The 70,466-nt window shown below is 48.0% G+C and overlaps 2 protein-coding genes across 8 annotated transcripts; one reads left to right on the forward strand and one right to left on the reverse strand.

Moving 5' to 3' along the window:
- Positions 1-1,652: 1,652 nt before the first annotated feature.
- RBPJL (recombination signal binding protein for immunoglobulin kappa J region like) lies at positions 1,653-37,208 on the reverse strand. Of its 2 annotated transcripts, XM_050917382.1 has the most exons (12): positions 37,128-37,208; positions 27,625-27,739; positions 16,736-16,861; positions 14,258-14,328; positions 12,384-12,499; positions 8,967-9,141; positions 7,619-7,756; positions 6,031-6,140; positions 4,712-4,852; positions 3,860-4,015; positions 2,922-3,025; positions 1,653-2,161 (listed from the first exon to the last, which is right to left on the reverse strand). In XM_050917382.1, exons 1-12 carry the CDS (start codon positions 37,147-37,149, stop codon positions 1,888-1,890), a joined length of 1,548 nt encoding a protein of 515 aa, XP_050773339.1. In that variant the 5' UTR covers positions 37,150-37,208; the 3' UTR covers positions 1,653-1,887. The 2 variants fall into 2 exon arrangements, with proteins under 2 accessions (XP_050773339.1, XP_050773340.1); XM_050917383.1 differs by lacking the exon at positions 16,736-16,861.
- On the forward strand, positions 27,156-57,928 carry MATN4 (matrilin 4). 6 transcript variants are annotated; one of them, XM_050917342.1, is made up of 12 exons: positions 37,253-37,309; positions 41,685-41,802; positions 44,893-45,462; positions 48,232-48,354; positions 49,197-49,319; positions 49,999-50,121; positions 51,023-51,145; positions 52,516-52,929; positions 53,455-53,607; positions 54,920-55,022; positions 55,779-55,856; positions 55,955-57,928. In XM_050917342.1, the coding sequence occupies exons 2-11, from the start codon at positions 41,727-41,729 to the stop codon at positions 55,837-55,839; spliced, it is 1,869 nt and encodes a 622-aa protein (XP_050773299.1). In that variant the 5' UTR covers positions 37,253-37,309; positions 41,685-41,726; the 3' UTR covers positions 55,840-55,856; positions 55,955-57,928. The 6 variants fall into 6 exon arrangements, with proteins under 6 accessions (XP_050773298.1, XP_050773297.1, XP_050773301.1 ...); XM_050917341.1 differs by lacking the exon at positions 37,253-37,309 and adding an exon at positions 27,156-27,215 and having other exon boundaries at positions 55,779-57,928; XM_050917340.1 differs by lacking the exon at positions 37,253-37,309 and adding an exon at positions 27,620-27,707 and having other exon boundaries at positions 55,779-57,928.
- The last annotated feature ends 12,538 nt before the right edge of the window (positions 57,929-70,466 follow it).

A 70,466-nucleotide genomic window follows, 5' to 3' on the forward strand; every position in this document is an offset into this window, starting at 1 on the left:
TTTAACAGTGGAGGCCCAGAGAGGTTGCAACTTGTCCATGCAGTGAGCTGTGAATAGAACCCAGCTAGCCTTGCCTCTCAGCACTTGCTCTGATCTCCAGGCAACACTAATGCTGAAGTCCCTAAGGGACAGTTTTTAAAAGGAATTTAGGCACCTAAAGATGCAGGTAGGCACCTAGTAGTATTTTCAAGAGCACTGAAGAACCTAACTCCAATTGATTTCAATGGGATTCCCGCTAGGTTCCACCCTGCCTCTTTAGGCACCTAAATGGATTAAAAAAGCTAGCCCTAAATGATTCTTGCTGCTGCTGACCCAACCTCTCCCCTGCTTGTCGTCTCATCAGAGCCATTGCTAGGCACAGGAGAACGAGATGTACTGGTGACAGTGATGGAGATGGGACAAAGAATGTCCTTCCTCCCTCTTCCCCAGCACGCTAGTTTGAGTCAGTTCCAGCAGAGGGGTGCAGAACAGCTGGATCTGGGGTTCTATCACCCCATGACACACTGCCTGGATGCCACGATCACAGATTTGCCCAGAGGTGGGGCAAAAACTATGCCAGGCCAAGCAAGTCTTTCAGTGATTATGACTATAACGTATATCAACAGGGCAAAGGTCTCCAGTGTGTTTGCTGCATGGTGCCGGGATGAGCTCTGCTGTATGAGGCGAGGATGGGCTACAGAACCAAAGCATGGAGCAGGGGCTCCTGTGGAGTTAGCAAGGGTTGTGCACGTCTGGACAAGAGCAGGATTTGGTCCAGCATCTCGGGGGAAAAAAAAAAGAGCGGCCCTTAGACGGGCCTGGAACTTGGACCTTGAGAAACATGAAAATCCATCTCCCAAACCACTGGACATAAAGTAACCTGTGTAGCATAATCCAAAACACGCCAGCCACAAGACTGCACGTGCTCGCAAAACACAGGCGTAGACGGGAGGATCCTCCAGGAGCAGCGCCGCAATTAGACGAGTGAAAGAAAGAGCCATCTGTTGCAAAGCCTGCCCAGGATTCTGTAGCTCACTAGACAGCAGCATGCTTCTTCCGGGCCTCCTGGTAAACCTTCAAGAGTTCAGTGTAGGTTAAAAGCCAGTGTGGCTTTGGCAATTAAGTCACTTCTAAATCAGCCTCAACTGCCAAAACAGAGTGTTTCAAAATATACCATAAGCCTTTTGATGCCGTGGTGATCTGAAGACTCTAAATAGAGCTTCAAAGCCCACTTGTGTGTAGCACTCAGAGCTCCAGTTCCATGAAACATGGATTCTTCTTAAGGCAACTTTAACTCAGCAACTTACTACTGAGGCATAGATTGAAGTGTGTGTGAGATGACAGGGCTAGTAAGGGCACCTCAGACTGTGCTACTTTTAAAGAAATAACCCCAGTAGGGGCCGCAAATAAAAGCACATTTGGGCTCAGCTTCTCAGCTGCCATAAATCAATATCACTCCACTGACATCAATGGCCTCAGTGCAGGAATTACTGGGTGAAAAGCTCTTGGAGGTCAGACTAGGTGATCACAACGGACCTTCCTGGCCTTAAGATCTATGAAGCCATGAAACCAATGGCACCACTTTACACCAGCTAAAGAGCCAAACTGTGACATCTGCAAAATGTCTAGTAAAAAGATCATTTGAATCAGTTAAACACTCCTTGAGGCATGGATATATTGTTCATTTTGTTAGTAAATTTCACAGGGTGATGCTTCCTTTTGAAACAATTCTTAACAAATCTAAAAAGAATAGACAGGGTATTTTATGCACAGTAGAGCACTTGGGAGATCCTACAGACCACAGGGATGTCTGTACCCATCTCTCAGTGTTAATGTCAGTTTCAGAGATGGTGGCAGACCTTGTTCCAAGTCCTGTTTCTATGAAGACCCTCCACCATTCCAGGCTTGCTAGCTCTGCATGAAGAGGTGAAAATTGGTCCTAGTGAATTCCTGATGGATGCTGTTGAGTAAGGTATCGGAGTCCTGTGTCAGCTCTGGAAGGATCTGCAGGGCAGGGAGGAAGCTCTGCTCTGGGGTGTACGTAAATGTGAACGAGCTGGAATAGATCAGCCCATCGTTCCTTATGAGCGAGAGTGGGACAGTGATGGGGTATCTCAGCCATCGCCAGTTGCTGCCAAATGCCGAGACGTCAGGGACAACACACACTAAGGACTTCGGGGTCCTGGGAACAGTGCACCAAAAAAAAAAAAAAAAAAAAGAAAGAAAAGAAAGAAAGAAAGAAAGAAAAGAAACCATATATACTACTGTAGCCTTTCCAGGGAGGAGACTCTGCCCTGTCCTACTCACAACCCTAATACAGCCTTTCTCCCACAGTGCCTTTGAATAAAGTAAATTCTATTTTGCTACCTGGTGGCAGTCATTTAGTCTTGGGATTAATGGCAGCTCCTGATTTGTCCAGTCTCCTCCCTTCTCTCTTTTGTCTCTTTCTCCCTTTCCCCTCTGTTTTGGTGGGGTTCCTGTTCCAAGGTTTGGTCCTTTGGGCCCAGACTCTCACCCTGTTTGCCTCATGCCCATGCTGCAGATGGAGCTGCCATGTCCCTCCTGAAGTGACCTCACGGAACACCCATTCTCCCAGCCTGAGACCCCTTGCCATAAATGCTGGTGTACTAGTCAATGTCCCTCGAGCTCAATCCCGAGCTGGTGCGGGCATGGATTAGATATCCTAGGAAGCCTTTTGGATCTCTAATTACAAAGCTTGTGTATGTGTGAGTTATTTCCAGACTCGTCCTGCTTTGTCTTGTGGGATACACTGCACAAAACTCCCACCTAAAGCAAAGCTCCCAGTCCTTGGAACCACAATAATGACCAAAAAGGCCTGCCAGATGTGGCATTTAGGGTCGGTGTCATTTATGCCACCCACCACCACCTCCATCTCCACCTGTGTCTAAACACCAGCTCATCAGACTGGTTCGCTGCTTTACCTGTACATAGTCTCAGCTTCCACATCTCCAAACCAGACTTTCAGATCTGCATGGAAATACTCGCCCTGCACCTCCAGCATTGCCACATCCCCTCCGCCAGTCAGCTGTCACAACCAGAGCACATGGGAGGGGGTTATACACCTTGCACCATGACGTGCTGCTGCCCCAATATGGTCCTGCGGGCGGCAACGTTCCCAGCTGGAGGGCTTGCTGTCCTCCCTGCAGAAGAGCGGGCAGTCCACAGTGTCTTACCCCAGGGGAGGAGAGCAGGGCCCTGAGCTGGGGCACAAGGAGAGGGAATTGAGGAGACATTAGGACCAGTTATTGAGCAGAGGGGAAAAGATCAAAACTTACTGATTCCTCAAATCATCTGTGAAAAATCTGCCCTGTCATGTACACAGAGGGCAGCGTGTGGCAAGAGGCCGGGGGTTGGGGATGGGGGAAGATGATTCAGAGGCACATGCAGAGCTAGGAGAAGAGATTTGCAGCCTCTTGTGCGTCAGTAAGGTAGGTCAAGGGTGGCCAACCTGAGCCTGAGAAGGAGCCAGAATGTACCAATGTACATTGCCAAAGAGCCATAGTAATATGTCTGCAGCCTCACTGATCAGTGCCTCCCCCTGCCTCCCTGCCCCTCCTGATCAGCAGTTTCGTGGCGTGCAGAAAGCTCTGGGGGGGGAAGGGGAGGAGTGAGGGCATGGCAGGCTAGGGAAGGGGTGGGAAGGGGTGGAGTGGGGGCAGAGCCAGGGGTTGAGCAGGGAGCACCCCCTGGCCCATTGGAAAGTCAGCACCTGTAGCTCCAGCCCCAGAGTCGGTGCCTATACAAGGAGCAGCATATTAACTTCTGAAGAGCCGCAGGTGGCTCCAGATCACATTGGCCACCCCTGAGCTAGGTTAACAAAAGCCGTGCACAGGACAACAAGATGGAAAGCCCTCCGTACCTCCAGCATGGTTATAAGTGGGACTGGGCTCACGGGATCCTGAATACAGGCCAGGCTGTCACTGAACGTGTACTCCACAGTCTCCGTTCCAATTATCGTCCAGCAGGAGCCATCGTTCAGCAGATCACGGTTTGCTTCCTTTGGGCATGGAGACGCCTGCATGGAATTTTAGTGTCACGGAGGCCACGTACCATAGTGGTGTGAGCTGGGGACTGATAGCCAGGACTCCTGGGTTCTATTCCTGACTCTGCCATGGTCTGCTTGGCTTTTGGCAAGTCACTCCAGCTCTCTGTGCCGCTGTCTCACCGTCAAAGGGGGATAATAATATCTCTCGACCTTTGTAAAAGGATCTGAGAACCCTAAATGGAAGGTGCTGGACCAGCACGTTGCTGTTTATTATTATTATTATTGGCCAGCTGCTGCAGTTCCATGTTCAGGGATAGGGATACGTCTATGCTGACCCAAAGGAGCAATCGGGATCAGTGACTTCATCCTCAAATGCTTCTGGCTTAACAAAATCACATGGCAGCTTGGTTATGTGATGCTGTGGGAGGCAGCCAGAGGGGCAGGGCCAAGTGGGAAGGGAGAGAGGTCTGTGTCGCTGTGGGGTGACAGGAAAAATTAGAGCAAGGCCCAGCATGGGTAGGTGAGGTTGGAGTGGGGATGTGTGTCTCCATGCATGGGTTCTCTCCCTATTCCAACATCACATAAAGGACTGAATTTCATTTGGGGATTGCGGGGGGCTTTAAGGTAAAGACCATTCAAATGATGGACTCAGCAGCAAGTAACAGGAGGGAGGAGCTGGAGGGAGTTTGCTCTCGCTAGTATCTGGACGGCTTCATGCTGCACTACCTGGAACTGGATCACTTTCTCGGTCGAGAGACACAGGTACATCCCGTCACTGCCTTGGAACTGGAAAGCGCACTTGTGGAGTTGGGAGATGGGCTCATCCACATCCAGCATGGCATACTGCTTGGTGACTTTCCGAATGATCTGTGGGGAAGGACACACAGGCGGGCTGACCGGCTGGAGGGAACTGTCAGCTCCAGAAAGTTCAGCATTTTTATCCTTCCAAGATTTTCTCAGCCCGAAACTTCCTCTGGGACTGGTTGTGGGAATTCCCTGCTCCCTCCCCTACTGTCTGACATGGAACAAAATCAGCCCACATCATTCTAGCCTGTCTCCTGCCACTGCCCTCCCATTTGCTACACCCACACGGCTTGCACAGCTGGATCATTTCCCAGCAGACAGTGCTCCATCCTCCTGACCTGAGTCACGAGGTCACATTGCATGCTGGGACCTGTTGTCTCTACAGGCCACACTTTGTTAATAAAGGTCAGGATGGTTGCAACCTGCTCCATGTTATGCCACTGCTGCCAGCTGCTGGCTGAGCAAAGTTGGGGCATGGAGCTGGGCTGCCAAGTTACTAACTGCAGAAAACCGAACACCCTTGCCCTGCCCCTTCTCTGAGGCCCCACTCCCTGTTCACTTCATCCCCTCCCCCTCTGTGGGGTGCTCTCCCTCACCCTCGCTCACTTGCTCATTTTCACCAGGTTGGGGCAGGAGGGTGGGGTGCGGGAGGAGGTGTGGGCTCCAGCTGGGGGTGCAGGCTCTGGGGTGGGGCCAGGAATAAGGGGTTTGGGGTGCAGGAGGGGGATCAGGACTGGGGAAGGGGTTTGGGGTATGGGTGGGGCTATGGGTTATGGACTCCGAGAGGAAGTTTGCATGCGGGAGGGGGTTCTGAGCTGGAACAGAGGGTTAGGGCACAGGCTCCAGGCGGTGCTGACCTCAGGTGGCTCCCGGGAAGCAGCGATATGTCCCTCCAGCTCCTAGGTGGGGGGGAGGGGGCGGCCAGAAGGCTCTGTGTGCTTCAGGCACTGCCTCCAGGCACCACCCCTGCAACTCCCATTGGCTCCAATAGGAGCTGCGGAGCCAGCCTAGGAGTCGGAGGGACATACTGGCTGCTTCCCGGGAGCTGCGTGGAGCCAGGCATGGAGCCTGCCTGCCCTGTGGCCAACTGGACTTTTAGTGGCCAGGTCAGCTGTGCTGACCAGAGCTGCCAGGGTCCCTGTCTGACTGAGTGAAAACCAGAGGGCTGGCAACCCTAAATGGAGCTGAAGCCAGAAGCATTCCCCATCCTATCCGGTGTCTGAGTTTCCCGGGAGCCTTACCAGGGGCGGCAGGGTAACGCCGGTGGCTGTGCAGATGAGCTGGACTACGGAGCCGTAGTGAATGTACCCTTCCCGCAGTGGGAACTCACCCCGGGTGCAGTGCTCATCCGCTTCCCATGGAGAGGAAAAGAGATGGAGAGTTACCAACCTGGAGTATGAAGGCGGGAACAGCTCCCTCTGGCTCTTGCTGAAGGACCAGGGTAGAGGAGAACTCTCTCTCATCACGGAGCCTGGCAGCACGGTAGATAAGGGGCTCCCTGGACACTCTTCGGGCAACTGGTCCCTTTCTCGCTCCAATTTGTGCATCTTCAAGATGCAGGGTAAATGCAGCCTGCAGAGGGCAGTGCTCCCCGCAGGCAGTTCTCCACTGCGATTGGAGCAGGCAGGCCAGCACCCTGGGATCTGTAAGCTCTGCAGGTGACACCTCCAGATTCACAACGGGGAGGGAGGCAGCTGAGATCTCTTACATTTCATACAAAGTGCGCCTGACTGCATGCCAACATGGCCCTTGAACAGGCACAGCCTGAGCTGCCCTTGCTCAAGACCAGCAGGCTTTTAGGGCCTGATCCAAAACCTACTGCAGTCAATGGAAGTCTTTCCACTGATTTCAAAGGGCACTGGATCAGGCCCTTAATGAGGAAAGGGTGTTGGGAATCAGAGATGAATTTAGACTGCTCCCAGCCCTTTCCCCTGCTGTCTCCTTCCTGGAGAGCGATATACCAGCGCAGGAGAAGGGAATTGGATTGTTACTGAGTCTGGGCAACACCCTGGGACTCCAGGAGGCAAATGTGGTGGCAAAGGGAAGTTAAGGTAGATAGGAGACCAAAGAGCTCCAGAGACCAAAGGGGGTGAGGTGGAGTGGGGGGAGGGTGGGAGGGACATTCACAGGGAGGATAATTTCACACTGCCTGGGGGTGCTGGTAGCAGGTATCAAAGAAAGTAGTGTGGTCAAAATAGTACCATCTCCTATCTATTCTTGGGACCTATATGGCCCCATCCTTGTAGTATCAGAATGCCCGTTGGTCTTTAATGTAATTATTCTCACAACACCCCTGGGAGGCAGGGCAGGGCAAGTGCTGATCGGGGCTGAGGCCCAGACCCTCAACGTACGTAGGCTTCTAACTTCCATTGACATCTGAGCATCTGGGCCTAAGTGACTTACTGAAGGTCACGTAGGAAGCCAGCACTGGAGTAGAGAACTGAATCCAGGTATCTGAAATCCCGGATTAGCTGCCTAATCAATGGACCATCCTTCCTCCCTCCTCAGAGCTCTGTCTGCAGGCAGGGAGGAGCAATGTGCTGCAAAGAGACACAGGCCTCCTGCTGGAAGCTGGCCTCAGGGGTTCCTGACATCTTTTAGAAAGATACTTCTGTTGACCTGTGATTATGACTCGTTAAAATCAGTAAGCACCATTGTTCAGATTGGATGTGACCACCCTGTTTGTCTTTCACTATTGCTATGCTTGGGTGGCCAAACCTACCCCTGCCGTTAATGGACACAGCTCCACTGACTTCCCCAGTGATGTACCAGCGGTGAATTTGGCCCTGTGTGGACTGCTGGAGTTTGCTGAACATGTAAGGTCCTCACCCAGGTGCAGTGTGAATGCTGCCCATTGCCTTGCGCTAGCGATGAAGGTGCCACCCTCTACGGACAGATAACGGGTGCTGACCGTCTGGGAGCGGAGGCGGTTAAAGAGGGAAACCTTGGACCCAGATGAGATGCACACTGCAAAAGACAGACATGCCGGCATTAGCACTGATGGAAACTCGCTGTTATCAGTATCAGCTTGCCTGAATACCAGAGCATGGCTGAGTGATTTGATAGCCGCAGAGGCCAGTTATTGCTTTGCATAGAGTTAGGATAAAGAATGCAGTGAGCCATCATGTTACAAAATCTTGTTCTTCTGAGTCTTTATAATGATATATAGGGAGATATACCTATCTCATAGAACTGGAAGGAATGTTGAAAGGCCATTGAGTCCAGTCCCCTTCCTTTACCAGCAGGACCAAGTACCGTTGCTGACAGTGGTTGTTTGATTTTTGTCCCAGATCCCTAAATGGCCCCCTCAAAGATTGAGCTCACAATGCTGGGTTTAGCAGGCCAATGCTCAAACCACTGAGCTATCCCTTCCCCCCACTTGGATCTCATGGGTGGTGTGTATACACCCCCAGGTGCGTGGGTGGGCTCTAGGCAGACAAAACACTTCGAAGAACTTGTGACTGTGAAGTGAGTAACCATTCTTGGCTGCCAACACTTCATAATATTTTCAAAATCTGTGACTGAAAAGACCTCTTAATTCATATCTTGTGCCGTCTGGGGTTGCTTTCCCCTGCTCTGCAGGTCATTAGATAATGCTCCATGTGTTCTCATTTCCATATCAGCGTGTGGTTTGAAAGCACTGCTCTGCCCTTCTCAGACTCCCCAGGGCTAAGCTGGTGTACACAGCAGTATGAACACTAGCCCTTTCTGGCTGGCTTTCCCTTTAGCAGAGTACCAGCTGAGATGGCCTTTTATGAAGGGTGGGTGATGCCTTTGTCTATATGTGGAGATCTTTGAACAGAAATCCGGACAAAGGTTCTGCATTAGATCTTAACACAGCTTGGTAGGATACATTTTCAAGAAAGTGGACATAAATAGGCCCTGATCCATTCTTTCTTCTATTGACTTCACCGGGCTTTGGATCAGGCTGCCTATAGCGCATAAACCTGTCATGTCTAAGGACTTGGCAGATATTCAATCTGCCATCTATGATAGTTTCTTGTTTGCTTGATATTAGTGCCCCATTCTGATAAAGCATCTGACAACCTGTTCAGGTACCAGCTACTCAGACAGCTGCAATGGTGACGCAACGGAGAACAGAGTATCACAGAGACTGCTGGTAAAAACCCTGCAGCGCTCAGCTCCCATTGACGAGGCCGGCTCCCCTGCTACTTACCGTCTGTGTTCTTCAGGGACTGCTTCTTCTGGGAGGGTTTGGAAATCACTTTGATCAGCTGGCTGTAGAAAGTGCCGATCTCCTGCCCGTTGCTGAAGAAGAGCTTCAGAACCAGCCGAAAATGCTTCCTCTTCTCCGCGTCGGAGATGTAGAGCGCTTTGGCACAGCTGAACTCCTGCAGGTAACAAGGGGCTGTTGTCATAGACTGGAGATTGTGTCTGGAGTTTTTGGATGCATCTTCACCGAAGATACTTCAGTGAGGGGGGGACACAGATATCTGCCTACCTAGATATCTAGAGAGAGAGATACCTGCTCACTTCTTCACGTCCTTCGCAGCTGGGGGGCTTTATCTGCTGTGAGAGTGAGAGGCTGGCCAGCAGCATTGGTTAATGATTGCTGAGTGCAGGCAAGGTCCCCTGATAAACTCACCTCTGCTCATACGCTGTTGTGCCTAGGCAGGAGACCTGACTGAGCAGAGAGTGATAAGCATTGCAGGGTATGGTTAAAGGGACACATGGCCATGGAGACTGGGGAACTCCTAACTGTCACAATGATGGGCACTACTGTTGCCAGTGTTTATTATTTGTATTGTGGGAGGACCTAGGAGCCCCAATCAGGGACCAGGACCCCTTTGCACCAACTCTATACAAAGACAGACCAAAAAGACAACCCTTGCCCCTAGATGCTTACAATCGGTGTAAAGATGCTCATGGTGCTTTCCAGATGCCAAACAAAAGATACAGGCCAAAGGAGCTTGCCTTTTAGTTTAGATTGCATGAAAGAGTAAATAACAAGAAGCCAGGAGCCCTTAGAGGCTGGGACGATGGCCCCACCAGCCCTTCTACGATATCAAGTTTTGCCTAATTAGTTGGTCAGGTATTTTAGGCAAAAGAACTTTTAAACTAGTGTATGTGTGAAAAAGGGAAAAAAATCACTGCCGAATTTTGCATGAAAATTTTCACTCTTTTGTTACAAACTAATTTTGTTTCCTGGAATTTTTTGCTTTTCCTTGAAATGTTGATGATGTGTCATTTTGGGTCCACAAAATGTCATAGGAAAACCTGGAAATCAATGTCCTCATGAAACTTCCCACTGAAACGGGAGTGCTGGAAAGTGGAAGTAGCTATTTTTGAAACTCTTCCTGCATGGGAAGAGAGAGACTGAGAGCTGACAGACACTTTTCCATGTGTGTCTGTTTCTATCTACCCACCTATCGGAGATGGTTAGCATAGGCCCTGATCCTGAAAACGCTTACTCACATGCTGAACTTTATACACGATTGGTCCTGCTTGACTCAATGTAAATAAGCACGGCCAGGTTAGTAGGGTGGGACCTTAGACTGTAAGCTCTTTGGGGCAAGAACTATATCTTCATATATGTTTGCAACGCACCCAGTCTAAGGAGGCCCTGATCCTGGCTGGAGCCTCTGAGTGCTATCATAAGGAGTACTGCAGAAAAGGATCTGGGAGTCATAGTGAACCACAAGCTAAATATGAGTCAACAGTGTAACACTGTTGCAAAAAAGCGAACATCATTCTGGGATGTATTAGCAGGAGTGTTGTAAGCAAGACAGGAGAAGTAATTCTTCCACGCTACTCTGCGCTGATTAGGCCTCAGCTGGAGTATTGTGTCCAGTTCTGGGTGCCACATGTCAGGAAAGATGTGGGCAAATTGGAAAATATCCAGAGAAGCACAACACAAATGATTAAAGGTCTAGAAAACATGACCTATGAGGGAAGATTGAAAAAACTGGGTTTGTTTAGTCTGGAGAAGGAAGACTGAAGGGGACATAACAGTTTTCAAGTATATAAAAGGTTGTTACAAGGAGGAGGGAGAAAAATTGTTCTTTTTAACCTCTGAGGATAGGACAAGAAGCAATGGGCTTAAATTGCAGCAAGGGAGGTTTAGGTTGGACATTGGGAAAAACTTTCTGTCAGGGTGGTTAAGCACTCGAATAAATTGCCTAGGGAGGTTGTGGAATCTCCATCATTGGGGATTTTTAAGAGCAGGTTAGACAAACACTTGTCAGGGATGGTCTAGATAATACTTAGTCCTGCCTTGGGTGCAGGGGACTGGACTAGATGACCTCGCAAGGTCCCTTCCAGTCCTATGATTCCATGATAAACAGTATAACAGAGAGGGAGAGAGCAACAACAAGGCTCCCTTTCACTTGTGACACTAGGCAACAGTGTAAGACAATCAATTAACCCAGCAACTCAACCTGTGCTGGCTTCCTGCCCAACCTGAGTATGATGACGTGCAGCAGTGAATCACTGCACCATCAGTGCACAGCAGAGTGCTACCAACCGGCTCCTGTTAGTCCTGTGGCTGAACATATAGCTCTCCAAACCACGATGCCTGGGTCTCCCCTAGAAGGGGTATCTTCAACAATCTTCACTCTAAATAGTTTCAATGTCCACCTTATAACAACAAAGACTTCAGTGAAAAGATGCCCTTCATGCTGGTGTGGGGATGGGAGATCTGCAGGGGGGCTGCAGGAGTCAGATGGCATTCTTCTCTGTCCTTCCTTATGTGCTTTGGGTTTTCAGAAGGGAAACTGACCACCTTGCATTGTGCTGTGTGGATTAATGATGATTCTTAAGAACCACCCCGTGAAGGGCCCAGAAGACAAGACCCCCCTTCACCAGAGCCACCATCACTTTGCTCAGTACACCCAAGAAAATGCACTGCAGGACAAAGCAGCTCCCACTAGGACATGATGGGGTCCATTCAGAGGAGCTATTGGTTCATTTAAAGGGGGAAATGATTAGAGATGTTATTTCAGGTGGAGTGAGGAGCTGAGGAATGGCAAAGGCTTTATTTACACTGGGGCTAGAGAATTCCAAATGGAAATTAATGTTCACATGTGATTTACCCAACATAACACAAGAAATCTCCTTAGGTTTACAGTTTCCCAGTCACCTTGGCGCTTCGGCTGCACTGATATGCTGCAAGGGAAGCATTGCAAACACAAAGGTCCTTTTTGTTATATTTCTGGCCAACCCCAGACCCCACATTCTTCAGAGCCCCAAGATAATACTTGATAGATTTCTTTCTCCATAGGAAGATGCCAAGTTATAGCTCCAGCCCACAACGTTTGTGACAGATTGGTGTTTTCGCTAGCAGTTTATCTGTAAATGAAAGACTGCACTCTCATTTTGTGATGAGTGGCATTGCCATTTGTCAGGAGAATACGATGGGCTGAGGAAAATGCGTAATCCCTGGCTATCCTCCAGCCACAAGAGCCAGGAAGTTGAAAAGATGGTGACAAAGAAAGATCGGTTTCCTGGCAAACCATGAGTGAAAAGCACTCAGAATGCTGCAGGGAGATGCCTGGTCATATGTGACTAGGGGGCAGGAGAGCCTAGAGAGGTATTGTGTGAATGTGTGTCAGGGGAGTCATTTTGCTCAGCTTACCTTGGAGTCCGGTTGCTCCTCAAAGTTGAGTTTCTGGGTCTCCATGTGGCTGCTGCCTATGCTGTCCAGCCCCATGTACCCGCACACCCTGAAACCAGCCTCTCCCAAATCCCTCGCTGGAAAAGAGAAGGAGAAACATTTCCCAGACACAGAAACCTGGACACCAGCTGAAACCAATGGAGCTGGGACCATGGAGCTGCACTGAGAGGGTCGGGGCTGCTGCTGCCCAGACTGCTGGTGGCAATGGAAAGAGAGGAAGGGCTGAGCTGTTGTCACCCCTCGTGCCCTCACTAGAGAGAGGAAGAGGGGACTGGGAATCTACTGCCCCGCCTGAGAGGGCACAGGCAGGTGAACCTCCCAGAAGCATCTTTGGGACACTTGGACACTTCTGGTCTCCAGCCGCACTGATGTGAGATGCTGCTTTCCTGCATCTCACCCTCCTTATCCTGCACCCCTAGACACCTTCGACAACAGGCTCGGCAGCTTCTCCCGACTGCCCTGCTTCACCAGCCCCTCTCCCCCAATCCCTATCTTCATCCCCCTTCTGTTCCTCCTGGCTCTGATTTCCTGCTTCCCTTCTCCCACATCCCTGTCTCTCCACCCCTCCAACCTTTTACCTTCCTGTATCCTCCCCCACCTGGGCTGCATGATCCCCTCCCCAGAGCTGTGAAGCCGCCATTATATGAGCGTACCCATTGCTTAACAGGTTTGTCTACACTGCAAATAAAAACCTGCAGCAGCAAATCTCAGAGCTCAGTTCAATTGACTTGGGCTCAGGCAGTGGGGCTAAAAGTAGCAGTGTAGACATTCCCATTCAGGTGAGTGGGAATGTCTACACTGCTATTTTTAGCCCCTCATGCGAAGCCCAATTCAGTTGACCTGGGCTCTGAGACTCGCTGCTGCGGGTTTTTCATTGCAGTGTAGACATACCCTAAATGGTCTCACGGTCAAGAATTTTCCTCCAAAAGCTAGTCTCACTCTCCCTTTTCTATCTTCAGTCCTCGCTCCTGGCTGGAGCTGGTCAGGAAATGGTTGCTTCCCCTCTTCCCCCCAAATTTTTTCATGTGACTGAACATTTTTCATTTTCATCAAAAGTTTTCTTTGGAATTTTTCAGGTTTTTTGCTGAAAACTGAAAAATGTCAAGTTTTTGGTTGCAGACAACAAAATAAATAATTTTTTAAAAATGCAGTTTTTGAACTTTTTGTTATTGTGGCTGAAAACCTGAACATTTTGACGAAAATGGAATTTTTTTCATGAAAATTTCCATTTCATAGAAAAGCTGTTTTTCACTGATTTTCATGAAAAATTTTAGACCAGCTCATGGTCCTAACTCTCTTTTCCTCCCTGCATAATCCCCTTCCCTCAGGTCCTGATCCCCAGGTCTTGTCCCCTTTCTCCTCAGTAGATCACATGTGGTGCCTTCAGACTCTCCCCCTCTGAGCTTTGGCATTTTTAATGGCCTCTTTTTAGATTCTATCCAATGTATCAGTCCTGCAGATGGAACATGCACTGCTTCTTCCCATCAGGTCAAGCCTAGTTCCATCGCTTCCTTCGCTGCTTTTCATCACCCCCTCTCTGCCCGTTCCTGTGAACTTGCTAATAGAGCTGAACAAATATATAATTTGATTACTTTAACTTTGCGATCTGTTTGAGTACATGAACTATGTATTCATTTGTCATGGGTATTCGCTCCGTAAAGGTCAAGAACTCGAACACTAATAGGCCAAATATACACTCAAACCGAAAGTCACTTTCATAACCGAATGAATATTTGCAGACAGCTTTTCCCATTGTGCTCAGTTCTGCTTATCAGGAGTGGCTGAGCGGCAGGACTTCTGCTCTCCAGGCATATGTGGCTTTCTTCTGCTCTTACCTTTTATCTGTTCCTGCTTCAGTTTCCAACCTGGTCCAGTCAGATAAACACAAGGTGGGGGGCAGAAAAACCTAACAAAACAAAACAGCATCTTTGTTAAGTGAACACTAGGGTAAGGGACATCACCAAGAAGGGTTGTTTCTTTGTAGGACTGTGAATCCAGAGTCGTCTTCATTGCTTAACCAAGTGAGAGATGCTTAGACATGACCTGCTTTGGGGTCACTAATGCCAGCATACACTTGGCTTGCTGCCCCAGACACGCACTTGGAGCGCTGGTGCCTGGAGACGCCACTGGTTTTCACAGGAGATGCACCCACAAAAATGTGGATGCCTGCACCACACCTGTATTTGCATGTGCTGAGTGCGCAGTCATGCCATATGCATGGCCAATGGCAGGTCTTTGCAGGCACAGAATCATAAAAATGTAGGGCTGAAAGGTGCCTAAAGAGGTCCTCTGTCCATTTCCTGGCACCAAGGCAGGATGACATATACCTAGACCATCCTGGACAAGTGTTGAGGCCACGATGGGAGGGAGCTCAGTGCACTCGTTGTTCCCGTCTCTCTTTGGCCTAAACAGTCTGCTATGTTGTGAACATCTCCCCATCTGTTCTTGTGCAAGCCTCCACTGGGTTCCTCCAGCAGGGGATGGATGTGGTTGCACAATTAAACCTGTTTCTGGCTTTAAGACTCTGGTGATGTGCAGACCTATCAGGCTGTAACGGCTTTACACGTCTCTGGGTGTGACGACCAAGAGCATGTCCCTAACTTGAAGCTCCTGAGGAGGATGCAATGGCAGCAGCTGTTCAACCATGTAGAGTGCCATTAGCAAGGGGTCAGCATGAGTAGGTCATGCTGAGGCAGCTCTTTTAGCTTCTCCCCCTTGCGTGACAAACCAACCACATCCAGTGCTCTGTGCAGCACCGGAGAAATGAGACTGCCTCTTGCCGCAATGTCCATCCCCCTGCCCCAGATGCCCACGTGCGCAGCCACATCTATCAGGTGCTCTGTTAGTGGAACATGCCAGCCCTATCCAAGGGCAGATGGCTGAGAGGGCACACAGGGAAAGCTTACTTCAGATCTTCCCTCCTTGAGTCAAGGGAGAATTTGTCACAGAGACTTTTTCAGCTTGGAATGTGGAAGTTTCAGCAGGTTGAGAACACAGTTTGTATTCACAGCCAGCTCCTGAGACCAGTGCAAACAAATCTATAGCCAAAGTTTTGGAAACACATTTTCCTGTGTTTTATTTGGGTTTCCACTGTCTTTGCATTCATGTGAATGGTGCAGATTCATCCCATATTGATACTGTGTAAAATGTTAGCAGTAAAAACACCAGTCTGGGCTGGTTCCATATTTCTGGGTCCTAATCTCTTTGGATACATGTTTATTTAAACAAGTCAGCAACAGTGTAGGACCCTGAATCCCCATATCCAGGAAAAATAGCACTAGCTTATTTAAACTTTAACCTAGAAGCGCTGTGCCAGCTCGTAATCACTTTTTAGATTTCACTTCTGTTTTTCTTGCCAAACCCACAAAACCTGCTTCCCAGCATCCTTTGCACCACGCCTCAACCAGGGTACGCCAGGGCTATGTCTTTGGTTAGCCCCAGTGACGCAGCAGCTCCACTCGCTGGCTCAGCGCCCCGAGAAGGTAACAATTTCAGGGCTGTTTGAAATGGGCCTGAACCAAAATCCTAGATCCAAATACCGGTAAACTCTAGCGAAGGCTGGATCTGGATCTGCATTTTGCAGCTGGCCACAATCTCTACAGTGGATCAAACTCAGAGCTCACAGCTGTCCTCTGGGGAAGGTTGGATCTCAACTCTACAGCCAGAGCCCAACTCTGTGAAAAGTATCTTCCATTGATCCAGTGAAGGCATAGGAAATAAAAAAACCCAAACCCCACCCTCAGTACAATAGGGCCTCTCTCAACCTCCTACGGAGAAAGAGATGACTAGAGGGAAGAGAAAAGCATGAGAGAGAAGAGCAGAGGAAAGGAGAGAATGGCAAAGGGGGAAGAAGGAAGGAATGAATCTAAGGACAATGACTGTTAAACAGAGTGAGGACGGGCTGCAGCAAAGACTGATTGCTGAGGGCACTCCAGCTATCTGCGCGGGGGAGGTGAAATGGCCAGTGGTGTCTCACAGGGGTCAGTGTTCAGCCCTTCCCACCATTTCATTAATCCAGGATAGAGTGTTCGGGGCAGGGACTGTCTTTTTGTTATTTGTTTGGGCAGTGCCTAGCACAGGGGACCCTGATCGGGACACTTAGGTACTACTATCATAATCATCATGAATGACTGTATTATTCTGGGGCTGTGTGAAGGCTGAAAGATGAATACAATGGGGTTATGTTAGCTCATCTGTTTCATCAGACTAGATAACGAAACCCTGGGGAGTTTGAAAGGGAGTTGTAAGTGTCTGGTTTTTGGAAGGTGATATCTAAAGGCAGGGCTGTATAAGAAGCCAGGCAAATCTCCTACCTTTTTTCACTGCCGTATGATTTCTGCGCGACTTTTGGATGCAGTATAAGCACAGTCTGGTCAGCTGGGAGCTGCAGATATCTACGCACTCCATCCCGGAGATGGTCAAGTTGATCTGGATTGGATCTAAAAGAGAGTCCTAAGTAGTACCCTAGCAAAGGGGACACAACGCTTGGCTTCCTACCATCCCCCTACTGCTTGATACCACCCCGGAGCCACCCTGAGGGGTATTTAACATGGAGATAGCCAGCACAGGCACCTTACCTGTAGGTGATATCCTTCTGTCCCTCATTCCTCTGCACTCTAATGTGCCTGCTATGCACTAGACCTTGACAATAGAACTAATTATAGCCAGGTGCTGCAAACCCCACTCTGCTCAGTGCACTGGTATGGTATTGCATATAACAACACCGGGAACAGTCATAGTTTTGAGATACCCCCCTTCCCTGCATCAGTATCTGCAGTCGAGGCATTTGGTGTCTCTCTCAGTAAGAGCTACTGTTTTAATAATACTTCCCAGCAGGGGCCCAGTTTAATGATGCAAAGTAGGACAAGAGGAATCCAGTTAGAATGCACTGGGAATGGGAAAGTTTCAAAGCTGCTGTAAGACAAGTGCTATCATTAAAATTGTTTGGTTAGTTTACCCACTACTTTCTCCAGCCTTTGGTAAAAGACAGATAGGGAAAGCTTAGCTTGGAAACATTCCCATTGCTTCCTAATGGGAAAGCGCGTCCTTTCACTCCTCCTCCCAGTCCCATGTTATGAAGATAGTGACATTTTGATTGTTTATGATGTTCTTCTCTTTGTATACATGGCCCTTAAAAACACCTGGGCCAGCTTCTCAGGCACCTGGCATCTTATGCAGCCACATGCTACCAAACTGGAGTGGTGGCATTTTACACCCAGTCTCCATTCTCCGTGCACTCGTGTGAATGAATGCACATGGTGCCTGAAAATGGGAAATCAGGTAATGTTATCTTTACTGATCCCCTCCTCCTTGTAACTGACGATAATAATTACAGTCTCATTTATACTGTATTGGAGTTTTCCACCATCTAATGGGATAGCTTTACATACGTTCTGTTTAACATGGATTCATTTTTATATCTCCCCTCAGTACATTATGAATGTTTATGGAAGGTAATAATGAGCATGGCTGGGGAGCTATTATTCTTGGCATCGGGAGCTGTTATTTGGTTCCTGCTGGTGATTGTCCCGTGGAAATGTCCCCAGATTCTCAGCTGGTGGAAATTGGCATAGCTCCATTGACTTAGTGGAATTATCCAAGCTGAGGATCTGGCCCTTAGACTTTGTTAACGTGGTAGGTTATTTTTCCACTGATTGTAGGCAGATAAGCTCAGTCTAAATCACACAGGGCCTTTGCTGTGTTGTGCTGGAACCCGAACACAGGATGCTTGTTTTAAAGGGAAGTCGGGTATAGAGAAGCTAGAATGGTGGAGATGTACTGTACTGCTGTCTCACCTTTACAGAAAGTGAAATTCACCCTGTGCAGAGCACTAGCACAGCGCCTGCAAAACGTTCCATAAAACCATTGAAGTGTGGTGTATGTGGGTGCATGGGCCTTGTGCTTCAATAGGGCAATGTGCTACTTCCTTAATGGAAGGAAACCTGAGAGGGAGGAGGTAGGAGCTGTTTGGACAGGCCTCTTCTCATTCCCACACTTAGGGAAGACACTTCCTTGGTGTAGGACAGTTCAGTGAAGCCAATGAAAATGTACCCATCAGCTTAGGGCCACACTAGCCAAATATGGCAAGGACTTCACTTAAACCAAGCTCACTTGTTTCTTGGTTCCACGTCCAGTGACACACACACACGGAGGGTGTTCATACACACAGGGCCAGGCACAACCTGGACATCTTTGGCTTGCTCATGATTGATAAACCCATATGAAAACTGGATGGAAATTGGTTTCCAGCCTCTGGCATGGGGCTCCCCTTCACCACTGGGGTCATGCATGATGTTAGTTCCCTCAGAGAAATGGTGGCCTTATGCTGGAGACTCAGAACCACCATCTGTGATTAAAAACATTGGTTTCAGATATGTATCCCCAGTGGCTTCCTAGCGCAAAGAGCTTCTCACTGCTCAAACTTTCAAGCCGCACAGCTGTGAAAAATGGGGAAGTTTGCCTTTAAAAACCCAAAAGAACCTTAGATGTAAAAAGGATGAGCAGAAGCAAGAAGTCCCAAATCGCAGCTGCATACACAGTGCTGTACCACTGGTAAGCCAATGCCAGGACATGGGCAGCCCTTAGTGATTTGCTCAAAGGACAAGCTGGCTATTGGAGACAGGGCTGCATCTGCTACAGCACAGGGAAAATCCTGCAACATAGGCCTGGTCTACACTGCGGCGGGTGCGTGGGGGGAATCAATCTAAGATACACAACTTCAGCTATGAGAATAGCGTAGCTGAAGTCGATCTATCTTAGATCGACTTAGAATCATTTACTTTGCGTCCTCATGGCGCTGGATCGACGGCCGCGGCACCCCCGTCGACTTCTGCCTCTCGCACTGCTGGAGTTCAGCTGTCGACAGGAGAGTGATCGGGGATCGATTTATCGTGTCTAAACAACACACGATAAATAGATCCTGGATAGATCGATTGCTATCCGCAGATCCGGCAGGTAGTATAGACATACCCATAGACTCAACTGAGTTTTAATTGAAAAAATAATCATCCCAGCTTTCAAATACACATCACACTAGCCAGAAACTACAAGTAGCAAAGAACATAAAACACCAAATGTTTGGGGTCAACTACAAATCTGATCCCGTCCCAGGATTCCCAGCCAGCTTATACTGATCTCCTGATGGACTCAAAATAATGTGGCACCTGGACTTAGAAAAGCTGAAAGAGAAACAGAAGCAAATAATCTTTACCTCAGTTACAACCTGAGAAACCTTTTAAGATGTTTCACTGGCTAATGCTTCACTTTCCAGTACAGTGAAAACCTGCTGGAAAAGAGCAGATCCTTTACAGCTTCTAGTAACAATCCTATGCGACAGCTCCTCAAGCTTGGGGCCCCTCGTACAAAGATTCATTGTCTGGTACTACGTTGCTGATGGCTCTGTCTTCAGAGTATCCTGGAGACCAGAACAGGCAACGGCGTTGACATAGCAGACGTATCCAGCACAAGAACATAACAATCTGGAATCTTCTTTATCTGCAGCTGTCCTCCCAAAATCTCTGGCTGCATTTTCACTGCACAATCTTTTGCACCACTGTTTTCCCTGGTTTTTAGATGGATGCTCTTGATTCCCTGCTCTCCTTGTTTCCAGTGTCTTCCGTACAGCCACTAAGCTCGCCAATGTGTGACTCAGATCCTCAGCTGGTGTAAATTGGCACAACTCCATTGAAGTCAATATGGCGATGCTAATTTATAGAGTTGATGATCTGGCCTTGGGTCACCTGATAACATTAGCTGCTGCTTTGTATCTGAGAAGTGAGGAGTTTATGTCTGCTGAGCTTATTCATAACTGCCGAGTACGAACCGTAACTGATATTCACTGGCAACCAGATGTGTTGTTTTTACTGATGAGACCGATACATGGGCTGCAGTTGTTAGTGCAGAAGCAGTGGGTGCTTTATTTTGTGATCACAGTGACAGTTCTCCGCAGACAACTTTACTTCATTATTTACTGTTAGTCGCTTATTCGCTTTTTTGCCAGAGCCCAGTGCCAGTACTACTCATCAGATGTTCTTCAAAACTTTTACAGATGTTTGCTTTTGATCCAGTTGTAGAACTTTGTCCACAACTTTGTCCCTGGCTACCAATCAACACACTCCATTACACTAATATTACTTATTTAATCCCGGCACGTAACTTAATTCAATCTTCTATATCTATTTAATGGTTTACACCCAGGCCTGGCCAAAGCTAACTAATATGGAAGCGAGCTAGCGATTGACATAACATTGGCATCCATTCCATGTCATCATATGCCTCATGTGTAATGCTGAAAAACCATACTGCAATGTGCAGTTTGAGCTTCAATTTGCCTTTGCAAGTTTTGTCTTCGTTTAACCCTGCACCGGGGGCAGGCCTATCTTTGCCCTGGGAGAGAACTGCACCCAGTTATGGTTAGGAAACATCTTGAAATGTCCTGCACGCCGAGGGTCTGTAACATAGGGCAGTGGCTCTCAACCCTTCCAGACTACTGTACCCTTTCAGGAGTCTGATTTCTCTTGCATACCCCCAAGTTTCACCTCACTTAAAAACTACTTGTTTACAGAATCAGACATAAAAATCCAAAAGTGTCACAGCACAGTATTGCTGAAAAATTGCTGACTTTCACATATATAATAAAATAATTCATAAAATCATAAATTATACAATAAATAAATTGGAATACAAATACTGTACCTACATTTCATGTATAGTATACAGAGCAGTATAAAGAAGTCATTGTATGAAATTTCAGTTTGCACTGACTGCTCCAGTGCTTTTTATGTAAAATTAGGCAAATATCTAGATGAGTTGATGTATCCCCTGGAGGACCTCTGCGTACCTCCAGGAGTACATGTATCCCTAGTTCAGAATCACTGTAATAGGGCATGACCACCCTGTAGTGCCTTCTGCTGGCCAAACATGGTGCTGACAGCACTTCCTGACTCCGTTTCTTTCCTCAAGGTGGGTCTCCTCAGCTGTCCATACACTGTGCTGGAGATGCATCTTAGCTCTCTGGCTAAGTTGCAAACAAAACTTATACTCTCCTTGGGTAGCACAAACACAAACTAAAAAGGTTCTTCTACTTTTCATGGGCTTCTCTTTGGCCCACTCTCTGGACTCTGTTCACACCCCTTTTTTGGCTACCTTTCAGAATCTTTCTGGCTCTGGGATAAAGCACTTGGCTCCCAGGCTGGTTCCCTTGGAGTCCCCAGCCTTCTACAGACCCTGGCTCAGGGCCTTCCAGAGGCGTATGACCATTCTCTGCAATTCCACTCGGACTAATCTCTCACTGACTTTCTATAAGGTACAGGTGTCCATGAAGCTATAACCTGATCCTTGTTAGTTCCACTACCTCAGGCTGGGAAGCAATTAATTAATGATTGTACAAACATGACTGGTTCCCCATTGCACTGCACCTTGTATATTCATTTAGGCCAGTGCAAATGAGTGAAATCACTGCTATTTCCATTTGAGAGCATTATATGCTCACTTTACACTGGTGCAAATAAAAGCACAAGGAGAATTAGGCCCAAAGGCTCTGATCTTTTTTTTTAGAGTCTCAGCCTGTCCTTCAGTACTGTAAGTGCAAAATTGCAGGTCCCAGTTCAACTCTCAGCTGTGACTGACAACGTGCATGGTTCATTCACAGACAGTCCAGCCGGAGATGAAGGACTCTGCTGGTGGGTTCAGCCAGCTCTAGTGTTGGGCCACCAGCATTGAAGCTCTTCAAGTTTTCTATCCACCTGGTTCTGTGTCTGCCTAATAAGCTTTGAGCAGAGACCAACTTCAGAGATACACATTCCTCCTTGATTAAGGTAAAAAGGATTATCTGGACATGGAGTCAAATGCTGAAGAAACAACAACAAAGGGGAGTATTATTCTCTGGAGCTATCTTGATTTAAGAGGAAGGAGCTGCTTCAGAGACAAAGGCTAGATTTGTGCAGCATAAATCAGTGGGGAAAAACATGCTGCTCTGATTTCTGCTTAGCCCTTTTTACTCTTCTGTCTCAAAACACTTAAGCAGCAGAAGAGGCAAAGCTCCCATCAGCTATCCCCTCCCCTCCAGAGCTGCTGGATTCTATTTTTGTATAGTTCTTATTCACCTGCATAGGGATCACATAGCTCCAGATTTGAGAGATTTCCCAGCACTGTGAAACTGGATCATTGCCAGAGTTTGTTGGGAGGTAAGGAACTGGGGTGAGGTCTGTAAACCCTTTCTAAAGGTGGATTCTGCTTTGGGAGAGTTCCTGAAATGCCAATGGCAGGTGGAGGCAGAAAGGAAGTCTGTGACCAAGGCCAGCTGCTAACTGTAAAAATAACCAATGCACTTACAGAATAGGGAACAGCTACAAGATGAGTTAGGAGGCAGCAGCAGGGAGTACTGTTTAGGTGGAATTAACCACAAGGGTTGCAGTCAGACATGTTGAACTGATCATCATTGAATGACTCCTGCTGCACAGGTTTTCATGTGAGGATATTTTTGCATAGGGATATTAATGTGCATTCAGAGTGCTATTGAATGTGATGTTATTTAACATTTTGCAAATAGAACCACCCGGTATGTGGGTGATTGCACAGGGCTTACTGAAGTGCATAGTGGGATAACTGTCCATGCGTGGTTATTTACTGCATAGGACTGGCAAAGCAGATACATCCCAGATACAGACAAGCAGATTTTTTCCAACTGTACAGATGTGATATCTGACAATGGAGTCTGAGAATCAGCTACGATGAGCACTTGGGAAATTGAGGTGTTCTCCCCCTGCCCTTTCTCTGCAGCCATTGCTGTCTAAATATTTGAACTAAATTGTTTCAGTGATACACTTTTAAATAGTGCTCACCATTCTGAATGGTGAGGCGACCACCCAGAGTTCAAATTTACCTCTTGAAAATCAAAGGGCCTTTGCTAGAGGAGCTTAACTGACCTGCTCTGCAGTTTTCCGGCACCTACTAACTGTTATGGGTTATAGGGAATTATTCACACTGTATGACATGTATTATATGGACTTCTTAAAATGCCTCGATTACAGTATTGTGTTATTACAGCATCATGTTTGCAGTGCTGCAAGGACTGGGTTCTTGGAGCTCTTTCTAAAAGCCTCTTTTTGGTGCCTGAATTTCTAGCTGGGAATCAAATGTCTTTGCACAGAGCAAAGTATTGTTTGGAAGCAAAATAATGTAGAGGATTTCTCTCCCAAAGACCTTTTTCTGGTTGGATGATTTTTGTAAGGCCCTCCTCCCAAATATAGCATGTACTGTACTCAAGCTAGCACTTCTTGCCCCTTGAAATAGATACCATCTTTTTCAAAATGACTCAGGAAAGGGTTACATTATAGTTTATTATCAGATGTGGTTTGAACTGTGACAAGGAACTATAGTTGTCAACATTGTATTTCAAAAGTAAGGGTCTGTTTTCTTAGTATCCCTGCCTTACCCCATCTCCTGATATTATTATTTATTATTAATTAATAATACACAGCACTCACCTTCATTCACTAGAGGTATTTCTTGCTGCTTTTTGCAGCACTCAGCAACTCCTGATCTTCTTGTACAGAGATGAAAAATAAGGTACTGTTGGCAACCCTACTAGGAACTGAAATTTATAGGTAGCAATAAACTACTGGGTAACTAACGATCTGCTCCATGAGACCGTATCATCATTCAATACTTTATATTCGTTCCACAGTTCAAATGAGCCTTTCTTCCTTTCATTCTCCCACCTCTCCCCACTAGATAAGATGACACACCGTATGTTTGCCATGCACATGCTGCCGTGAAGCTCACCTTCCATTTTATTCTTACAGGCAAGCGGATTCTTGTGCTAGCTGCTCCTATCACAGACATGACTCCTAGGTTTATATTGTGCAAATAAAGGTGGTTGTTTTTTAATTAAACAAAACAAAACAAAGGTGCACATTCAGCTCAGATGTCACTCCTGGTGCCAAGCCTTCCCTGCTATTTAATCACATGCTCCCTAGGGATTCAGCAAGAATTGCAATTTATTGTTTAATAAGCATTCTCGTCAGGAATGTGTTTCAGCTGTACCCCAGCCTACCCTTCCATTTGTGGGGGCAAATCAGGTATCTGTCCTACAACTCATATTTGTGCCCACAATTGATGGCAGGTGCAGAAAAATATGGGTGCAGTTTTATAGGCACAAATTGTACTTTCTGGGTCTTAGAAATTGCTATTCTATGTCTGTAACCATAGCAATAATGTTTATATGTGCTGTCTATGTACATTAGCAGATTTAACATTCACTCATTTCTGCAAAGGTAATGATCCAGCTATTCTGATCTCTGTGTAACTAAAGTAGAAGTCTATCAAAGTAGAAGATCAAAATAGGTTCCACGTGTTTAGGGCATGATCCTTCAAATCTTTAGTCATGTAATACTTTACTCATGTGAATACACCTCTCATGAACAAGAACTACTTGTGAGAGAGATTTGCAGGGCTGAGTCCTTAGATTATATTTTCACCTTCTCCCAGTTGAAGGAATTGATTGTTTTGCCTCTCTGCCTTCTGAATCCAGCTGCATTGCAGCTTGCCTGGGAGTCACGGTTACAGTGAGTTATTATAGTTTCATACAGTTATGGAAACTGAACGACTCAGTAAAAAGAAACCCATTTTACATGTCTGTGTTATGCCTTTTACTGAGTGTTTGCAATAGCTGCTGACTGCATTGCTCCTTTGTATGGCATCAGTGCTATATTTTGTGTGAACGGAAAAGTTATTAGAAATCACGTTGATGGGAAACCTACAGTAACTGGGAGCCCTAACTTTTCAATACCTCTTTTAATCCAGAAGAACCAGACCTTGATGTGCTTTGTGTGCATGTGTATTTATAAATGATATATTTTGGTTGCTTCATCCACAAATAAAACTACAGCCTTTTCTGAGCGTGAGGAATGTACTGCCCAGGTAGAGCAGCACCAACGTTACACAACAGTTAAGAATAGGGAGTGAAAAAAATGTGGCCACTTGAAATTCACCAGGGAACTTAGGTCAGCCAGGAGGTTAATTCCCCAACACAGAATGTAGCCAGTTACTTAAGTCATATATCACCTGCCCAGTGCTGAGGGGCTCATGAAAATCTACTGTAATACATTATTAACCTGTTTCCCTGAGCAGTGGAGGAAGGAACTGATCTAGTGATCTAGTCCTCTGTCCTGAACCTCAGGCAGTTATTTATAGCAGTTCAAAGTGTGTATAAAACGCAGCTAAATCAGAATGGTAATGGTTCACACCCCCTTTGCACCGGTGTAAATAACTGCATAAGGTGCAGCGCAATGGAGAATCTGGTCCAATCTGTCAATGCCTAATTTCTCCATAGCCAGATGTCACAATATTGTATGTGAATTGACCTGTGCTGTGTTATGCAGAAGGTCAGGCCAGATGTTTGTAATGGACAATTCTGTCCTTAAAATCTATGACCTCCAAAACACTCTCTAATCCGCAAACATTGCCTACAGGGATCCCCAAACCGCCACGTCAATGCAATTTGTATATTTGGACAGGCCCACTCACTCATTCTCCTTTGGGACCTTCACAGTTAAAGGGTTTTCCGAACACATGCCAATGATGGAACAGGGAAGGAAAACAGAACCACTCCCACACTGTTTAAGCTGAGTCCAGATAAAGGCTGAACAGGTGTGAATAGTTTTTCAATTATATAAAGTTTGAATATGATGGACATTTTTTATGATTGACATTTCCACTAGCACACACCTTTGTTTGCCACCCTATTGTGTACATGCATGAACATGAAAAACTCAAAACAAATCAAATGTATATATGATTATGACCTGTCAGGGAAATTCCATACAATTAACCACATCACTTCATAAAACAGTGAAACTCTCTAGCTATTAAAGTCTAGTTCACATACCGGGCAACAAAGTATTCTCAGAACCTTACACTTTAACTTGTACCAAGTTTATTCCTGTTTAGATTTGTAGGAATCGTGTACTTCAACATGCTCCAGGCCTGAATCCTCGTTTATACTCATGTAACTTCATTAACTTCAGTGGAGTCACTCCTGATTTACCTCAGCATGCGTAAGAAAGATGTCAGACTCAAATCTGGGCCAGATCCTGTGATAGTCTAAATTCATTCAATGTAGCTATGCTGTTGTAAATCAGGAGTAACTCTTTAAACCAATGGAGTTATAACCATTTACAGTTGGTGGGCCAGATTTGGACCTGATTCTCCTCTCATCCATGCTAGTGTAGATGAGGAGTAATGCCATTCAAGTCAAAGAAGTTACACAACTGTATAACTGGTGTAAATCAGAGTGGGGGCCAGAGGGCCTGTTGATACAGACCTGAATGCTGCAAATTTAAACAGGCACAAAAAACTCAGCACTGGTATTTATATCAGCTGAGGCTTGGTGTCTATTTACAAACACAGAGAACATAAATATGTGTCACACTACTGGATGGTTAATTGTATGCAATATATTTTATCTTTGAAATAACAACTACAATTAAAATCCAAAGAAATCTTATTAATATTTGTACATTTCCCACAGAAATAAATCAATGCTCCGAAGAAAAGAAATAATTCTAAATTTGAACTATCAATGGGCTAATAATACATAACAGTAGGTGCTCCACGTGTGTGCAAGAAGAGATGTGCATTGGTGTCTCTGTGTTTAGACCTGCACGTGCGCTGGGTGTGTATTCTGTGAGTGTTAGCTCCAAATCCCGGCGTGTGGCAGAGTTAGACGCTGCACTCGGTAGCGCTGCGTAGGAGACAAGGGGAAGCAGACCCCAGTTTGTCTAGGCAGCAGAGGTGAGAGTGTTTTCAGTGAGTGCTCGATGGGCACCCAGGGCAGTTCCCTCTTCTCTCCAGCCTCTGCCGCTCACGTTCATGTGGACTCTGGCAGGTGCGCGGGTGGATCTGGGCATCTCTTTCGAGTCACGCGCCCGGCCACGCTGGAAAGCCGCTGAGGAGCCCGATGCCCGGGGGGGTGTGACCTGGCCCCCCGCCCTGCGCCGGCCCCTGGGGGTGGGTGGGGCGCCGCCCGGCCCCTCTCCCCGCAGCAGCCCCGCTCGCTGCAGTGTCAAAGGGGGAGGGGTCGGCTCCTTCCCGCGGGCCCAGCGCCCGCGATGCCGGGTTAAATGCAGCTGCCGCTGCCCCAGCCCCACTCAGTCCAGGACAGGCCAGCGGCTGGAGCGGGGTCCCCGGGCGCAGCACCCACCTGTACCAGCAGCAGGGGGGTGTCCTCCGCCCGCCTTCCGCTCGGCTGCGCAGCCGCCCCTCCGCGCTCTGCAGCCGGCCGAGGTGAGTGAGGGGCTCCGGGGGCAGCGGGGCACCTGCAGAGCAATGCGCAGCGGTGGGCGCAGGAGCGCGGGGCTGCCCCTTGCCGGACCTGCGAACCCCATCCCCGCGGGGCGGTGACACCCCCCGTGTCGTTCGCTCTGTGCCCCAGCAGAGAGTGGGGGGCGATCCTCGGTTCTCCCCGGGGCTCCCCACCCCAGTGCCCCCCGCCAGCCGGAGGGGAGCGAACGCCCTGGGGGTTCCCCACCCCAGTGCCCCCCGCCAGCCCAAGGGGAGCGAACCCCTTGGGGGCTTCCCATCCCAGTGCCCCATACCAGACAGGGGAATGATGCCCAAACCCCTCTGTCTCTCCAGTGCAGTGTCCCGTGAATGATCCTGAACCCCCTACGAACTTCCCACCCCAATGCCCCTTGCCAGCCAGAGGGGAGCAATCCTGCTAGGGGCTCCCAGTGCCCAAAGGTCCCTATGCCTTTGGCCAGTGCAAAACCCTTCTTGCCCCCAAGGAGCTACTCACTCCAAGTGGCCCTGCCTCCTGCTCCAGCCAGAAGGGAACAATTAGACTGTGAGTTCTTTGGGGCAGCAACTGTCTTTTTGTTCTGTGTTTGTACAGCACCTAGCACAAAGGGGGTCCTGTTCCATGTCAGGGATTTGTAGGCGCTACCATCCAGCATGTTCCCTACTACCCCACTTCCCAGCTTCGTGCATGTCAGAGTAGTGGAGCTGTCCATGTCTTTGTCTTGTTGGTAGGTGTTGAATGTAGTGGACTGGGCTAAGAATCAGGCCGGATACAGAGAGGATGGTGTGATGATGAGTTGTTTGTATAGCACCAGCAGTGTAGTGGGCACTTGTGCATGGTGTTCATGGTGTCAGGGGAATAGTACGGGGGAGGTGATAGAGGTGTATGTCTTAGGAAGAAAATTCCCTTTTAGCTCAGTCCCCTCCACTCCCCCACGTGCCTGCAAAATGTAGGAGCTGCTGTCTGCTTGATCAGAGAACCTAGCTGTTGCAACCTCTCTGCTCAGTCTGACACCCAGGAAAGCTGGGAAGTTTATAAAGAGTTAGTCCAGCTTGATTCTCAGGGGAACTGAGTCCCAGAATGGTGCTTGGAGGAGCAGAAGCTCTCAGGAGCTAAGACATGGAATGGTGCTTGCAGACAGCTGAGCCTGGGCATGGTGCTCAGAGAGAGTGGGAGCTCACAGGGGCTGAGACCTGGCATGTCACTTGGAGGGTGCAGGAGCCTAGCTCAAGGACAGGCTTATAGGAAGCTGGTGCTCCCAGGAGCAAAGACCTGACATGGTGTTCAGAGGTAGCAGGAGCTCCTGGGATCTGAGATCTAACACCATGGTCAAAGGGAGCAGGAGCTCCCAAGGGCCAGGTCTGGAGGCATCATTGAGAAGAGGTGAGAGGTGAGTTCCCAGGAGCAAAGTCCTGGCCCCAGAGCTCAGAAGGAGCGGAGTCCCAGCATCTCTCCTGCATTAAAAACTGCCTGAGTGAGAAGAAAGAAAGGATGCAAAGATCTGAAGAATGAAGTACGTGGTCAGTGGGAATACAGTGTGAAGGAAAACCAGAGAAGGAAGGAAGGGACATGCGCTGCACAGCTTTTGCCTGTTTTCCCTGAGACCTTGGTATGCCAAGAATCAACCTTCTTCTCTGCCTGCCCACCTTATGGTCTCCACTCAGGTTCAGATCTAAACTGCAGCAATCCAGGGCTCCCCACTCTTTCCTTCCCAAGTGGAGTGCGCTTCGCTGGGGATGTGGTGCTGGGAATCACTGAGCATGCTCAAAAATCTGTATGTTGCAATTTAGGAATAATGTGGGCGACCTATTCTGTCTCTGGAATACTTTTCAGCTCTCTTTATATTCATATTGGAGATTATGCTTCAGTAAGATGTTCCCAATTGTGTGGGTAACTGATTATACACTTCATGTTCACCATCTGCCTGTATTAGGATGGTTCCTGCAGATACTATCCAGAATCTGATTTGACAATGTGGTATACAAACTCATATACATGTCCCGTGACGTAGCATACCAAGCATTAGAATGTCTGGGTTGTCTAACAAGATATGCACATAATTGTGCTCTTAATTTGTTTGCACTGTTACTGCACTCATACATGCAAACTGGATAATTGCATAGGCAGATGGTAATTATATATATTTGCATAAGCATGCAATCATGATAATTATGCAGGAGAATTAGGTATTCAGTTATGTGTACATTTCACAAGAGCAATTATTCCAAATTCGTTTGGAAAATTAGAGTGTTATACATTCGTAGTATCTGTGCTAATATGCAATAATCTGAACTAAACCAAATTAAGCAGATGTGGAACATGAAGTTATTTGCTGTTTTGCATTGTGCAGCATGGAGCCAGGGCAGCATTTGTGATGGTGCAGAGAATCATTGGGGATTCATCAGGAGGCTAGCATGCAAAGGAACACTGTAATTTGAAAGGAGCCTACCGCATATATAAAGTGACATGGGAGACGAGCTCCTGGGATTAATATAGGTTTACTTGGACCAGAGCTGCCAGGAAATGTATCAGTTTAATACTGAGAATGTAGGGTCTATTCACGCACTAAGAAAGCCAGTGGGACTTCTGCCTCATTTGGGCTCCAATTGCATGTGGGCTAAAGTTGTTACATTAAAGTTCCCTGCATAGGTGACCAGACAGCAAATGTGAAAAATCGGGACAGGGGATGGGAGGGGGGTGGTTAATAGGAACCTATAAAAGAAAAAGACCCAAACATCCGGACTATCCCTATAAATTCAGGACATCTGGTCACCCTATCCCTGCAGAAGCTTCTCCTTACCTTATAGAGGAGCCTTTGATAATGAACAGCAGATTTCGTAATAATAATAAGAATTAATAATAGGCACTGAACATGTAGTTCAGAACTACCATTACAAATTGAGTTTCAGAAGCAGGTCTGAATGTTCCATTCTGGGATGTCATTAGATTTGCCTTCGATTTTTGCAAATATCCAGAGCAAAATTCTGCTCTCAGATCTACGTGGTAATTCTCAACTTTGATTTTCTTCTCTCAGAGCATGGCTCAGTGAAGTGAATGGATCTTCTGTATCTGGAAGGCATGCAGAAGAGTTTGGTAATTTTGGTAAAATGACACTTTGTGTCTAAGCAGACAGGCCATTACTGCATTCAGCTGGAAATGTTATTCAAACACTTTCATAAATTCCACGAAAAGGAAGAATTAAAAAACATTTAATTAGATTAGACAGACTGGAGCTTGGGAGTTGCCTTTAAAGATGCTTTCGTTGGTGCTAACTAGGCTGCACTTGCAGGCAGTTTGTGGTCCTTGAGGGGCCTAGTGCTGTGATTGCTCCTAATACAGTATTTCCCTGGAGGTTTCCAGCAGGGGTTGAAGGTTTTCAAGGGAAATCTTTGCTTAAACCGTTTATAAGTTTCCAGTGGGGCCCCTTTGTTAGATTTCTGAACAATACCTCTCCCTTGTTAAAACCCAGAAAAATCATAAAATGAAATTTACAAATGTTTGAATGAACAGGGCTGAAGCTTATGAAGGATGGGGTGCAATAATGTAGTGCGTGTGTGAGTGAGTGATGGCCAGATGCTAGTCTGAGTAATTAAGAGGGAAAAATGTTTGTGAAAATAATTCAGTTGTGTTTTTAGAGAAACTTCTTGGAAATCTGCTGTTTCCAAAGAAACTGACTAACCTCTTTGTACCAAAAGTCAAACACAAGCATCACCTGGGAATGGTATAGTGCTGAGCTGCCCATTTGACTTGTTGGCAGTAATAATTATCTAATGTAATAACTTTATCTCCACCTCTGACCATATGGTAGCAGCTGGAACATCTGGGTTCAATCCACTTAATGTGAACTCGCCCAGATTTTAATCAGAGCTGGCATAAGGATTTCATTCAGAGGTCAGTCACTGAAACCCAGCATTCACACTTCTTTGTTACCTGCTGCTGGGGCTGGAAGAATTGGCCCTCTGTAGGTATTTGCAACACAGACATAGCTTTCAGTGTCATGTAACATTTTTAGTGGTTAGAAGGGTTCTTTTTCCTTTCCAGTCTTGGCAAGATAAGGTTCTAAAAATAGCCCAGTTAAAACGGAATGGTATAGAAATGTGCATAGAATATGCTACACAGGCTACATGTTCTGGTTTTTTGGAGGTTTTTTGGTCAGGATAAAATTGTAGAGCAACTTGTTTCAGTTTGAACTTCAATAAACTCACAGTAAAATGACAAAATATTGTATTCCATCTCTAAATGCAATATTGTAGGAGTAGGCAAAAATCATGCTTCTGTTCTTGGGTTTCTATTTTGCTGGGGTCTGGTGAGCCTCTTCTGTCAAGCAGAGGTGTGTGTGTGATGGGAGAAAATTGCTAAAATGCCCCTATTTGTAGATACTTATATGGACCACTCTTTCCACAACAAATTTAAGCATCTTATAATCTTGAATGCTTTCAACCTTGTAATACCTCTCGCAAGATGGAGAAGTGCTATTACGCCAATTTACAGATGATAAACTGAGGCATAGAGATGCTAAGTGACTTGCCCAAACTCGCATGGGAAGTCTGTGACAGAGCAGGGAACTGAATGCTGGTCTGCCAAGACTCAGGCTACTACTGGACTATCACTGGACTACCACAGGACTATCTTTCCCTTCTTCAGTGGTGGGATTTTGGTGTGCTTGATGAACTGTCTAAATCCATTAGTAGAGTACGTTGGGCTTTCTTCCCTATGCAGAATAAATTTGTAGAATATATCAATCATATCGTAAGGCACCTAATATCTTAATATCTAAGCTCCTTTCTCTTTTTTTGACCACAGTGACCTATCTTTTCAAGGGTATATTCTCTTAAACACTGTTCATGATCGGTATAAAAGATCCAAGTGCGTATATACTTCAAATTCACTATTTAAAAGCATGAGACCATTTTTCCTGTTTTTGCATTTAGAAATAAGGACTTGGAGGAGAAGACTAGTTTGTACCTTCAGGAGACTGAAGGCAGGGTGAGGTGTAAGTGGTTAACTGGTGACACAGGAGCTACAGTTCATGGAAGGATTGCTGTTCCTTAGTAAGGATTTTATTTTAAAGGTGGGATGTGGTGGAGCGGCAAGATTGTCCCATTGAGTTGCAGAGAAACTGGTGTCTCAGGTGGAAGGTAGCTGCATCTTTCAGACCCAAACTTCACATACTTCCCTAGATGCTCATGTGAACCGTTTTGTTCAGTTCTGCTGGGTCTCACACCTGGGCATGTTAGGAACCTTGGTCATTTTCCAATGAGCTCTTTAGCACAAGTCAAGATGCCATTTTGTATAGCAGAAGCATTTCACATAGATTTGCAAGTCCTGTTATTTGGAAAGTCTTTGGCTCAAGAGAACCCTTTTCCCGATTGTACGGTAAGAGGAGAGGTTCAAGTTTACTATAGGTTTGCACAAACCAGATAGAGGACGTGTGGCTATATTGAAATTACTATGTGATTTTTTCCTGGAGAACGCAGCTTTGTGTCAAAACTCTCTGGAGAACATGAGGAGCAGCCTCAGAATATTCCTGGATCCCCAGATGCAGCAGAAAAGTTTGCATGCAGCTCTGATGAGAACTTTGTGAACGCAAGCCGAGTTAGCACAAATTACAGCTGGTTCACACATGCAGGTCAGAGGCAAACCAGGGCTGATTTCAGATTCGTCTGAGGTTCAAGTCAAATGCTTCTCAGCAGGGATCTAAATCCTGCTTTGTGGAATTGTAGAGACATCTGCTGAGTGTTTCCATTATGTGCTTCTGTGGGCACATCTACCCTATAGCTGAGAGTATGCTTCACAGCTTGAGTAGACAAACACGTTCTAGTTAGATGGAGCAGTAATACAGGCTACAGGAGTGTGGTTTCTAAAGTGCACTAAGGTGTTGCACGTAAATTGGTCCATATAGGTCCTGCTGGTGTGCACTAAAGGTTCCCAAGTGCGTTGTTTGAAAGAGTACTACATTAAAGCGCTCTAGGGAGCATTGCAAAGAGATTATGTATTACGTTATATACTACCATGCTGAGTAATGTATGTTGTATACATTATTCATTACAGTATTTACAAAGAGAGCCTTGAAACTCCCAATTTTTAGATATCTACATAAAATGCAAAAATTGCTAAAAAATAAACCCCAAAAATGAAATTAATAACCCAGCAAAACAGAAGCAGATTATATGAATGTTAATGATATATTATATTTAATATTGTATTACACTATTTTGACGTCATCAGAATGAAATGATTTAACATGATTGAAATGAAACATTTTGATGTTTCCAGGCTGATACTTTTCAGAATTTCAGTTCTGTGCTAAATTCAGAATTTTGCCATTTTGTTCCTAATTCAGAATGAAAACAGCTTTTGAAATGTTGGAATTTCCTGCAGGACAGAAATTCCTTTCTCCAGCCAGCTCTAGTGTTCAGTTTCTTCCTTGTCTGAAGGTACCAGGAGAAGCTGCGAATGTTGCACTGCAGGGCAGGCACTTCTGTGTGTGCAAACAGAAAGCGTCCAACCCTCTGGTGGCTGGTCGTCCTCTTTACATGCCAGTAGAATGTCAGGAAGTACCTGAAATGTCTGGCAACAGGGCAAATGCGTCTCTATAGATATACCTGGAATGCCTGGCAGCACTTCTTACTATAAAGAGTCCTTTGCAGAGACTTGTCTGGTTTGGGATGGGGTGTCCAGCCAGAGGATATGGAAGAATAATCACCGACCTAATGAGAACCATTTGCTGATCTCATCTTTGCTTCTCTCTGTTGTGCTGTGGGTATCTGAGAGCAGACACCTGCTGTAGCTACTGTTCTGTCTTTTTCTTTCTCTTGGTTTACATAAGTCTCCAGTTGTGTGAACTAAGCACAGCTGGTGGGGAAGGCAACGTTAAACCCCAGCCTCTTTTACCATGCTACTGAAAAGGAGTCCTGCAAAGCTGTGTGTTACTGTTACACATAAGATGTGTGTGTGGAATTTGGGTCTTGGAGGATAAAAATGACTCCCAAAACATTAGAAAGAACTGGGATTTGCTTCCCCACTAGTGAAAAGAACTGGAATTTAATGCAACATAGAAAAGCGTCACCCCTCCATTAAACCAGTACTGGCCCATTATTATTGTATTATGGTAGCATCTAGCGGCCCGAGTCACAGACCAGGGTCCCATTACGCTAGGTGCTGTACAAACACAGAACAAAAAAGTCACTGCCCCGAGGAATCTACAATCCCAGTGCATTCGTGGGGAGTTAGCATTGCCAAAGGCACAGTACAATGGTGCTGTGCTCATCCTGCCCAGCAGCTCTACCCAATGCGTAACTGATCTCTTGTCATGAGACTGTTCACCTCTCAGCCCAGCTGCTTAAATTGCCTCTCCCCTGCCTTCTCCCAGGATCCTCAGGAATGGAGGAGCTGCCTCTTTTTAGTTTCGCACATGGCAGGTATTTGTGTATAGGGTTATTAGGCCAGAGTGGGAAGGAAGTAGCTGAATCATAGTGTGTGTTTTGGGGGCCAGAGCCCTAATTTCCAGTAAGAGAGGGATTAACCATTTGCTCACACTCACGCAGGGGCGCAGGGGAAGTGATGAAGCAGGGCTGGGGAGAAATGGCTCCATCAGACTTGGGGGTAGAGGGGAAGAGGCAGGGAACGCTATAAGAACAGCTTCTTGCAAAGCAGAAAGGCCAGGTGCCTGCACCCAGGGAGTACAGGGTTTTCCATGTGGGAAAGGGGCTGTGTGACTGTTTGGTTTTCCATTTCCTTTGTGCAGTTAGCACACCTGAGAGCCACTGGAGAATGAAGATGCTTGTGACTTGTTTTGGTTGGTCCCTATGCCAGCTTCCATGCTCAGTGTGCTATTAGCGTTGCTAAGTGTGGGCATAATGTAGCCAACCAGGGAGGAGTGGACACAAAGCCCACCCTGGCATGAGTAAAAAATCAGCCGAGTAGTCTGCTCACCCGGGCTTTGCAGCCTGACTGATCTAATGACGGCTCAGCTAGAGGTTGCTCTGTGGGAACCAGGAGACCTGGCTTCCAGGCTTTGCCAAGGACCTGCTGTGTGACCTTGGCAAATCACCTCTGTGGCGTAGCTTCCCTCTCTGTGCAATGGGGGGGATGAAACCGACCCACCCTGCTTTCAGATCTGTGGATACAATGCTTGTAAAAGACCACAGTATTATTATGTCTACTAGAGCTGAGTGCAGACAGGCAGTTCCCTTGCACGCAGGATTTAGATAGGCCACAAGTTGGTTTTGTTCTGATTAGGAACGAAAGCCAAATATTTCAAAAATCTCCATGAAGGGAATGGAGTCCCAGCTCTGGGGCACTCTACTTGGTGGATTGCTATGGACCCAAGGAGACCCTCCTCAGTAAACAGTCTGTGACAGTCACAAAGCTGGCTGCCCCAGAGCTGCGGCCCTTAGAAGCTTCGACTCCAGCAAAACCTGCCTTCAAAACCTGTCTGGCAGCCAGGCGTTCATTGGAACCCTGTCTGGGTTCCATCAGAACTTCGGCAAAATCCGACTGTCTCTGTGGCACATTTCAGTTTCTCCAAATGGGCAAATTCTGACAAAACAATGTTTAGTTGGAATTTTTCCAATCAGCTCTAATTATTGATTTTTGTCCCCTGTGTACATACCAGGTGGTACTGGAGCAGCTTATGAAACTTTCTGGCTATTGTCCTTCCTTGTCCTCCACCAACTTTCCCATAAGTCTTTCTCATGTGTACTTTAAGAGTGACTGGCACCCAATCAAAGACCCTTGGGGAAATGCCCCACTCTCCTCTGGTCCTTGATCTCAATCTGGCCATTTTTGCTATTGCCATTTTAGCAGGTGGAACATGCCGTTCTGAGTCTGAGACTTGTTTGCTCCTGAGGTTGTTGAGTAAAGCAGCAGAAATCCCAGAAATGCAGACAAGCTGTGAGTCACAGGAACACCATGGCAAGTCCAAGTGAAATGGCTGTGATTCCCGGGGTCTAATCCAGAATCCATTTCTCTGCCTAAAACACTGGGGTCAGAGATTTTTCTCAGTCTGCGAAAGTGCTTCAGCCCTCTGCGACGTTCATCCCCTCTCTCATCCACCCACTCACTCTCACGTAGAGTCCAGTAGGCAAAACCCTCCCAGCCTATGATAGCAACTGGAATACAGAGCTGATCTGCATCCCCAGGGCTTTCAGATCCCTGACCTGTGATTATGGGTCAGAAGTGGAATATTCCAAATGTTTCTATTAACCTGTAGCTAGGAAACGAATCGCCAAAGAGCCACACTGAAATCTGAAGCTGCTGTTTTCCCTGAGAGTCAGGATTTGGCAGATAATCCAGACAGACAGAGGCAATCTGAGCAGAGAGCAATGCAAGAAAGTTGGCACTGTGCTCGGATGTGCCAGCATGTGTGGAAGCAGCAACACGCACAGGGTGTTGAAATGACATACCTGTTTGCCTTGGGGGATCCATCGTGAAGTGGGGGAGGCCTCCCAGCCAGTGATCGCTCTGTGAGTTGAGAGGAGTCTGGAGCCACCATCTACCCTTCTGTTGCGTGCTTTTCCTGTGCTGATCTCTTTTGCTCACGTATCAACCACAAGGTTGAGGCATCCTTCTGCCCAGTGCAAAGCAGGTGATTATTTATGTCCTTGTGCAGCTCTGAAAGTCAAAGAACTTCTGTCTTGGCACCCCTCTTGTTTTGGAAACGTTTTTGTCTCCTTTGCCTGAGCCGAGGTCCCTATCACTCAGTGGTGCTGGAACAGCTCCCAGCAGTCTTTACCTTGAGCAATCACACCCTGACTGTATCTCTTTCACTTTATAGCTGGGTCGTTATCTCCAAGGTCTCCTGATTATTTCCTAATTTTTCAGTCCTGCCCAGTATTTGCTCTTCCTTTCAGCACCTGTTTCCCAGCTGCGTGCTTCCCACACAGCTCTCGCCTCTGCCAGGCAAACAGCAGTGGTGGCAGAGGGAGACGGGGCAGAGCAGAGAAGGGAGAGAGAGTCAAACAGGCATAGCCCAGCAGGCAAATCCCATCTCTCCCCTGGGAGGGAAGAATGAAGAAATGACCGGGGTCACCCTGTGGGCTGTCATGGGTGCATGGCATGTCAACAGCTGGGACAGATGCACCGTCTCTGAGCTGACACTGCTATCCTAATCATGGCATCAGGCAGTATAAGCTGTGCTGCAGGGCCAGTATGCAGTAATGCCTGATGTCATAACTGGAATGCGGCATGCATTATTATTACACAGACCCACCCCAGGTAGACATTAACCTCCTCCAGCCCACTGGAACTTTAAGAATGATTAAAGAATTAAGAGGATTTAAAAAAATCCCCAGCTGTGTTTTTTCTTGTTAGTTTCTCTCCCTTACAGTTCATTCTTCTGTCTGTGCTGGCTTTGAAGTTACCCGGATACCGACAAACCTAGGCTCCATGGCAGCCTGCCACTGGAGTAAAGCATGGACTCTAGAAACCTACAGAAATGTTATGCATGGCACAGTGGCCTAGAAATGTTTTCTGGTTAGCAACTGCTTTTTCCCAGAAAAATACCTCTGGAAAAAAAATCTATTAAAAAGGGGTGAAATGAAACAGATTTCGTTGGGGACCAAGTGTTTCCTGCAGACTATTTCACTTGCAGATGTTTAGCTGCATCAGAGCAAGTGCCACTAAACTGTGTCAGCCTGTGTCAAAGAAGGCGGGTGACTAGCGTGATGTGCTAATTTAATACCTTCATACTGCACATTTCAGGAATATGCATTCCAAGCTGCAAGCACACTTGCATTGCTCAGAAAGATTCATCTCATCATAGATTTTAAGGGCAGGAGGGATCATTATGATCTTCTAATCTCCTGTCTTGCATAACGCAAGCCAGAGAACCTCACCAAGTAATTCCTCCACCAAGCCCATAACTTCTGGTTGATCTTTAGCTCTCTTTTTAGAAAGGTATCTAATCTTGATTTAGAGACTTCAAGTGATGGAGAATCCTCTACATCCCTAGGTATGTTTTTTGAGTGCTTCATTAGGCTCACTGCTAAAAACTTGTGCCTTGTTTCTAGTCTGAATTTGTCTAGCTTCAGCTTCCAACCATTGGATCTCATTATGACCTTTTCGCTAGATTGTAGCTCTTTTCTGACTTTCAGTCCTTTCCAGTTTTTCAACATCCTTTTTGAAGTGTGGACACCAGAATTGGAGACAGTGTTAAGGATACAGCTTTAAAGCTACTAACTGGACCTGCTTCCTTACAAGAGATTGATTCAGGGCTTGTATATTACCAGTTGGCGGTTAAATGAACACTCAAGTGATTAGTTATGACTGCAACCTTAGAGCGCTAAATAAATATTTACAGCTGATTATTCTTAAAATGACATTGAAAAAATTGCTTTTTTATATTCTTGACTCCATAAACGGCGCTGCCTCTTTCACAGGGAGACAGCTCAGGGGCATAAATCTAACTTGCCCCACAACAATTTGAAGAGACTGATTTCCAAGGTGTAGGAGAATAGGAACTGCCCTACAGAATGAAATCAGTGGACCATCTATTCTGATACCCGGTTTCCAACAGAGGCCAGAGCCAGATGATTCAGAGGAAGGTATAAAACAGTAAAAAGGTGTCCTCGTAAACAAGAATTATGAAGTAACATAAGTAGAAAGAATCTTCTTAGCTGCAGGAAGTTGTGGTTGTTTTTTGTCCTGGAGGTATGGACTGATATAGGAACCATGAGGGCTCTAAAGGGAAAGAGAGCTCTCTCAGTCCTACACTTTACAGGTTGACTCTAAGAATATTTACATGGCCAGTATTGCAACTGCAATTATTATCCAGGTAAATGTCTGCAGAAATTAGGCATGCAAATACACACCTATTTTGCATACTTGAAAGTATGCCGGCATTCCTGAAAATCTAGGCCCTAAATATTTTTGTAGTGATTTTGTTTTTTTGGTAATTAGATGAAGAGAATAGAATCTCACCCACACCATAATGAAGTTTTCCTTTAATCATAAGGCAGGGAGATCATCTTCCAGATAATGGCTTCATCGTCTGATTTACAGATTGACCCAAACCAACACAACCTTTGGCATGGTCCATGGCTTTGGGAACCTATCATTTCTGAAGTGCCCTAGTTCAATATCATGTTGTAGTTCAACATTCTGTGACTCCAGATGACACTAGTCTTGGAGTGTTCTCCTCTGGTGCCCTGGCTGTAGCTCCAGGCAATGCCAGTGACATATCTGCCTCTGCTGGTAACGAATTACCGGTCTAAATGATCTTTAAAACTTATTCTGACTGACCTTCCTCTCTCTAAAGCAATCCCATAATAAGGATTTATCCCAAATCTGAGCAAAAGACAGAGAGACCACTAGTTCAACTTCAGGGGCTGAAGTGACTTACACAATCAATTTGATTGTATTCCAAAGAGATGGTGCCTTAAAACCTCTCTTTTATCTCCTTAAGGTGATATTTCCGGAGACGTGCCTGTTATTTCCTTTCCCTGGCTCCGAATCAGATAACATGCAAACAAACCGCACCAGACCCGGCACCATCCAGACCCTTTGCTGTGGTACCTTTCTCCCTCCCGTTGCTTTTCTCTGGCCACATTCCTTGCTTTGGGTTGTGCTGCAGTTTGCATTTTAATGGTCATTTGCAGCACTCCTGTGGACACGTCTGGGGTATGAGCTGCTCTCTCATATTGACCTGTGTCTTTGGGAATGTGGGGTCTCCTTGCCTCCTCTTGGATGGAATGTCCTGCCCGCAGAGACCTCAGCACAGAGAGCTCCATTGTGCATTTAAAGATTCAGGGCTAGAGCAGAGTTTGAGTTTCACTGTGCAAATGCATAAAGGGGGAGAGGGAGAATCAAGTTATTCTGAGGATATCTATATAATTGCTCCCTATTTAGCTTTCACCCAGCATAAAGCTCTGTTGTTTGGCGGCGGCCATTAGTAGTATTTGTTTATTTTACTCATACTGCACCTTGATTGGTGCCTAATCATTGGTTGGTGCATTAATAAAAGCAAACAAATAAATAAGTGTCCCCAAAAGGAGACAGGCAAATGCAGTGAAGAACTCATAACCGGGGAGGGGAGAAGTGGAGGTGGACATGACATCCTGAGGTTTTGAAAAAACAAACTAAATGTCTTTCCCCTTAAGAGCCCAAACACTCAGCTGTCTGCATCAGACAAATAAAATAAATATTGGAACACAGAGGATGCAACCAAGGAATTATCCCGGGAAGAAACAGCTGCAAAACACTGGAGGTTCAATAAGGTAACATCTCTCTGCAGACAGGTCACTGGATTCTGTGGGGAAGGAGTGCAGGCACAAACCAGTGGCCATTGCTCTTCAAGGCAGGAAGTGTGATTTACTCTGTGTTTGTACAGCACCTAGCACATGGGGCCCTGTCCTGGCTGGGCTGGCATTTCATTCATGAATGCCCAGTACACAGCCAGTGTCCCTCAATCCAGTCTGATGATCTATGGCAAGAGAAGGTGACTAGATAACTACTGTCTCACTTTCCCTGATACAGACATTCTGCTCCTCTGTGGGCTAAAGAGGGCTGTGGTGCATCCAGTTATGAGAGTGTTTGGCTATAAATCAGATCTGCCCAGTTTATACAATAAGGCTTATCTGACTGCCAGCTCAGCCCACTGTTTGCAAATCAAACTGAGCTCTTTCTGTTTGATGCATCATCACCAACTGTAATGAAATTTAACTGCAATGAAAAATCTCATCTTTGGAAATCTCATCCTTAACTTTCGTTGTTGGTCTTTGGCTGGCTCTCCCTTCCCTACTCCTGTCACTGGCTTGCATTCCCACATTCTCTCATAATTATCATTCAGAGATCTTTTTGAAATGCTGGTGCATCTATTTAGACTCCTGTGGGTTAGTATTTTGGATCATTCACCCTGGACCAGGACAGTGACTATTGCTGACTTTTTGGTTCCCAGGATATGTTCATATTTGCCTTATAAACATCCCAGAATAGCATTGTGATTTCCTGTCTTCTTCTTGCAGTGAACCTTCTAATCTCCAGAGGCTGCATTCTCTTGGAGCTGGATGATGAAGCTGCTACTTGCCGTTCCTCTCCTCTCGCTCATCTTAACGGCCTTAGAAGCCAGACCAAAGCCTGCAGGTGAGCAGCTGGCCAAAGCTGTGCAGATTATAAGCAAGGAGCCAAAGCCCTGGCTGATGTAGTGTGTAAGTCAGAGTAATAGATACCCCCTACAGTGAGCTAGAGTCTACGGTTACCATAAATCGTTCGCTCTTGCTTCCAAACCCATCAGCCTACAGAATCTGACTCTATAAATGAGCTGAGCACTAGGAGAAAAACCATGAAGAACTCTTTGATTCCTCAGTCTTTGACACCACATTTCCTACTAGAGTAGCAGTAATTAAAGGAGACAAGCAAACTCCAAGAGCAAGGCATAGGCGAGTGCTGAACTCCTTGCCAGTCCCACCGCAGCATGTGTCCGAGGTGCGAAAACTCCATCCTGAGCTCTCAGTAGGCCGAGGTTGCTCAATTAGTTCCAGTGTTAGGAGTAGCAAAGACTCCAAATGGAGATAACAGATGGGCGCATATCAAAGATGTCCAAGCACTTAAAGTTTGCGCTGTTGATTCTGGGCAGCAGACATGGGGACTTCATGTGTTCGTTTAATATTTAGGGTCATGTTCTCCAAGGCTCGTGTAACAGGCAAATCAAACAACACACATTCACAGCCGTTGTATGTGCAAAACACCCTGCTCCTGTTTGCATGCACAGATTAGGTGCAGAAGGGGACTTGGAACCATTTGACATGGCTCCTCCATTGTGGGCTTCTTCTTAAGAAGTCTGTCTCATTTTATGCCTGAAAAACAGGAGCCTGCAGAACATGATAAAAATCCAGGCAGTGTTGGACTTAGAGGGGAATAAAAGAATTACCCACAGTGGTATTATTTAATGCTATTATTATTTAATGTTTGCTCTAGAAGGAACCATGAAGCCTGCTTGTGGAGCCTTTTATTGTATGTAAACTGCAGCTGCTAAAGGGCAAGGCCATCTTATACACACACATGAACTGCTCAGAGGTGGCGCCCTTGTAGAGGGTTGTGATGCCTCATCTGTTGTGAGAGCACAGGTAGACAAGTATCATAATATACTTTTATATACCATAGCTCCAGGAGCTGGTGCAGAGATCTCAGGGCCTCTCCCTAACGTGACCTCTCACAGCAGGGAGTCAGGAAAGACTGGATTGGTTTGATTTTCCCCCCCAAAATATTACAAAAAGCTTTGGCACAAGCAGATAGATAGATAGGAAAGTCTGAAGCCAAATTATAGCCTCCTTGGAACAGAATAGGGTTAATGACTGATAGCCTGACAGCTGAGGCAGTGAGCAAAGGGTTAACTTCTACTTGAAGTTGACAGGGAGGAAGGGCTCTTGCTTGGAATGCTTACTGGTGAGTTTGGAGAGGAAAGGCCCAATCCTGAGCCTTGCTCTGACCCCCTGTGCCACCCTGGTGGCACCAAGGGGCTGTCTAGCTGGTTAAACTTTCAGGTAGGGAATCCCCGGTGGTGGGGGAATCCCTGGGTGGCATAAAGCCAGGGTAGCCTGCCCTGTGACACCTCCCTCTCCTCACAGCCACAGGCACTGGGTGCTGAGGGCAGGAAGGGGTGTGTCTGGATCCCGCTGTGCTCCAGCAAAGCCCAGCTGGTGGAAGGTCTCTGGAGGCTGTACCAGCCAGGCATAGGTTCAAGCAGCCCGGGTGCACCAGAGGGTTGAGCTTAAAGTGTGTGAGCGGCAGAATGGGGATTGGAGGAGATCTGGTGCAATTCAGCTGCCAGGACCAAGAAGGCCACTTTTATGTAGTCGGAATCACCATCACCAAAGTTGCTGTGCGGCTCTGCCTGCCTGAGGCTCCCCCGGCACAGCTCCAGTGCCGGCTGTGAGATCTGTCAGGCATGTTGTTAAAGCTGATTTGCTGAGGAGCATTAACGGGGCTTGAATCAGCCAAACATTCCCCCATTGGCGTTTGCCCAGGGATAATCAAAAAACAGAGACTGTTAATCCTCACTGCATGGCTGTTCTGGCAGCACCGCCCTAAAGGGGAAAGCAGCAGGCCCAGAGGACTCAGCTGGGGGGAGGAGGAGGCGAGTTCTGTGCGACCCACAGGGACCCTAGTGGCTGCAGCTTGGTCTCCCTGTTTCTGGCTATCTCTGGAATAGGCAGGTCTTGGGTTTTAGGAGAGGGCTTGTGAGCATCTTCTGTACGTGTGAGTCCCATGTGCCCCGACTGGCACCTCATGGGTGCCAGTCCATCTGGGCTGCCCAGGCCTGTGCCCTTGTGTTGGCTCTGCCGGGCCTGTCTCATTTACATTCCTCCGCTAGCCCAAATCACAGCCCTCAGGCTGTTGGCTGCCAATGCTGAGAGGAGAGTTTGGGGCTTTAGACGAAAGGACGGAAACTTCCCTGCAAGCTCAGCCAGGAAACCCTAGAGCGTCCTTCAGAAATGAGGGTCTATCTCAGAGGGCTGCATTGGGAGACCCCCAGCCATCAGGAGAGAGTGAAACACTGAGCAGAAGGATTTCAGGTGTCTCTGAAGCATGAGCCAATATTGTGTTCCCGGCCACCCGCCATGCTGTCATGAGCAATCGGGGGTGCTGTTAACACCTGAATGTCTATTCTGTTCAGGATGCAGCAAGAAATCCGCTGCTGGGAATCCACATTCCCTGAGCTCATTCAGGGCCCCCATGGCATTGGGCCAGTCAAGGACTCTATGTCATTCCTGGGCTGGGGAGCTCAGTGAGCCAAAGGCAAGTTTTAACCTTCCCAGGGCCACAGATAAAGGGACTGATGGCATGTCTTGCCCTCTTTTTCCCCCCCCCAGTCTGGTACATCCATCTCCAGCCTCTGTTGAGGTTCCCTCTCACCCAGGTCTGTGGTAATGGAGCTCAGAGGAGCTCCAGACTCTGTCTGTATTTTGATCCAGGTCTTCTGTGACTCCTGTTATCTCCATGGAACTGTTGCAGCCCCTCTTATCTCTGGGTGGGGGTACCAGGCCTGATCTTTCACCCCCACCCCTCATCACATCTGCTGGGGCTCTTGCTATGCAGCCTGGCTCAGTTGGGGGGACCGTAAAGTTGCCTGAAGGAGAAAGGTGGAGGAAACAGGATTTTTTCTGTCTCTCACTCCCCCAAACACAGAAAGGCAGGGAGATTTAACCAGCTCTTTGCTTTCTCCTCCTCCAGCGGTGAAATGTAAGACCGGTCCCCTGGACATTGTGTTTGTGATAGACAGCTCGCGCAGCGTGCGCCCCTTCGAGTTCGAGACCATGCGACGGTTCCTGATCGACATCATCCAGAACCTGGAGGTGGGCCCCAATGCCACACGGGTGGGGGTGATCCAGTACTCCAGCCAGGTGCAGAACATCTTTTCCCTCAAGACCTTCTTCAAGCGGGCTGACATGGAGAAGGCCATCAACAGCATTGTGCCACTGGCCCAGGGCACCATGACGGGGCTAGCCATCCAGTATGTCATGAACCTGGCTTTCACCATCCAGGAGGGAGCACGCCCACTGCACAAGAAGATCCCCCGTGTGGCTGTCATCGTGACAGATGGGCGGCCCCAGGACCGTGTGACGGAGGTGGCAGCACAGGCACGGAATGCTGGCATTGAGATCTACGCCGTGGGCGTCCAGCGGGCAGACATGAACTCCTTGCGGGCCATGGCCTCCCATCCCCTGGAGGAGCACGTCTTCCTGGTGGAGTCTTTCGATCTCATCCAGCAGTTCGGCAAACAGTTCCAGGACAAGCTGTGTGGTGAGTGAAGAGGATAGAACCCTAGCCACAGCCTGCTGTGGGACCAGACGGGCTCCGGGTTTAGCCACCCAGATGTGGAGGGACAGAATGAAACATGAGCTGGGTGGTGGTTGGGAGTGGCAGGTGCTCCTGCCTTTTGCTTCTGGAGCCTTGCTGAAATCATGGATGCAGTGAGCCTGGGGTGTCTCCCCAGCTCCCCCTCCACAAAACGACAGCACAATTCAGAGCAGCTGTTATTCTGTGCTCAGGAGAGATCCACTTCTGGAGAAGCAGAGAGAACTCTAATGGTGGGGTTAAAGAACTGAGTGTTGGTGCCTAGGACTGCGATAGCTGGAGACGCTGCAGTGTCAGGACTAAGGTGTATTGGCCATGCAGTTATGGGGAACAGGACAGAAAGAGCGGGCACTGATGCAGGGTCAGGACTGAGGTGCATTGGCTGATCTGTGCGCAGGAAGCTCACAGCGCATCTGCATGATACCTGTTCATAAAAAGGCTAGAGTAAAGGCGTGTGTCTTTCAGGTGTGAATATGTGCACGGAGCTGGACCCTGGCTGCTAGCACACCTGTGTCAGCATCCCAGGCTCCTTCTGTTGGTTTCAGTGACCTTCAAACCGTGCCCTAAGAGAACAAAACCAGCCCATTGCTAAGTCAGCTTCTGCTGTATAAGTACTGAGCTGTCGGGGAGCAACATTTGCCAAGGGTAGTGCAGAAAGGGAAATGTTATGTTGCTGACGCTCCTGAGAAGCTGCTACAGACCATGAGGAGATAACACTCATGCCAGACTCCTTGACAGTGATCCTTTAAGGGGAGCCTCCCTTTTTGTCGCCCTTTCCCCTAATTGTTTCCAAACAGTTCATAAGCCAGAACATTTGCTTACCTAGATCTGCCCTGTGTAGTATTTCTGAGCTGCATTTGCTGAGGCTGGGGGGAAGTGGCATAAGTGACAGTATGGACATGAGATCACAGAAACATGGAGCTGGCTTCCCCCAAATTGAAGGGATGGGCAGGGTCAGAGAACTCAGAAATGTGAGAGGCCTTTGGCAAGGTTTGGAATCTTACTTGCCTCGTGTTGTTCTGGATGGGCAGATTTCCTGTCCAGCTACCTGGTGTGCACGTGCAGTGCAGTAACTCAGAGCATTTGCCATATGTCACTGTCTGTGCATCTGTATTTAATAAAGCCTGGCCTGGTATCACTTCTTTGCAATCACCTTGTTGGCCTTGGCCTTAAGAAGGGAGGCCTGTTTCCACCGCAAGCTGCTTTACGCTGCGGCAACTCAGTAATTGTAAAGGCTGGTGCGTGGTTGCTCCTCCTGTGCCAAGAGACAATACTGAGCCTTGGGGACTTTGCCCCGGAGCTTGTGTTGCAGCCAGTTGCTGTGACCTTGGTTGCAATTTCTAAGGTGACTGTTCAGTTAAAGGACAAAAGGACACAGTCACTTTTTCTTTGTGGAAAACTTGAAGCCTCTGTGAACTAGTGTCTGGTGCTCACAGTTTGCTGTCTCATCCATGGCCAAATCTGAAGCCTTGTCTATGCACAACCGTACACTGGTTAAGTTAAACCAGGACAAATGCTCATGTCGACACTTATTTTGAATGAAGAGTGGCATATTGCAGTTAGCTGAAACCATTATCTACTCAGCTTAGACCGCTACTGCTAATAACACGCAGCTCTTACACAGCCCTACCTGCAGCACATCTCAAAGCACTTGACAAAGAAGGTGACTTGCCCATGGTCATCTGGTAGGCCAGTGGCAGAGTCAGAAATAGAAGCCAGTCTTCTGAGTCACTGGTGCTTTATCTGCTAGGCCACACTGCCTCCCTAAACCAAAGTAAGTCTGGTTTAAGGAAGTACTTCTTGACCAAGTCAACCTGTGGAACTCATTGCCAGGGGATGTTGTGAAGGCCAAAACTATTACTGGATTAAAAAAAGAATTAGATATGTTCGTGGCAGATAGGTCCATTGATGACTATTAGCCAAGATAGTCAGAGATGCAACCCCAGCTCTGGGTGTCCCCAGGCCTCTGACTGCCAGATGCTGCGATTGACAGGATGACAAGGGGTGGATCACTTGATGCTTGCCCTGTTTTGTTCATTCTCTTTGAAGCATCTGGCATTGGCTATTGTTGGAATACAAGATACTGGGCTAGATGGACCATTGGTCTGACTCAGTATGGCTGTTCTTATGTTCTTAAACTGAAATTAAGGCATTCACCCAGACTTTTGCACTGGTTTAACTATATCGGTGTAAAGTCACACTGTTAGTTAAGCTGAATTTTACTAGGTCTGTGAATTTCCCTTAATTTTACTAGGTCTGTGGGTTTTCCCAGCTCCAGGATGGAAGCTGAGATTGGAACATTTCTTAGATCTTTTGTTGCAAGATCCAGAGACCCAAGACCGTGTTTAGCTGAAGAAGTCCTAAACAACTAGCACTATGCAGCATCAGTAACATGGAGAACTCTCTGGCAAGAAATAATCACTAACTTGTGGGGTTATTAAGGACCCAGAAGAGTGTCAGCAGTGTGCTGGTAGCAGCAGCTATCATTTTCCCCCTTGGTGGGCAAGTGGTCTCTGTGTTTACATAGGTTGGAAGTCAATCTGAGATGTTTTGGGGGATGAAAACATTGGAAAATGTAAGTTATAACAACCGATAGCAGTGACCTGAACACCATCAGCAGACACTGCATGATGGAGCAATATAAGAACTTAGATAGATCACCTGACACATGCTCTGAGTCAATGAATCCCCAGCATGGCCAACTGTGTCTTTCAGGTGTGGATATGTGCACAGAGATGGACCATGGCTGCCAGCACACCTGTGTCAGTGTCCCAGGCTCCTTCTATTGTGAATGTAACCCTGGATACAAGCTCAACACAGATGGAAAGACATGTTCCCGTAAGAGCATGTTTTATTTGATCTACGTTTATATCTTAGATCTCAAAGCGCTTTAGAAAGGAGACTAGTATTGTTATCCCTGCTTTACAAATGGGAAATCTGAGGCACGGGGTTAGAGAGACTTGCCTAAGCTCACCATTGCAGACCAGTGGCAGAGCAGGGAATAGGATCCAGGTCTCCTGAGTCCCAGTCTAATGTTCTACCCTCTAGACCACATTGCCTCCCATTTTGACTAACTTTCTGGTGTTGTGCTGGACATAGGTACTAGTGCTAATTAGTTATTAGTACTTTTTGACCATAGGCCTAGGTCTGTGTTAAGAACCCTTGCAGAGAGCAATAGGAACGGCCGGCAGGCCGGACTTAGTTCTATTGCGAAGTGATAATTGTGTTGCTGAGATGGGAATGACTCCTCTGAAACCTAACCACCCACAGCTGCAGCATCTTGTCATTTGGGGTCCACACAGAGCAAGAGTAAATGGGGACACAGACCCTTGTTAGAAATACCCTTGAACTCCGTACATGTTTCCTTCACAGTGTCACCAGACCGAGTGCTGGCAGAGGGGAATGTGCCTTTGAATGAGCAAAAGACAAAATACCTAGGCTCTGTGCTTTGGAAATGGGCTGTAATTGCATGAGCCCGCAATGGCCATCAAGTCCCCTCTTTCTGCCCCTATGTCAGTGTGTTAGTGCAACATGCTTCCCCGCCCTCATTTCAGACATGTCCAGTCTGTGCTGCGTCTTCTTTCTGAAGCCAGGAGGGCAGAGGGTGGCCCCCCTCTGGGGGCACTGAGGAGCGAGGTGGTGAAGGAATGAGTGAGAAAGTGGTTCCTTTTTCTCTGCAGCCATTGATGCTTGCGCGGATGGGAAGCATGGCTGTGAGCACCAGTGTGTCAGCTCTCGTGGGTCCTACACCTGCCGCTGCCGGGCAGGTTACGATCTCAACCAGGACAAAAAGACCTGTACCAGTACGTGACTATCTCCTCTGTGCCGCCTCCTCTTGTTTCTCATTCTCTGTCCTTTGCCCCTCATCGCCCCAGACATTCCTCTCTTTCTCACCATGCCCTCTGTCTATGTCCCCCTGCTCTCAGCTCTTGTGGAGAGCCCAGCCATCGCTCTTTCCAGCATCTGCGATCTCTTACTTCTCCCAGACCCACGGGACTCTGTTCCCTTAGGCTCCTTCATGACAGGAGATGAACAGGAGAGAGTCTGGAACCTGGAACAGGCCTCTAGTCCCAACATTGCCCACCTGCTCTTAGCAGCCACCGTCCACAAGAAGAGATTTAGCTCAGAGTGGTGGCCCACATATGCTTTATCCAGATTGAAAGGCCAGCAAATGCCCCATTAGTGATGAGCAGGGAGCTCCATGGCCCCTGTGTGCTATCAGTAGACCCCCTGTCCTGTCCCACTGTGCTCTGAGCTAATTCACCATACTGAGGCAGGGCCTTGGCATGGAGCCATCTGTGGGAGCCGCATATTTCCAGAGCCTTGTAGGGCCTGAGGACAAGTGGCAGCAAAGAGCTGATAAAAGCCCACCTCGGGAACAAGCCCAGCTGGCCAATTAGCCCTCGAGCTCCTGGCGAGGGTCATGGGTGAGCTGTGAATGGCTGATATCCCTCACGCCTGTGCGTCTCCTTCTCTTTCCAGTGATTAATTACTGCAGCTTTGGAAACCACAGCTGCCAGCACAAGTGCGTGAGCATCCCGAACGGATACTATTGCCGCTGTAACGACGGCTTCACTCTGCAGGCCGACGGCAAGGTGTGCCAGGGTGAGTGCTGCGTCAGCGTTTCTGCTGCAGAGGGCGCCATCACTCCAGAAAGCACAGGCAGGCCACAGTGTACTGTACAGCCTCCGGGTTTGGCTGCTTAGAATCCAAGCAAGTCTCACCATAATGATGTCCTTTCAATTGATGTGCTCATTTGCATGTCAGGACCCAGAATGCCCTTCCAGCACATTACAGAGCGCACTGGGAAAATTGGGGAGAGTTTACCAGAGTGTGCCCTGAGGTCACACCAGGAGGCATAGACGTGTTGCTAGTGGCAATTCTGAGTCCTTTACAGCCCTAAGCAGGATTATTCCTGCAAACTTGGGTCCCACTTCAGATCATCCCAAGGTATGGGGTGCACAAACCCGAGCTCCACTGGGATGAACAAGTGTTGTCAGTGCAGACCATTCAGCTGAACAGCCCAGGATCTGCAGAGGGACAGACCTCATGGCAAGTTAGTGATTGCTCGTGCATCTCCCATTGGTGATCAGGGGCAGCTCCAGGCCCCAGCATGCCAAGCGCGTGCTTGGGGTAGCATGCTGCAGGGAACGCTCTGCCGGTCGCCGGGGGGGCGGCAGGCAGGATGCCTTCGGTGGCATGTCTGCAGAGGGTCCTCTGGTCCCGCGGCTCTGGTGGTCCTCCCGCAGGCGTGCCTGCGGAGGGTCTGCTGGAGCCGCGTGACTGGTGAGCGGCAGAGCGCCCCCCGCGGCATGACACCGTGCTTGGGGCGGCGAAATGTCTAGAGCCTCCCCGTTGGTGATGTGGGTGTATCAGCCTCATCTCTACAGCTCCACTGAATTCCCATGGGAGAAAGATGTTCTGTGCAAGTCACTTCCTTGGTAATCACTAAGGAAATGCCATGTCCTGTAACATGGTGTGTTTGTCCCTTTGGTTTGTGTTTTAGCCAGTGACATTTGCAATGGGATAGATCACGGCTGTGAGTTTAAATGTGTCAGCACCCCTGGCTCTTACCACTGCGTTTGCCCAGAGGGACAGCAGCTCCATGCAGATGGAACAACATGCAATAGTGAGTATCTGGGGCAAGGCCTGGGGATAGTGCCCTTAATATATGGACTTTGGTCTGTAGTAACTAGCACCTAGATTCAAGGTGCTCCCAGTGAGAGCTGTCAGCTTGAGATGTGAAATTGAGTCTGGATCTAGGTGGGAATTTCATACCACCCTAAGGTTCAGGAGTGCTTGATCCTGGGATTTTGCTCCAGATCCATTTCGGCTACGGACACATCCAAAACCCAAACAGAGACAGGAATTTCAGGGGGCTCTCTGGTTAGAAAATACAGTAGGAGGATCACCACTAAGCAAACTGCTGTGTAACAACACAGCCCTGTGGCTGGCAGGATTGGTCATGGACCAGGAGAGGACTGGGGGATATGAGGCACAAGAGGTTGAATGTGCTGGGGAAGCTAACACGGACTCCTGAAAGGAGAGAAGGCAGTCCTGCTGCACTCGGTATCGCGGCCTCTGGCTGATTAAGGAGAGGTGATGACTCTCTCTGAATGGTAGTGTTAAGGTACCATCTGGTCCTCCTTGGCCAGAGGGATGGAAGCAACAGTGCAAGGTGTGTGTGTGAGAGAGAGAGAGAGACTGGCAAGGGATGTGAGCGGGAAGCACAGGGCCCCCACAGGGAGTTCTTGGGGGTGGGAATTTGGCGGGGCTTTGAGAAGGATGCCCAAGAATCTCTGGGGTCAGGCCAGAGGGTCGGAGTGGAATTCTCTGGGCTATGTGCTGTGTTGTTGTAGCTGTCGCAGGATATTAGAGAGACAAGGGTGGGCAAGGCGATATCTTTTACTGGGCCAACTTCTGTTGGTTAGAGAGTCAAACTTTCCAGCTAACACAGACCTGAAGAGAGCTCTCTCTAGGCTCGGAAGCTTGCCTCTCTCACCAACAGAAGCTGGTCCAATAAAAGATATCACCTCACTCATGTGGTTTCTCAGGGCTGTGACATTGTAGCCACTTTTTTTCCAGTTGTACTCTGTCCTGTTTTTCTGCATCAGCCAGCATATGTAGCTCAGCAGTGAATCCAGGGGGAAGAATCCCTATTGAGTCCCAGAGCCCATTGACTCTGATCCCCCCGCCCCTAGCATCTGCTCGCTCTAAGCTCTCCCTTTGTGCCCTCGGGAGCAGGGCTGGCTCCAGCTTTTTTTTGTCACTCCAAGCGGCGAAGTGAAAAAGACCCAAACAACATAAAGCTGATTGCCGTCACTTCGACAGCAGCCCAATTGTGCCGCAACTGAGGGACTCGCTGTCAAAGACCCAGACGTGCTGCCCCTTTCCATTGGCCACCCCAAGCACCTGCTTCATTCGCTGGTGCCTGGAGCCGGCCGTGTGCGGGAAGCAGGGCTGGTGCCGTCTAACCTTTCACCTCTTCCTTTGGTGCAGAGTGCAAGAGCGGCCATTTTGACCTGGTGCTGGTGATTGACGGCTCCAAGAGTGTCCGGCCTCAGAATTTTGAGCTGGTGAAGCAGTTTGTGAACCAGATTGTGGATTTCCTGGATGTGTCGCCCCACGGCACGCGGGTGGGGCTGGTCCAGTACTCCAGCCGTGTGCGTACTGAGTTCCCACTCAACCAGTATGAGACAGCAGAAGACATCAAGAAGGCGGTGTTGAAGGTGGAGTATATGGAGAAGGGCACCATGACCGGCCTGGCCCTCAAGCACATGCTAGAGCACAGCTTCTCAGAGGCTGAAGGTGCCAGGCCCTTCTCCCAGAACATTCCCAGAATTGGGCTGGTCTTCACTGATGGGCGCTCGCAGGACGATATCTCTGAATGGGCCAGGAAAGCAAAGGAATCAGGTGAGGGTGCACTGGGAAAGGGGTGACGAACCCCAGCGGCTTCACAGCTCATTGGGCTCTGGGTGGGTGGGACTCAGGGGATGCTCTTCATGCACCCAAAATTCCAGGCAAATTTTCCATGCTTGCCCCTCGCTGCACACAGCTGATGCTCCCTGGGTGCCTGCAGCATGGAGAAGCTCATGGCCTCTAGGTGTCTGGGACACTGACCCTCCCAGTCCCTGGTATGTGTAGCCTGCTGACTCACCAGGATAATACACATTTTAGCTTATAAATGAGGCAGAGAAAGTTAGGGGCTGGCCATCCTGACCAAGCCCTTGCATGGCCCATCCATGTGGCTGCCATATTCAAAGGATGCTCCCAGAAGCACCCAGGGCACTACGGTCACTAGCATTGTGGCAGCATTGGCCCAGCTGATGTCATTCTAGGAGGGTCCCGCCTTATGGACATGTTCTGGGGCAATTGAGTCCAGGATGCCCATTGAGCATGTTCAGCTTGTACAGAGCCGCCCTTCACTCCATTGTGCAGGGATCACCATGTTCGTGGTTGGGGTTGGAAAAGCTGTTGAAGAGGAGCTGAGAGAAATTGCCTCTGAGCCGGTGGAACAGCATTTCTCGTACTCCGCAGATTTTAGCACCATGACTCATATAGTCGACAACCTCAAAGTTAACATCTGCCCAGGTAGGTGCTGGCAGAGCCTGTGTAGTGGTTGCCACCTTTCTAATGACTGGTAACAGGAACCCGAGGCCCCGTCCCTTCTCCACTTCTTCCCTCGGGACCCAGCCCCTGCCCCTGTTCTGCCTCTTCGGCTGCAGATCAAAAAACTGGACATCAGGACTTGTCAAATGACGCCTGGACACACAAGCTGAAACCTGGATTGTATGGGTGAAAACCAGACAGGTGGTAACTCTAGGTGAGCCAAGCCCTTCAGGCTTGATTTCCTTTGTGATCTTGATTATTACTTAATATTTATATTGCAGAAGAGCTCAGACACTCCTCCTCTGCCATGGCTAGTTGGGATAAAGAGAAACAACTAAGTTTATTCTGTACAGACCTTTCTATAGCCAAGCAACAAAATATGTGGATGATTGAGTTAGGGAGGCTGCATGAAGGTGCCTGTAGCGTATGGGGTCCTCCTTACTGCAAAGCACTTACAGGCAGGAATTCAGAGGCAGAACAATGGCATCTGTGACATTCAGGATCCAAGTCTTCCCTAGTTAGCAACAGAGCAATGTGTCCCAGCCGGTGCGTTTTTATGTTAATCTGAGGTGGATGCTCTGCCTGGAAGCTTGCTTGGCAAATATGGGGAATCTGAACATAGGAGTGTGTTTTCCAGGACTGTTTGACGTTACATGTTCCCCATGATAAGCCTGTTGGGTTTTTATTAGATAAGCAGAGATACAGTGTTAGGAGAATAATCTGGGATTTAGAAATGCCTGGCTCCAGAGCTTACTGAAGAGAGTGACCTGATAAAATCACATGGCAAAAGGGCAGTGAGGGGCTCTGCTGGTCATTTTAAAAGAAGAGTGAACTGTGATGTCAAAACCAAAGGGATCTATTCCCTCATCTCCGCACGTGGGTAGCCATTGTTAACATGCCCTGTTCCCTTCCCTGAGCCAGTGTAGCCCCCATCAATGTGTATGAGAGGTGTACGTGGGGATCCGCGAGAATAACACCCCCCTAGGGGTTAGTGTTTTCTCCCAATATGGAATATTCCATCCAAACTGATTGGTCTGAGGAAAGCAGGAGGGTAAAGCATACGTCTGAGAGTCAGCACTCCTGGGTTCTGCTACATTTTCTCTCCTATTCCTGGCCCTGTTGCTGAGTGCCTGCATATCTTTGGGCAAGTCACTTCCAAACTCCCCCATCTATAACACGGGGAGAGTAGCTGCCTACCTCCCGGAAGAGCTGGGGGTAATGCTCATCAAGGACTTTCAGAAAGTGCCATAGAAAGATAGAGGGTTCCTGATGCTGTTTAAACTCTTTTTTTCAGAGGAGGGCAAAGGGGAGATTGAGATCCGGAGCCCATGTGAGTGTGAGGCCCTTGTGCAGTTCCAGTCAAACACCGTGGGCATCCTGGAGAACCTGACAGAGAAACATATCCTTTTGGGTCACCAACAGGGGCCTGGATTGAGCAACAGTCGGTGCAGGACCCAAATGGAGCTGGGGGTTTGTTCCAGCTCCTCTAAGGACAGTGTCTGCCTTGATTTTTCCTCTGTGTAATTCAGCCAGTGAGGTTTCGTGGGCTGAACTACTTGCCATGGAAGAGTTGGCCCATGGCGTTTACGATGTTGACCAGGCAGTGATGGCTAGCAGAGCTGAGTTGCAGTTCATTTGTGCTCTCTGATAACCTTTTGGAAGAGCAAGGGGCTCCCAAGTGCCTTAGCAATTGGATAGTAATGAGTGCAAAATGCTTGCCCTAAATGGCAGTTGTGTGTGTCAATGGGATTACCAGAGCTGTATCCAGCTTTCTCTTGCTGGAGGGACAGGTTACTGCAACATGGGATGAGCGGAAGAGTAAAGGGGATCTTTGGGTCTGTTTGGTGCCTACAGGAAGGGGGAAAAGAGTGCAAAGTGAGGGCAGGCTCATGTCTGTGGATGTCCAAAAGCTGTTCTGGGGAAGACTATCACAGCTGTCTGTGTCAGCCTGCAGGCCTCCCAGGAAAACGGTGTCTCCAGCAGACCCAAAGGGGACTCTCCTCATTTAGTGTGGGTGAAATAGTCATGCAATTAGTTATTAGCCGTATGTTGTTGGGCTGACGCCCTCTTAACCTGATGTTAAGCCCCCCCAGCCCTCTTCTCACCAGCAGGCCACCCTGTCTCGTTTCTGCGTCAGCTTCCTTAACACGACCACTCGCTCAGATGACGGCCCGACTCGAAGACTTAGAAAACCAGATCTCCAACAAGAAATGATCCCTGCAGATGGCCAGGTGGCACTTGGACTCGGAGGGCGGAAACGTACCATAGCTACACGTCATTGTTATTCCTAGAGTATTGTAAAGGGTCATTGTTTGTTCTTATATTGCAGAATCCTGACGGGGACTCAGGGGGTAAAAAAAAGCCCTGTTCCAAAAATGGGTGGAGTCAGCCTTTGAGGCTGTTCCATTCCTCTGGACTAATGGGGTCAGGCTGAGGTGTGACGAATGGGGTCAGTTTGGACCTTCAGAAAGGAGATGGGCATTGGGACAATCAGCATCTTCTAACCCACCTGCCGTTAATTGACAGTAGCTGGCCACCGGTTTCTCCAGTGAGGCCCATGTGCACAGCTGAGAGCTTCCATTAGGCAGCAAGATGCTTTGCAGAGCAGGCAAGTCCATCCTGAATGAGCTCAGCTCTTGCTCAGCTGTAACTAGACTCTGTGTAGGTGGGGGAAGGAACTATGGCAACTTCCAATATACTTTCTACCCCGGACCCCATGTGAGAAACTCCCTCGGCTGCTCTGCTAATCCTGACTGTGAAATGAGAGCATCTGCAGCAACCTCTTTGTCTCTGAAGTTTTTTGCTTTAATTGCACAGGAATTTAAATGTAATATTTGATTTCACGTAGAGGGGGAGGGGAAAAAAGGCCAGAATAAATCATCAGACAGAAAAGAGGATCAAACACAATTGGAACATTCCTCATCAAACCCCCTTTCACCTTGATTTTGGCAGAATTGTTGCAGAATTTGTCATTATCTCTTTTTTTTTACCAAATAGCAAAAAAAATCTATACATATGTGTGTATATATCTTTAATTCTGAAAGCAGGATAGTACTATTTTTAAACACCTTTATACATATATATCCTGACAATAAACACGCTGAAGATTTTTATGACATTTCTCTCTGCTCTTCACTGGGAAACTTGGAAAATGAAGTCTACACAGGCATCTCTGCATCAAGTCACATTCAGTTCTTGTGACTCCAGCTTTCACAAAGCCAGGACAACCTGCTCCTAGCCAACCAGTCATTGGGCCATTATTACTCCTGTCCCAGGAGAAAGACCTGGCAGGTGTAAAATCTCTGCTTTAAAGGTTACACATGATGTGTTGCAGAAAGTACCTCAAGTGATGGCAGCTCCATTTGATGGGAAATCGCTATGAGATTGTGATAGTGCCATTATCCCTGACTGCTTTCTTTTTGCTGCCTGTCCCCTCCTTGAAATGGACTCCTCCATCCGTTAATATTGCATAATGGATCCAGGCCCTCAAGGACAACTCATCACCCGTGTTATATGTCACTGGAGTTAGCTAGTATGAATCAGCTAAGTTAATGGAGCTATGCCAGTTGACCCCCCACTGAAACCTTGTCCATGGGCTCTTAACTCTGGGCCGAATGAATAATAATTGAGGTGCAGGCTTGCAAGCTGACCCAGTGGAAAAGTGCTGCTACAAAGTGTGTGCAGGAATGCACCACAGATGTAACAGCATTAAAGGTTTTCTTCCTTATTAGATTGTCCTGTAGTCGCTCCTTGCGCTGAGATGGGTGATCTAGTAGGTCTTTTCCATCTCCAACTGCTGTGACAGCCGAGGATTGTTGTGCTTGAAGTGTGGTATAATGAAGGCTGAATTTTATATGGGGGTCAGAGAGGAGAATCTGTCCCTCATAAGTCCCTCTCCATTGTGATGCAATGAAAGCCACATTTGTGTGTGACAAGGGGTGTGACCCTGATCTCCCAAACCCTAGCCCTATCACACACTTTCAGCACAGTAGTACCGCTGGAGGTGAGGGGGGGTGGGGTGGGGTGGGTATCTCCCTATAATCTGGGGAGTGTGCTCTGCCAGTCGAACAGTGGGGTATTGTCAGTGGAGTGCCGTGCATGAAAATGGGCCTGAGCCCTCCCATTCCCGATTGAGCCTTTTTTAAATGACTGCCACATACCAAGGCATTCATGGTTCCAGAGCACCTGTGCTGCCATCTGTTCTGTAGAGTGAGTGCGAAGTTGTGCATCAAAGCCTCCTCTTCCTCGGGGGATCTGAATCTGTTACGGAGGTTACTGTTACCTGGCATTGAATCCCATCAATAAAGAGACATTTTCCAGACACCATCTGGCTTTGAATGTTGTCTTAGTCTCATGATCCTTTTATTACAAGTGTCGGCCCCATGATCTGACACTAAATGCACAGGTGGAGCAACACAGGGTGTAAATCCCAGCACAAAGCGTGACACCAACCTTCAGCCACTTTCTCCCCAGATGGCAGACTTTGTCCTGGTGTGTACTCAGCTCCAGACATGGTGCATGTGAGAGAGCATTCTGCTGTGCTAGCAGCATCCCTCAATGCTGCCGACTCACTAGGGCAGAGGTGGGCAAACTACAGCGCAGGACCCTCCTGCCCGGCCCCTGAGCTCCTGCCCTGTGAAGCTCCCCCTTGGCCCCTCCCCTACTGTCCCCCCTCCCCTGCAGCCTTAGCTCACTCCGCCGCTGGCGCAATGCTCTGGGCAGTGAGGCTGCGAGCTCCAGGGGCAGCGCAGCGGCAGAGCCTGGCCTGACCCAGTGCGCTGTGCTGTGCGGTGGCATGGCTGGCTCCAGCTGCACATTGCAACTGCCTGTCCTCTGTTCTGGGCAGTGCAGCTGTAGCGCTGCCAGCCACCAGTGCTACGGGCAGTGCAGGGAGTGGGGCGTGTTGGATAGAGGGCAGAGGAGCTCGGGATGGTGGTCAAGGGGCGGGGGTGTGGATAGGGGTTGGGGTGGTCAGAGGGTGGGGAACGGGGGTTAAATGGGGGCAGAGGTCCTGGGGGGCAGTCAGGAAGGGAAGGGGTTGGATGGGGCGGTGGGGGGCAATCAGGGGCAGGGGTTCCAGAGGTGGTCAGGGGAAAGGAAGAAGGGGTGGTTGGATCGGGCAGGGGTTCTGGGAGGGCAGTCAGGAAGGAGGGGGGGTTGGATGGGGTGGCGGGGGGGGTTTGAGGGCTGTCATGGGACAGGGAATAGGGGAGGTTGGATGGGGTAGGAGTCCGATGGGTGCCGTCAGGCTGAAAGAAGTGTGGGGGGTTAGATGGGGGGTGGGGACTGGGCCACACCTGGCTGTTTTGGGAGGCATAGCCTCCCCTAACTGCCCCTCCATACAATTTTGGAAACTGGCTGCAGCCCTTAGGCCAAAAAGTTTGCCTGCCCCTGCAGTAGAGTTTGGGAAGAGGGTGTTCATGATACAGCAGTATATGCACTTCCAGGGGAAGGACTGCGTGAGACTGGAGTTCATGTGCCGAACAGGCAGGGAGTTTCCATACAGAAGGGTACAGCCCTGGCAGTGATGGGGTGAGCTGCCCACATGCTGCCCTGCCTCTCAGCCAATCCTGCGAGGACCTCCAGCTGGACTGAGCGGACACAAGAATCAAAGCTGTGTCGCTAGTGCAGACGATAGTCCTCAGAAGGAAGGCTGTAGCTGTGCAAAGTCGCCGTACTTATTATTAAAATAATAACCAGTGCTCTGCACTCATGGGGGATGTTTCTGCTGCACCCAGCACTGTGCTAATGACTTCATGGAACAAGTTGAAGGACACAGACCCTGCTCTGAAGATCTTACCCAGGCCAAGCCCAGTGGAGTAACAAACGGAGGGAGAACTCGACGCACCAATGCCAGTGACTCCGGTTAAGCACACGTGTGCATGGCAGGGATCCTCTCCCCCAGCAATAACAACGTGGCTGATCAACTCACCCCCATGGGCGCAGGGGAAGACGGAGCTTTCCTTGGCCATAAATGCTGCTTGCAGCAGTTTGAGCTCCTCAGGAGAAATAAATGGTGAGTGTCACTGCTGCCCTGACCCAGAGTGAGCTAGTTGCTCCTTACTGCGGCGAGGTCAAAGGGACAACTTGTGGAGTAAGTCTGAGTGAGCAAGACTGGCAGCATCTAGCCCCCGCTCATCAGCAGTGATGGCCTGTAACTGGTAAAGGGCTTGATTCGGATATGCTTACGCCGAGCAGTACCTTACTCCAGAAGCAGTGTAAGATGCACCGCCATCAGAGGGGTGATTGCAGCATGGGCAGGCATACCTGCACTAGCGTTCGTCTAGGGAGTGTTGTTAAAAAGCGCAGTGAAGACATGGCAGCCCGGGCTTCGGCATAGGCTGCACAAACCTGCTTAGGACCCTTAGTGTGGCCTTATATTGCTAGCCTTTGCTGACATCTATGCCACTGTGTCTTCCGTGCTCTTTTTAGCCATGCTAGCTAGATTAAAGCTGTAGCAGAGAGGGAGCCTGGAGCACTGGGCCTGGTGCAAGGCCTGAGGCCTGAACCAAAAGTCAGCAAGAGCCATGCTATGAACCAAAGTCAGGCCCTGTCATAAAGCAGATGCTTGCTTACAAGTTCACTGACCGGTACAGGAACTTGGCAAAAAACACCGCTAGCATTGGTAAACCACAGGCACTCCTAAGTGCTAGGTACTGGCTGTTCATGTAAGCACATTTCTGGGAGATGGTACAGGAACACATCGACCCCGAGTCAGGACAAGGATGGAAGGACAGGGAGATGTTTTGTTTGAACCAGCAGGTACAAGGGGTAGGGTTGGTCGGTTGGTCACTAACCAGAGCAGAAGTGTGATAGGTAACTTGTCTGTATCAATGTATAAAAGACAAAGCATAGGAGGGGCAGCTTTGTCCAGCCAAGGGGGCAGCAGAGAGTCCCACGGCTGACTGAGCTGAGTCCATTGTAATGAGCATACATGTGTTAGTGTGCCAGTAGACATGGATCCATCCTTCACTGACAACAAACCTGGCTGAGTGCCTTCGCCCTGACCCGAGGCTGTAGTCTTTCTGGGTAGTTCTATCCAGGTGTGCTGGGCCAGCTATCTGCACAGAGCTAATACAGTACACACAGAGAACACACACCACCAACTGGCAACAAAAGCTAGCACAGGTATGCCTCCCCAAGCTGCAATGACACCGCCCACTGCACTGCAGACAACATACCCTTAGAGAGAAAGGGTGGCCAAGTCTGGCCAAAAACAAGGGGTGCGGGCAATTATTTTTTGCTCCACTAAGATCTGGAGGAGGAAGCAGAGCTCCAAGCATTGTTATTGGGCTGCAGTTTAGATGATTTTTTTTTCCAGGCGGAGACTTCTCCAATTTGAGATGAATTGAAAAGTTTTCAAATCTTTATTTTGCTGAAAATGGGAACGTGCTGCCTAGGCTCTCAAAGCACTTTGCAGCCATTATTGAATCTGTTCTCACAAGCCCACTCTCTAGGCGGTCAGTATCATTACCCCATTTTACAGATGAGAAAACTGAGGCACAGAGAGCAGAAATGACTTCTCAATGTCATGCAGTGGGTCACTGGAGATGTCAAGAATAGAACAAGGATTTGCTTTACCCACTAGGCTGTGCTCCAACTCAGAGTCCAGCCAAATGCATATTGCACTTTCCCCTTGCACCTTCCCTCGCTCCTGTGTCATCTGTGGGAAGCATGAACTCCTGCAGCTGGCTCTTGTCACCGTAACTAAGAGTTTCTGAGTTCAGGAGACACATCCATTCTGTTCCCTGCTTAAACCCCCACAGGGCTTTGGTTTTCAGAAGAAAACCACAGATATTCTCTCAGCCAAACCAAAGACGTCTTGCAGGCAACAAAGCAAAATCTTACAAAATATGCATACTCTGAAACAAATGCTATCAAAGCCTGATTTCTCCAGAGCTCTGCTTAGCTGTCAGGGAGGGAAGAGGCTCCCTCTGTCCCTCTCCTCCGCTGAGGCTGGCAGGCAGCTCTCGGACACTGCCTCCTGGGTCTTAGTGCCTGTCACCATCATCTTCTATATGTGCTGGGTCCTGTTTCTGGACAACTGGTGAGTGCCTAGTGGGGGCAGGGCAAGGGAGTAGTGGGAGGAAGAGGCAGTACCAGAGCAGTAGGGTTGGAAGCTTGCACAGAACCTGCACACACACTATCCAGTTCCAGCCAGAACGATTGCCCCTCCAGTGTATAAGGAACGAATTCCCACACATTTGTAGGAAAAACAAAACAAAACAAAACATCCCATTCTGGATACCAGTACTTAAACTTTTACAAAAAGAACAGGAGTACTTGTGGCACCTTAGAGACTAACAAATTTATTTGAGTATAAGCTTATGTTCAAATAAATGTGTTAGTTTCTAGGGTGCCACAAGTACTCCTGTTTTTTTTTTTTTTGCGGATACAGACTAACACGGCTGCTACTCTGAAACTTAACTTTTACAGAACCTTGCATCGAGAGGCTTCAGATGTATGATGCACTATGTTCAATACTGTATTGAACTGTACTAAAAATCAAAGAAATCCATTTTTTTCTTTGATGTATTTTTCTGTACTGGGATGCACAGGCCACCAAGTTCTTTCCTTATACTCAGCCCAGTTCCAAAGGCCAATGCACCTCTGTGCTTTTAAGGGGTTGCAAAAGCACTGGAGGAAACTCAATACACAATGTTGTAGGTTTCTCCCTCAAGGATTTTAAATCCACTTCTTAGCAGGCTATGACAGAAAGACTGGCTGAATAGGCTAAAGGCAGGTTCTGTCCATTTGCTGGTTCTCTAGCCATTCAATCCACCATAAAAGTACCTCACGTTTGATTTCTTTTAAGTTTCCTTCCAAAAACTTGGAGCTAAATAAACCTGAAGTTTAGTCCTCATTTTTCTGCCCCAACTCAAACTAACTTCTTTCCCAAGTGGAAAATGTTGGGCAAGCCTGGAATGTGTGATTTGAGAAGGGAATGAGAACACTGGCCAATTCCTGCTGACAATTACACCTGTGTCACCTTATTGACTTCAGGGAGAACAGATTTTTTCACATGAATAGATTTTGGTTCCTTCTGCTTTTTCACACCTGGTAAAAGCAGAATCTCTTTCCCTTTACTCCCCTAAACCCAGAGCACTTTAAGGAAAAAAAATAAGCAAGGTTTGCTTGATTTGCACATGCAAACGAAACAGGAAGCTCTCCCTTCTTTCTACACCAGCCTTAAACAAACACCAGACCTGATGTAACAAGTGTGTCACTACAACACCTTGGTTGGACTGATCTTTTGAAAGATCCTTAACGGTTCTTTTAAGATGCTGATTTTCAGTGAAGTCTTTTTGTTCAGGGGAGCAGAGAACACAACAGGAAACAGCTCTGTTTTGTCAACTCCTAGTCATTCAAAAGCTGAAAAGTTTTAGATTAAGTTTGTTTAATGTTTGTACAGTGATTTTGAAGAGCTAACATAGTAAAGAAGTGCTAAATATCATGCGTGGGCAACCATCTAAGGATCTGTGTCACTTCTAGCTGTTACTTTTTTCTTACAGAAAGCTTAAAACAAACAAATGCAAACTGTGGGGGGCTGGTACACACAGAACTCATGCTTAAAAAAACCTCAGGTTAGAGCTGCTGATCACACATTCTAGAATAGATAATACTTAGGCCTGCCATGAGTGCGAGGGACCAGACTAGATGACTTCTTGAGGTCCCTTCCGGTTCTATGATTCTATTTGTGGAAGAATATGGTGACAGAAAGGCCTGATGTGGTGAATCACTGGAGATTAACTACACGATCTTGGTGTCATTCCACAAATAATATTTGGGTTCAATGGGAAAACAGTAATTCTTTGTCCTCTGTCAGTGCAACACTGGGAGGCAGCTTTCAGAGCAGGACAGTCTAAAATACAATGCCACCCAATGTAATTTCCCCACTACTACTTCCTCTTCTTCAGTGAATTTTACACCTGACTGGTTTCTTTTACATAATAAAAGCTGGCTGCCTCCGAGACTGCAGTCAGATGAGATAGGGCATGCGGCGTAGAGTCCATAGCTTGGGGGAAACACCTGCAGGGCTTGGCTTTGCACTGTGCTGTGTGGAGAGCTGAGGGTAGAAGGACAAGGCTGGAAGAGGTGGGCAGGATGGGGAATGTTGCAGTGTTCTTCCTCATACAGATGAGCCCCCCACTACCTAGGAGGAAGGAGGCCTAAGAGAAGGACAGCGTAGCATCCTTCGTGCTACCTCTTACTTACTGAGAAGTATCTGTTTGAAGAATGGAGTGTCGTGAGAGTAGAATAAACTTGTTAATTTTACATAAATAAATGCTATGTAAATATGTATGCAGAGAAATGTTTGATGACTTCATAACTGTTTTTGCAACATGTAATTCATACTTGGGTCCCTTCCTCCCATTAGCCTTAGGCACCTCATAACCTTAATCCAGCCCAGCTAAAGAGCCAGTTTAAAGTCTATGGGAGATAGGCACCTAAATACATTTAAAAGTCTGGTCCAAAGTGACGTGTCTTTAAGGTCACAGAGGAATTGTGTAGCAGACCAGGTGTCATAAACAGATAAATAAGAGTTAATAGAACAGAAGTACTTCATATCTCTTTTGCCTGTAAAGGGTTAACAAGATCAGTGAGCCTGGCTGTCACCTGACCAGAGGACGAATCAGGGGACAGGATACTTTCAAATCTTGAGGGAGGGAAGTTTTTGTGTGTGCTGTTAGATTTTGGTTGTTGTTCACTCTAGGGGCTCAGAGGGACCAGATGTGCAATCAGGTTTCTCTCCAATCTCTTTGATACAGTCTCTTATAAGTTCAGAATAGTGAGTACTAGGTAGATAAGGCGAGTTAGGCATATGTTTGTTTTCTTTATTTGCAGATGTGTATTTGGCTGGAAGGAGTTAAAATTTGTATTTGGCTGGGAGGAGTTCAAGTCTGTATTTTGCTGAAAGGATTTTAATTTGTACTTGTATACTTAGGCTAGGAGAGTATTCCCAATGTCTATAGCTGAAAGACCCTGTAACATATTCCATCTTAAATTTACAAAAATAATTTTTACTGTTTTTTCTTTCTTTAATTAAAAGCTTTTCTTGTTAAGAACCTGATTGTTTTTTTATTCTGGTGAGACCCCAGGGGACTGGGTCTGGATCCACCAGGGAACTGGTGGGGAGAAAGGAGGGAAGGGGGAGAGAAAGGTTAATTTTCTCTCTGTGTTAGGATTACTTTCTCTCTCAGGGAGAGTCTGGGAGGGGGAGAGAGAAGGAGGGGGGGAAGGTGAATTTTCCTCTCTGTTTTAAGATTCAAGGAGTTTGAATCACAGTGATCTTCCAGGGTAACCCAGGGAGGGGAAGTCTGGGAGAGGCAACAGTGAGGGAAAGGGTTTACTTTCCTTGTGTTAAGATTCAGAGGGACTGGGTCTTGGGGGTCCCCAGGGAAGGTTTTTGGGGGGACCGGAGTGTACCAGGCACTGGAATTCCTGGTTAGTGGCAGCGCTACAAGTACTAAGCTGGTAATTGAGCTTAGAGGAATTCATGCTGGTACCCCATCTTTTTGGACGCTAAGGTTCAGAGTGGAGGTTTATACCATGACACCAGGTCTCATAGACAGGTGTATATTCTAATCACTGGCCTCATCCTTTGTCTGCTTAGAATCATAAGCCTAGTCAGGTACCTAAGTAAGTGATCTGGTTTTAAAAAATGCTGAGCACCCAGCAGCTCCCGTTGTCTGCAGCTTCTGAAAATCAGACCACTGACTAAGGTGTCAAACTCTGGATTTACAGGGAGCCTAACTTTATGGACCCATTTTTCAAAATCCTGCCCTGTACCCTGAAGACTTGATAACTAAAATAGGATAATTAAAAGACATCAATCCAAAGATGGAACTTATTTGTGTGGTGATACAGTGAAGGGCTTTTTCATTTGGAGCCTTGTTTGGGTTTCCCTGCTATGGCAGCAAGGGCAGGGGATGACTTTCTGATTGCTCAGGGCACAAAAAAAGGATTTGTTACTATGGAGTCTTGCACAGATTTAAGCAACTCTGGCAGGCTTTACGGAGACAAATTTTATGTACCGGAAAAGTTTCCCTCCCTCCTTGGACATGCCCAGGAAGGTGTTAGTGGCAGGAACGGATTGTGGTCTTGCCTGATGTGGAACTCTTGGGATCATTTGTTGCGGGAGTAACCTGAATTTCAAGTTGCAGCTTTTCACATAAGACTAGAGATGGAGAAAACTAAAACAATAAAGATCCTGATGATGGATGAAGGAACCCTGCCGACACTTCCATGCCAGCTGGGAAATCTGACACATACACAGCTCCTTGTAATTTACTTTTGAAGCGTTTAAATGTGGTTTTGCAATGCTATGATCCACTTAGTGTCTTGAAGCACAGAAACTAGAAAGGAAGACAAATTGGGCGCATTGTGGCCCCTTGGCACCTACGGAGTGTCACAAAAGAGCTGGAAAGAGAACTGCGCAGAGGACTCCCTGGCTGTCATAACAGACCTTTGGGGGTTGCTACAGCCAGCATTCATTAGGGCAGCTCTGAGGTGGCTCTCACTTGTGTTAGGGGCTGAACCAGTCCCCAGCATCCCTGGGATCAGGGGAGGGGAAGGATGATATATAGGCATGTAGCAGGGTGGACCACTGCTTCGGCCCTGAAAGGGTTAAAACAGCCCTGGATAAGGGCTGGGGCTGGAGAAAGCAGCCTTTTAGGCTGGGCTGATTGGCGGAAGTGGTGGCAGCTGGGGCCATGCCCCAAACTGAGCAACAGGCCCTTATATAAGGCAGAGAAGCCAGGAGCATAAACAGTCTCCCTCTGCCTGTAGAGGGAGAAGGGCCTGGCTGCAGGGAGCTAGAGACAGGATACCTGAGTGGAGCAGGGCTGGGGAAAGGCAGAGGAGCTGGGGCGCTCCAGCCTGGAAAGCCCCAGGCTGCGGCCTAGCACAAGGCCAACAGGTACTGGGGGTTGCAGAGGGCAGCCCGGGGTAGGCCAAGGCAGCAGGTCCAAACCTTCCTTGTCAGTGATGAGTTGGCTGATACTGCAGTCTGCCCTAGGGCGTGGGGCTAGACAATGACTGGCAGTAGCCATGCACTGAGGCAAGGTGGGAATAGAGGGTGGAGGTTCCCTAGGGAGGGGAGACCCTGAGAACAAGGGGTCACTGCCAGGGGGCAGCACCCTATGTAAAAGGGCACTGGGTCCAGGGAGGGACATGGGGCCAGTAGCTGAAAGGTGGATCACCAGCCTGCAGAGGGCGCCCTGGACACTGGACTGAGCTAATTCCCGAGGCCGACCAGTAGGAGGCGCTGCGGGGGTGAGTCCGCCCGGTTACAAGGCACTTTTGCTTCCACGCTGAACAGAGCTCAGCTGTACCCAAGAATCAGGGACAATGCGTCTGCCCAGCTCAAATACTTAAAACAATTAATGCCAACAACAGCCAAGACCACCATTGAAATCAGGGAGCCAGCAGACGCTAAGCAGATAAAATGAACAGCACCGTTCAAACAGATCTGCAAGTGTGTGTTGCACATGCAAACGCACACAGAGCTAACTCTGTGAGCAAAGCCACTCAGACAGCAACTAGAAACCAGCCACAAAATTCATCCTGCTATTTTCTCCAGAGAATTTCTAAGGGGAAAAAGAACCAGTTTTTCTTCCTCGAGTGCACAGAAGAACTAAACAATTGGGCTGTTTGACTGTGCGGATGAATGGGGGGGCCTGTGAAAGGCGACAGCCCCCTCTGCAAGGAAGTCCAGGTATTGACCTTTTACCCACTCCTAAGAACAATCCTTGTTTTCACAGGCCAAATACTGAAAGGAGCATTAAATGCGAGACTCCCATTCAGGCAGACGGTCCCTGTTAATCCATTAAGGGCCTGACTCCCACCACACACTGAGCTACCCGCCCGGCTCAGGGCAAGGGGACACAGCTCAGCACAGCAGGAATCCACAGGCAAAGTTGTGCAGATTAGTAGCTCTGTGTATCTCTGAGCTGACACCAAATTCAAACATTAATTTTTCCTCTTTGGTGGTGCATAGAAGAGTCCAACTCCCATAGGTATCTCAATCCCAAATAGGCCATTCATTCCCCCAGGTTATAACAACTGCTCCCCTGATGGGTCAGGATTAAGGCAAGGACTCCAGACCTCCCTGATTTCATCCACAAACCCTCCACCCAGACCTGTCCCCTCTATGGGCAGAATCAAAAGGTGCCCTGTTGAATACAAACAAACAAAAAAGACAGTCTCTGTTCATGTTCCTCTGAGCTGCTTAGAAAATGCTGCATCTCTGAAGTGCCAGGCAAGCGGCCTGTCCCAGAGAGAGCAGCTTTGAGAGAAGGTACAGACGGCTCGTTGAGCTGCTAAGGGGAGGTTATTCAGAGATGGAGCTAGCCACAAAGGGAATGTGGGCTTGGCTTGCTGGGCGGGAGGCTCTGCCAGAGGGGTGTGTGTGTGTGTGTGGTAGGGAGGATGGCAGGAGGGTGAACTGAGGTACATCATTTACCTCAGCCAGGTCTGCCTGGGAATTTCCCTTTATGCAGCTGTTCAGGGGGAATTCAGAGCCATCCATGACCTGCTGGGCTGGTACCCTGATAGTAGGGTGATGGCCATATCACCTCTATGCAGGAAGAGAAATTAGGTAAATTAAAGCCAATTCGGACTATAGCCCAGAAAAATATCAGATGAGACCAGAGAGCCTGACTCCGAGCTGCCTTAAAGAATAACACGAGGCCAGTGAGCAAGGGGCAGATGTGCCATTGCAGTGCTGGAGAGCACAGCCCTCTCGCCAAGGCACGGGCAGTGACCTGGCAGGCTTCTCCACACTTCTCTGCCAACATGCCTTGCCCCGACCTGGAAGAGCCACCTCCAGATGCAAGAAGGGCTTAATCTCCCCAGCCCATGTAGCCCCTGGCCTCCTAGACAGACAAGCAGAGTGGAGTGTAGGCCAGAGGGAAGGATCTGGCCAGAACAAGTTTCAGGGATTGGCCTTCCCAAGTTGTTTTGAAACCTTTAGGATGCTGCTAAGTGAAATGAGCCTGGAGGCAGCATTACACAGCAGGGCTGGCACTTCAGCCAGGTAAGCCCCGCTGACGTGCAGGGAGAGCAATGGGGCAGCGGCAGCATAACGTGTCACGTGACAAGGATGCCAAGAAAATTTGCTGTTGGTTCAGACGAATGGGCCAACCTTGAGGCCTCTGGTCTCTTGTATTCACGCCAGGCACAAGTTGCCACGGATTCACCCTGTCTTTGATTAACAGTCTGTAGCACACACCGCACAGATTCACTCCAGCCCCGAGGGTCCCCAACCTTCCAGTTTGAAAGGGCTATTGTGAATAATCATCCTCTCCATTCCCCAGTGAGCGCATGCTTCAGCCTGGCCCGTGGTTAAGTAAATACACAAATCAGGCAGGCTCCTGCTCCTGAGATCTGCAGGAGGTTCATGTTTCTCTGGGGTCCTGTGAATTATGCTCTCCGTGTTTGGATAAAGAGACCTCCTCCCCTCCCCCCACCAAGACCCGGCCCCTGATCATTTTAAAGAAAACAAATTGTTTCTTGGCTAGCCACACAGGCTGCCCCCGCAGAGCAGGCTGCCTGTCAGAGGTGTGCTGACAGCAGTCTCGCAGGGCTGTTATTAATGGAGTCCAGGAAGGAGGCGGACCAGCACGAGTGTGGAGCTCGCTCTCCTCAAATCCTATCTGCTTATCATAAATGTGGCAGTGACAAGCAGCCCAGAGCACTGCAGACACTGGGACTGATCGGCCCATGGCATTCTCTTTCTTGCTTTCTGCAAACAAGACACATTCATGCACCCACAGGCCCAACTGCAAGGGCAATGAAAACTGGAGTTCTCTGAGGGGAAGCACCCTCCCTCATACCTGCATTGCTTGGGGACTTGCCCATCCCCAGCACAACTCTGAAGGCATCTATGGATGTGACTTATAGAGCTGGACGTCAGTGGGGTTACACTGGGGACAAATCTGGTCCAATATGTAAACAGCCTAATGAAATCCAGAGCAATAGCACATTCTCTTATGCCATCCTCTGCTCAGCCATGCTGGAGCCCGTCCTGGCCAGCCTACCCTGTGCCTTAGGGTGGGGCTAGCATTGAAGTAACTCCTAAACTCCAGCCTGTGAGACTGGCTTGTTGAATTAGCCCCTCCACAGTCTGTCGGTTAGAAAGCTGATCTCAGGCATATGACCATCTTTGCCTTGATGGTTCCTGAGACGGGGACCCTGGTGAAAGGTACCATTTGTACAAACAAGCGAAGCATCTGGGGCTTGTCTGCAGAACTAAAAATGGACTTAATGGCCTGATATGATGTGATTTAACTGCAAACACAGAGGGAGTTGGGCAGTTAAAAGGGACTTCTTTGGGAATCCTCTTACAGGGCAGCCTTCAAAAAACAACTCATGTCAGACTCCAGTTTGGACCCCCAATTACAAGCAAATGAGTCCTGAGCCTGCTCAGGGGACCCTGCCTCCCCTTTGCTATTCAGGCACTGATTAGTGAGGAGCTCATACTGAATAACCACATCCCAAAATGTGAAGTGTGCTCCTATCCAGCACAGAAACCCTGCTCAGAATGGGCCAACCCAACTTCACAACAGATTCTCACAGTCTCTCGCCTTGCTGGGCTGCCCTCCCTACCCTTAGTGGCTACTGGGACAAGAACAGACGTGCATTATAGATAGTGCATGATGGAATGAGCTAGAGGCTGTTTATGGGGCATGAGGACACAGCTGTCCGTCTCCTGACCCAGCCGCATATTTGTGAGCATAGCCTTTGATTAATTGAGGGCGCAAAAGGCACAAATCACTATTAACAGGTTCTTTGCTCAGGTAGCTATCTGAGATTTGTTATAGGAAACGAGACTGGTGAGT

Source organism: Gopherus flavomarginatus, chromosome 11 (genome assembly GCF_025201925.1).
Source record: "Gopherus flavomarginatus isolate rGopFla2 chromosome 11, rGopFla2.mat.asm, whole genome shotgun sequence".
Classification (NCBI taxonomy): Eukaryota; Metazoa; Chordata; order Testudines; family Testudinidae; genus Gopherus; species Gopherus flavomarginatus.

Bases quoted from the DNA above. Each gene is read 5' to 3' on its own strand.
- RBPJL (XM_050917382.1), bottom strand. From the start codon at position 37,149: ATGGATCCCCCAAGGCAAACAG. The intron at 16,862-27,624 runs GTGGGTGCTGCG...ACTCTCTTTTAG, and splicing joins CCCCCCTGCTGCTGGTACAG to ATCCAATCCAGATCAACTTG. The intron at 4,853-6,030 runs GTAAGGCTCCCG...CCTTCCCCACAG, and splicing joins GCGTTACCCTGCCGCCCCTG to ATCATTCGGAAAGTCACCAA.
- MATN4 (XM_050917341.1), top strand. From the start codon at position 41,727: ATGATGAAGCTGCTACTTGCCGTTCCTCTCCTCTCGCTCATCTTAACG. The intron at 49,320-49,998 runs GTACGTGACTAT...TTCTCTTTCCAG, and splicing joins GGACAAAAAGACCTGTACCA to TGATTAATTACTGCAGCTTT. The intron at 50,122-51,022 runs GTGAGTGCTGCG...TTTGTGTTTTAG, and splicing joins CGACGGCAAGGTGTGCCAGG to CCAGTGACATTTGCAATGGG.